Raw genomic sequence first — 72,089 nt, forward strand, 5'->3', positions numbered from 1 at the left:
TCTTCATCGCATCTATGCATCTTCTTCTCATGGCATGCTCGTGGTTTAATCTCCATAGGCCAAAACTTGCGATCTTCATAGCTATCTGCATCACAAACGGGTTAATACCCTCCCTCCTAAGTTTAATTAATTTAGAACCAATGGTTCATATTTTGGCAAAACTATTTTTCAAATAATGCACACACAAATGATAAGATTCACTCGGGGTCGTGAACCCACTTGGTCATTTGGATAAACTTGACTAATGAACTTAATACACCAAGGGTATTAAGCCTCTTAGGTTTATATGATGTATGTACCGTAAAAGGCGTTGGTTCAGCTCTATCCTGGGTTGATTAAGAGTGGGTTTACTAGACACAAGATTCCCAAGTGGACAACTCGAGTGAGAAGACTACGCGGTCACACGGAAAAAGATCCGGACACTCCACGCATACACCAACTCTCCTAAATTTGAGAGTTTGAAAGAAATTTGTGGGTGCGCAAAACACACATCGCGTGTACGTGTGATTGTGTGTTTTCCAGAGATGGAAGAATTATGAGCGAAATGACAATTTTTATGAAGCAGTAACAAATAAACAATCTATATAAAGTAGTAACAAATAAATAGTTTATGTCACAGAAGCACGATAATAAGATATTTCAGCAATTAAAATAAACAAACAATTAAAAAACACAAGAAAATACTAAAAACCTTAATTATTAACCTAAGTCTGTTATGGTTTAAAACCTAAAGTTCCCTAGTGAAGTCGTCATTTCTGTTATACCCCATTTTAACTCGAGGTCCAAACTGTGTACAACATTTTGGTGATTTCCAAATTATTAACTAACTTAAGAAGTCGCCACCTAATTATAATGGTGAATTAGGACACCTAAATATTTGACTAAGTAATACTAAAATTGACTCCAATTAAGGTCTACTTAACCTATGTGATTCTAGGTAAGGGTTCTAAATTATCCTAAAGGGAAGGTGTAAGGCATCATTTAAGATCAGTTAAAAACTGTTAACCGGCCAAACTTAGGTTAATTAATTTTGAAAGAAAAATATGAATGCTAAAGATTAAGTGATTGAATAATCAAATTGGAAACATTTTTTAACTGTGAAAGCTCTTTTGTAATTGTAATAGAATGATAAAGATTTAAGAAAAAGTAACTCGTCTAGGTAAATTTAGACAAAATTTGTAATCCAATGGCTAAAAGAAAGGTAATTTAAAAAAAGGTATTTGCTCTCATTTATTGACAAAGTGCTTCCTTTAGAAAAGTTTTGTTTAGAAAAATAGGAGTTTAGAACATTTTTTTTCTTTTTTGAAATACACTACCAAGTTTGAACAAAACTTAATAATTAGTGAGTTTAAAGTGGTGCAAAAAGAAGTGTTTTAAAAAAAAGTTTGCCAAATGAAGTTTATAAAAGCTAAAGCGACTGAAGGTTGTTTCTAACTAAAGGTAAGGAAGCCCAAACATCTATATTAAGTTAGTTATTATGAAACAAGAAATGAACACATATCCAAAACACATAAGCAAATTAAAACAAATAAATGCTAAATAGTAAAACAGACCCTCAAATGAATTTTGCTTGCTATTTGGATAGTTATTATTGTTGACAAAATACGCTACTTTTCCAGAAAAAAACGAAAGAGGAGACATGATGTGCAACTGCTAAGGGAAAAGATAGGAGATTGAAACCTAAAGAAACTTGGATATATTTAAAAATAAGGATAGTTGGGCTGCTGCGTTTTTGGACCTCCAAATGGGGTCTTTTTTGGATAAATTTAGTAGTCCCAAAGGCTGAATAATTTTTGGGTCTCAAATTGAATCAAATTTTGTGGCCCAATTAGCTGAAATAGTTTTCGGGTCGTTCATTCTTTAAATCAATTCTTTCAAGATTCTAATTTAATAACTAACATAATATATAAGTAGTATGTAAAAAATAAAATACTAATATTATATTTTCGCTAATGATTTAGAAAAATATTACTAACTTATAACTAATTAATTAAGTAGGAACTTTGAAATATGATGACGATAATAGAAAGTTTAAAAAGTAATTTTATACTAATTCTAAAAGGAATGACAATCATAAAATAAATAATATTAATAATAAAATAGTAATAGTAGTAAGTCGTAAATATTATAGGAATTAATGGTAAAAATATTTATTAACTTAGAAGCTTAGAAAATGTAATTTGAAGAAAGAACGTCAAAATTGGGTGTCAACAGTATCGATTATTATACCTAGTAAAGTATAATAATAATACCTAAAGCAAGTTATGTATGCAGTAATTAAATGGCAGATCAAAAACTTATGCAAGTCATATTAGAGATGTTATAAACATATAAATGTATACCTGACTCGAAAAGAAAATTGATTAACTTTTAGGAAAAAAGATAATTCTGAATTAAGTCGGTCTCAATTGGTTAGAGACTCGTACTGATAACATGTTGTGAAATATTGGCAATATAAAATTATATAAGACAACAAATATATAGACAAGATATATAGGTGAGAATGCTTTATTATTTCTTTCTTCTGTACTTTTATGTAACACCCCAGAAAATTTTTTGAACTAAGACTTGAATCGTTCTTCGTAGTGAGTGAGATTTTACCAAGAAATTAAAAAAATTCTTAATTGTTAAGGTCACTAGATGTAGCACCTTGAATTTCAAAAAGAATTAAATCGGAAATAGCAAAATCTGAAATTTTGCAAGTTAAGCTAAGTATTTTTGGGTCGACTTCAAATGACCATAACTTCTAGATCAAGATGATTTAGGTGTGATACCAGATACTGTAGGGAATTTCTTTGAATTATCTTTCCAACGCCACTGAGTTTGCTCAGTTTCGAGTTCGTATGAGGGAGATATCTCCATTAGAAGTTGGGTTGTCTAGATAAGGAAAAGCAAAATCTAAAATAGTATGGGTTATTTTGGTCTTTTCCTTACCCAAACAGATTTAATTCATTTTTAGTAATATTTTAGGGGTATAATATGATTAGGTTCAGTTTTATAATTTTAGATTACGCCTAGGGTTTTAGTTGAGAATTTAAGTAGAGAAAAGAAGAAGAGAGAAGAGGAGAAAAGAGAAAGGATCGAAGCGTTCGTTGAAATTCTTGAGAATTGTTGCGGATTGTCGCCATGGATTTGATCCCTAAGAGGTATGTAAGCTTCCATAGTGTTGGGTTTGTTTACCCAGACGCCAAACATATTATTTTCAGCGAAGTTTCATTCTAAAAAAGTTGAAGGATTTAAAGTTCTTGATAGGTGTTCTTGAATTTCTTTCTAAATCTTGTTGTGTTGGGTTTTTGATGATTTTTTGAGATCAAAGTGAGTGTTTTAAGGGCTATATTAAGTAGATTATAGTGTACTTATGTTAAGTAATTGATTCTAAGTGATTGGTGAAGAAACCGTTCGATTCTAGGCGAGTTAGGGTGAGAAAATGAGCAAAGGAATTCGTCGGGTTTTCTGGGTTGGGGTCTGGCGTTTCGCGCCAGCCAGAGCGCCCCAAAGTGGTCTCTGAATGTTAGGGGCTGGCGCTCCACGCCACCCATAGCCCCAGGGTCGCTTGCCCCGTCCAGTTTGCAATCGGTTGCTCCGTTTGACTTCTTTCGAAGGGTACCTTCACTCTTTTTCGATTCTAACTACTCTAAGCTACTTATAAACACCTAAAATCATTCCTAACATGATCATAACCTTGAATTCATAATTCACATTCAAGAGAGAGTTAAGAGTAGAGTTCAAGAAAGTCTTTGAGTTCAATTGTGAATCCTTTGAGATCAACTATTGATTTGAACTAAGTTTTGAGGAAGTAAGTAAGAGAATGAGAAGAGTCGTATGCGCGAGTTCCATATTGATATTTTGACCCTTGAGTCGAGTTGTTCATGCCCATAACTTCTACATGAACTCCATCAATTTAGTATCTTTGAAAGGAGTAGTATCTTCAAGTCCTTAAGTCTTGAGTATCGAGTGACTAACCCTTCTGAGATTATAATCCTAATCATGGTACTATTACCTATTACCCATGAAGTCCATGAGTTGAGTTGTTCATGCCAATAATTCCACATGAACATTATAAGTCGAACAATCTTGAGATGAGAAGTATCTTTGAGTCCTTTAGTTGAGTAGTTCATGCTCATAATTCCGCATGAACCCTGAGTTAAGCATTCTTGAAATGAGTAGTATCATTGAAGTTCTTGAGTTCCAAGTATTGAGTTCTATCTATGGTTATTGAAAACCTTGCATTGAGTCATTTAAGTCCATAATTCGGCATGAACCATATTTTAAGAAGTCTTTCACAAATGTTTAAACTTTGTTTTAAGACTTAAGTTTTGAAGTTGAGTAAAGAGTAAGAGTAAAGTTCATTTTATTTAAAATGATATATAGGAACTAAGTATTCCCAAGAGTAAATGTTTTCACATTTAAGATGAGAGGAAACTGAGATTTCCAAAAGAATTTTGAGCAAGAAAGGGAACATTGATTCCAAGAGAGCTTTAAAGCTAAGTTTTGAGTAATTATCTCAAACCAAAGAAAGAAGTTATTTTAAAAACATATGAGCTAAGTATATTTTTGGGAGTAGTATTGAGCACCGATATGGGGATGCGAGTTCATATTAACTCAAGTCTCCATAAACCATGTAGTCATCATGGGTATTAATGGGTCATACTTTTTAGATGATCACATAAGTTAAGCTAGTGGATCCACTAAGTTAAGTAGTTCTATATGACGGCAAAGTATAGGACAGTCTGGCAGCGTGATGGTAAAGACGTTGTATCACCATTTAGGCTCATAGTGGTGGTTGTCGGTTAGAGAATCTCCCATAGAGTTATATTGTATTTTTATATACATACTGAGTATTATTGTATTTTTCAATACATTGAGTTACTATCTATAGTTTTACAACTTTTCATATATATTGCATCTTTTACTGTTGCATTATCCTTGAGTATTTCGAGTTGAGTATCTTATCCTTGAGTACTTCTGAGTCGAGTAAGTGTGAGTATCCTTGAGTATTCCTTGAGTTGAGTAAGTTTGAGAAGAGGTAAGTATGTTTCCTTTGTATCAAGTTTCAAGCTTATGTTATGCTTTAGAATTCCTCTAACATGCTCGTACATTCCACGTACTAAGTCATTTGGTCTGCATCTTTTCATGATTCAGACACAGGTATTCAGGATCATCAATAGGAGCTTCGTTGATACATTTGAGAGTTCGAGTTAGCTATGGTGAGCCTTCTTGCTTCCGGAGGATTTCATTTACTTTTCAGTTTAGTCAGGATGTCGTGGGTCTTGTCCCGACTTCCATCTTTAACAATTAGAGGCTTCATAGATAGTCAGTATAGTTGAGAAGTTTGTATGATTTATTTTCTTAAATGTTTTAAAGACTTAAGTTGTCTATTTATGGCGAGTTGAATAATTTATTTTATTCAGAGTTTTCTTTTGAGTTAAAACTTTCTATTTAAGTTTCATGAATATTTATTCAATTTTTAAGCTTTGTATGCTTGAGTTAGTCTTTCGCTTGAAGTCAACCAGGATGAAGGTTCGCATGGGGACCAGCAATGGTTCTCGAGTGCCGGCCACGTCCAGGGTGTAGGCTCGGGTTGTGACATTTTCGATTGTATCTTTTATAAAATAATCATCGCCTATTTGTAGTACAAAATGTCTTTGAAAGTTACATGAATTAAATAATGTTCATTTATTTTGTACATGAACTTCATAAAAGAGTTACGGAAGACATCCACATTAATGTATTTATAACATGTCCGTTATTTTTGATTTTTTTTGTGTTTAATTTGATTTCCTTCATTTTTTTAGATATTCATTCAAAATTAACTTATTGTAAATTTTCAATTAAATTTAAAATCAAATCCAAAGCAAAGACAAAAGAAATAAAAATTAAAAATTAAATCAATTGAGAAAAATAGAAAACGTTAAAAAAAAGGTAGAAACTGAAAAATAAAAATAGGCGTGTTTGAGAGAATCACACACACAGATACCAAGAATATTCCCTTTTAATTTATTTATTTCCAAAACTAGTATTTCCTTTCATGAAAAGTTGCGAGTTTTATGAAAAGTTGTGACTTCAACAAAGAGTTGCGACTTTTATGAAAATTGTGACTTTTATGAAAGTTATGATCTTTCCGAAGGGTTGCAACTTTTCCAAATAGCTATGACCTTTTCGATAAGGCACAACAAACATTTGTTCACACTACCCTTTGTTGTCTATAAATAGAGGGATTTCCTTTCATTTTAAAACAACAAAAATTCTAAGCTTCTTATTCTTCTTCTTTTTCTTCTTCTTCTGCACAATTAAATATTTGTGTACTTTGCTCCTGTTGAGTGGCTCACTGACACCATTGATTATGTTACAAATCTTGTATTCTTTTTACAGTCATAAATTTATGCTTATGTTATTAAGGATAACACACACAGATACCAAGATTCCCTTTTAATTTATTTATAAACTAGTCTTTCCTCTCATGAAAAGTTGTGAGTTTTATGAAAAATTGTGACTTAAATGAAGAGATGCGACTTTTATGAAAATTGTGACTTTTATGAAAGGTTGTGATCTTTTCGAAGGGTTGCAACTTTTCCAAATAACTGTGACCTTTTCGACAAGGCACAACAAACATTTGTTCACACTACCCTTTGTTGTCTATAAATAGAGGGAATTCCTTTCATTTTAAAACAACAAAAATTCTAAGCTTCTTATTCTTCTTCTTTTTCTTCTTTTTCTGCACAATTAAATATTTGTGTACTTTGCTCTTGTTGAGTGGCTCACTGACACCATTGATTATGTTACAGATCTTGTATTCTTTTTACAGTCATAAATTTATGCTTATGTTATTAAGAATAAATGATATGATGTTATAATTTTCATTTTCCTTTATAGTATTAATGTTAGTTACTACGTAATCTTGTATGGAAGATAATAAATATAGTGTTTTAGTTTTAATGACTGCTAGTTTTTAAGTATTATTTTATAAATTCAGTGATATTTCGTGCGGGTAATTTTACTAGTTTTAAATAAAAGGAAAGAAATAAAAAGCTATGTGTATTTGAGAAAAGAATTTAAATACAAGGCTAAATCATGTATATAAAAATTACGTGTATTTGAGAAAATTTCAAATAGAAGGCAAAGATAATTTAAAAAGCTATGAGTACTAGAGAAAAAAATTAAAATACAAGGCAAAAATATATAAAAAATAAATGTATCAATATATTTTAAATACAAGCAAAAGAAAATAAGAATAATTTTTAAAAAGAAATTAAAAAAATTAACAATAAAAATGATAAGTTGGTAATCTAGCTACTGATCCGGCCCTTAAGCTTTCATTATTCTGCATTTTGAAAGGTCATAATTATGACATTTTAGCTCCAAAAGATAAATGAAATGAAAAAAGGTAGAAAGGTGAAAAAAGAGATGGAATTAAGCAAACAGTTTGTAGCCAAAAATTGATGTTGATGAGGAGGAAGTGAAACGGCCGCATGGTCACATATAGCGATACACCACCAATTCATAAACTTTTAACGGTTGCTAAGAAAGCTAAGTATGCGACGAAGCGATGCGACCGCAAGTTTAGATGTGAGGCAAACATGTCACGCAAATTGGATGGAAGGAATTACCATGCTACACGATGTGAAACTATTGCAATCACAACAGGGGATATGGCTCCGCAATGCATGTGTGAAGTTTATTTTTTTTGGTATTCTTAGAAATTATAAATACCTAATTTTAAAATTTTATTAGGACTTGTTGAATATTTAATTTTGGAGGTTTTCTTGAGGTTTGAGCATGTTTGAACAAGAGTATACTCTTGTGGTTTCATCCATTGATTGGGAGTATTAAAGTTAGTCTTTTGGTTCTATATTAATCTTTTTATAATTATGACAAGCATGAGTTCTTTAATATAGTTTCTGCACTTTATAATGGTAACTAATACTATAATTAGAGAAAAAAACTAGTGTTTTGTAATTAAAAACGAGTACATACATATTTTTTAATTAAGGTCTTAAAAAGTATATTCTTGTAATTTTATTAATTTACTAACTCAAATCTTGTTGATCCTGTAATTATTTAAAATTTATTTACATATAAATTTATTAAATTATTCGGATTATATTAAATTCATAAATATATTAGTCCAAATAAATATTATGGATTAATATAATTGAGTTAATTATTTAAATCCAATAAATATGGATTTAATTAAAGTCCGCTCCATAAGTCCATATGTCATGTCACTTAAATCTGATTGGCCGAAGGAAATCTTGTTTCAATCAAAACTCCTCCATTTTAAAACTATAAATAGGCCCCTCATAATTCAGAAAAGAGAACCAAGAATTCTAACAAAAATCTAGAGAAAACTCGTGGATTAAAACCACAAAATTCTATACAAGCTACAAGTTTAAGAATTCAAGAACTCAAAAATTCAAGTGTTCCAAGTTTAAGAATTGAAGAATTCAAGCGTTCAAGTTCAAGAACGATCAAGATCAAGACCACCGAATTCAAGATCAAGCTCGAAGCCCTTGGATTCAACTAGAAGTCAAGATCAAGACCGTCGGATTCAAGATCAAGCTCGAAGCCCTTGAATTCAACTAGAAGTCAAGATCAAGATAAAGTTCAAGTCAAGATCAAGATAAAGTTAAAGTCCAAGTTCATCAAATATTCAAGAACAAGCTCAAGAGCCTTTGAATTTATATTCGAAAAGGCGAATTCAGAGGAATCGTAGAGATCACTCACATTTTGAATCAATGCATAATTTTTCGTTCTTGATCATTGTTTTCTCGACGCGAAATTTTATTGTCTACGAATTCTGGCATGCCTAGTGGAACAATCTCTACCTTTCATCTCAACTTTTCGAGTATCACAGAATATCAAAATGTCTTCCACTATAGAAGAACAACTAGCAACCTTAACTAAAGCAATTGAAGGCATGACAAAGTGTGCACACAAACAAAGATGCTAAACTTTCCAAGCTAACAAATAAGATGGATAACATGATTGAGAGAAGATTGAGTCAAGCACCTCTAAAGCTTCCTAAAGTTCAAGACAGAGTTGATTCTTGCGTAAAGCAAACAAAGATCAAAGAAATTCATATCTCCGCCGAAGGTTTGATTCCAATTGATCAATTGAAGGACTTTATCATAGAGGCTATTGAAGACAAATGTGAGTCTTCATCCAAATATTCTCTCACATATGTAAAGTCATATACACAAAGGATTGATAACTTGAAAATGCCTAAGGGCTATCAACCTCCTAAGCTTCAACAATTTGACGGCAAAGGAAATCCCAAACAACATATAGCACACTTTATCGAGACTTGCAATGATGCTGGGACGTATGGTGATTATCTTGTTAAAGAATTCATTCGATCTCTAAGAGAAAATGCCTTTAATTGGTACACAGATCTTGAACCTAATTCTATAGATAGTTGGGAGCGGTTAGAACAAGAGTTCCTTAATCGTTTCTATAGCACGAGACATGTCGTTAGTATGATTGAACTGACAAAGGCTTGTCAAGGTGAAGATGAGCTAGTTGTTGACTTTATCAATCGCTGGAGAAGTCTGAGCCTCAACTGCAAAGATCGCCTTAGTGAAACTTCTAGCATTGAAATGTGCATCCAAGGTATGAATTGGGGTCTTCGCTACATTTTGCGAGGATTAAATTCCAATACATTCGAAGAGTTGACAACTCGTGCACATGACATGTAATTAAGCATGAATTTAAGAGAAGATCAACAATCTCCTGTCTATGGACCTCATGAAGATGAAGATATAGAAGAACTCCAAAGTGGGGGCAAGTCTGCATCCGAAGATGACTTTGAAGAGTCAATGTATATCTAGACGCTCTTTAACGCATGAGCTTAAACTGCAACTTACAATGCTCCTCATCGTTTGAGCTAAATCTTCAAGTTATAATTCTCTTAGACACACGAGTCTAAATTGCATATTACAAAGCTCTTCAAATTTGAGTTAAATCTTCAAGTTGAAATGCTCATTGAAACACGAGCTTAAACTGTATGTCACAAAACTCTTCAAATTTGAGTTAAATCTTTAAGTTGAAATGCTCCTTGAAACACGAGCTTAAACTGTATGTCACTTAAATCTTCAAGCTGAAATGCTCCTTAAAACATGAGCTATGTCACAAAACTCTTCAAATTAGAGTTAAATATTCAAGTAGAAATGCTCCTTAAGGTACGAGCCTAAACTACATGATCACTCTTGGCTCGTAAGAGTATAAACTGTGTATGACACACACACAAAAATCACTCAATCCCCTAGAACTACGTTGTGAGTTGATCCTATTCACTGAGTTACATAGGCGCTTAGAATATATCATAAGTTCAGTTACATGAGTGTCAAAAAACCACTTGTTCCCACTTGATTTGTCATATGAAAGTTAAAGCTATGAGTTATCCTCCATCAAACTTCAGACTTGCACCAAATGGTGGATACTCGATGGGGGCAAACCCCTATGAATAAAAGTTGTTTCAAGTTGAAGTCTTCAAAATCTCCAGGTATATAAGTTGAAGTCTTCAAGTCTGCAAGTTGAAGTCTGCAAGTTGAAGTCTGCAAATTCTTCAAGTTTGCAAGTTGAAGTCTTCAAATTTTCAAGCATAGTCTTTGAAAGATAAAATATCTCGACAAGACTTGAAGAAGGGGGCATTTGTAATTATTTAAAATTTATTTACATATAAATTTATTAAATGATTTGGATTATATTAAATTCTTGAATATATTAGTTCAAATAAATATTATGGATTAATAAAATTGAGTTAATTATTTAAATTCAATAAATATGGATTTAATTAAAGCCCGCTCCATAAAGCCCATATGTCATGTCACTTAAATCTGATTGGCCGAAGGGAATCCTGTTTCAATCAAAACTCTATTTTAAAACTATAAATAGGCCCCTCATAATTCAGAAAAGAGAACCAAGAATTCTAACAAAAAGCTAGAGAAAGCTCGTGGATTAAAAGCCACAAAATTCTCTACAAGCTACAAGTTTAAGAATTCAAGAACTCAAGAGTTCAAGAATTCAAGAATTCAAGTGTTCTAGTTTAAGAATTGAAGAATTCAAGCGTTCAAGTTCAAGAACGATCAAGATCAAGACCATCGGATTCAATATCAAGCTCGAAGCCCTTGGATTCAACTAGAAGTAAAGATCAAGATAAAGTTCAAGTTCAAGAACGATCAAGATCAGGACTGCCGGATTCAAGATCAAGCTCGAAGCCTTTGAATTCAACTAGACGTCAATATCAAGATCAAGATAAAGTTCAAGTCAAGATCAAGATAAAGTTAAAGTTCAAGTTCATCAAAGATTCAAGAACAAGCTCAAGAGCTCTTGAATTTATATTCGAAAAAATGAATTCAGTGGAATCATAGAGATTGTAACACTCGCATTTTAAATAAATAAAATGATTGTTGCATAATTTTTTGTTCTTGATTATTGTTTCTCGACCCAAAATTTTATTGTCTACCGATCCCTCTAAATTTATTCCAATCTGCCCACTTTGCGTTATTGCGTATAGAGGGACAGAATCTTGTTCATTACACCAGTCCAATCAAGCACACTAATTTCCAAGTCCCTAATTTCTTGTAATATAAAGTAATGTGATGAGATTAAATAGTTAACTTTAGTATGTAGACACTCCTCGTGTATAGCAGATCACAGTATATTTTCATTTCAATCAATGCTGTTAGTTACTTACCCTTTCTTGTGATAGTCACAACAACATTATATATACTTAGATAGTTCGATTAGTTGATTACTTGAACTTTTACATTGTTGAAGGAAGATTATGTTGGACAAATTTATCTCCTAAAAAATACTCCTCAGACTTCATTAAAGGAAAGTGCAAATATGAAAAAAATAATAAATTAAATAACCATCTTAAACTTTAAACAATTTAATTATTTTGAACAATGAAAAAGACCACAAAATTTCAGGTAATATGGCATAGAGGGAGTACCTTTTTGCTGTCTGCTCTGCCTTGATGGCTCCTTGATCAAATGTTCAATAGTATAAAAAGATTGACAAATATATTGATATGAAATGTCTAGATCACAGGACTTTTAATACTAGACATACACAAATAATTTATATGAAATGTCAAGATCACAGGACTTTTAACACTAGACATATACAAATAATTTATAAACATCAGGACAGTTTATACTCATATTTCCTGGGCACTAATTTTCTTGCTTGAGCCAGCCAGCCAAGTTACATCCTTAATGCAGAAAAGCATCCTTCCCCTCCTTTTCATACTTGCTACAACACTTCTCAACCTCACCTTTCTTCAAACCCAACAAAGGGGGACAACTTCAGAGAGCAATAAGGATGAAACTAACCAAATGAAGAAACGGCCAACACAGCACCTAGAACCGGCTATGTTTGCAGTGGAAATGACTGTCAGGCTTTTAGCAATGGAACACACATTTCATGAATAATCAATGATTCAGTTGAGACCCTTCCATTTGCCGATAGATTGAGGTGTCATTCAATGGTACATCACGGTGTCAGCATTTGCTACTAGAGCATTTAGGAAAACCCAATATAATCATCTGAAAGGTATCTTCGCAAACCACTGAGAACCTACTGACCTGTAAAAACTATGGTCTTTCCAAGAATGAACGTTACCACTGTCAATTCAATGAAGAAGATTGTATTGATGAGACCTCTATCAACTGTCCATCCAAATATGGTTATTCCACCAGGATTGTTCTGCAAATACATCACTGCTAAACCAATTATACATAAAGTGAGTTTACTTGCATGAGATTAAACGCCACAGAATGAAGACAAGACAACACACAACAACAGGGATTGAGGGTGTAGTTGTTGTTGCATCAATTTCACTTCATTTGGGCCGTTTTCATTCCATGGAGAAAGGACGACAAAAAAGAAGAAGAAATGATAGCATATACATTAGATTGATCAGATAAAGTGTCACATGTTGCTAAGACCTTGAAAGGCAGGGGAACCCTTTTTCTTTTCTATCTTTTTAGTAAGTGCATCAAGAAGTAGAGTTTTTGGGTAACGACCGATATTTGAGTAAGTGCCAGAGACGTCAGTTCTTTTTGGCATGATGTTAACCAGCAAAAACACAATATGTATTCAACTGCACAATTTATAGAACTTCTGTTTTTGTAGAGAAGCCCATATTTCCATCAAAAAGTGAAATTTTTTATTTCCAGAAGCTTGCATGTGATCTATGACCTTACCTACTAAGTAATTAAACGCTTCAACTTTTTGCAAAAATGTATAGACAAAAGGGAATCCTGGTTCTTTGTCTCAGTACTAAGGTGTTATCAAAGTCAACAACTACATACCTAGGGCTTGCCTCTTTTGATAGGAGGACATGTAAGAAGCCAATTGTGTATTTGTTGGTTCTGTTACAAAATCTACAGACTCCAAATCACTTTCTGAGAAGTTCATATAGAATGAGTTAGATCGATTGGCAGCTTCCAGGCAACTCATGCTAGTTGAGTTTCTCATTTGTGACGCTTCACCAGAAGTGCATGTAGCCAAAGCATGCCACCTACTCGCTATTGATCCAATACCTTGGGCTCTGTGGGATATTTTTGCTGCAGCATTCAAGCAAAGGATCACCCCAACAACCTGAACAATCGAGGAGACCTGAAAAGGGAAGAATGATTAAAAAAAAAAAAAAATTAGCCTTGAAAGTAGAGCTTTAGACAAATGTCTCGCTTCCAACAAAAAATGAATCATGACAGCTAATGAAGTACATGAAAATGCACATAAAGAAGTACATTGGACATGCGAATGGAAGGTTGATTACCTCAGCTATGGAAAGATTTTCCGGAATTCTCAAACAAGTATGAACAGATTGAGAATTAACAACATTAACCAATGTGATGACCACAATACATGATAAATAATTGCATTTCGGATCAATTGAAAACTACAATCAGATTACATTTGTTTATTTAAAAGAAAGAACGGTCAAAACTTACTGCAAAATCACCACCATTGATGTAAGTAATCAGCCCAGTATAACCAGTTGTCTGGAAAAGAGTCATAAAATGGCTCACAATGACAATTAAGAACAACAGCAGAAGATAGATTCGAAATCTATGGCTAATTTTTGAGAGGTAGTAACGTAGGCGAACATGCTCTTGTATCAAAACAAAACAATCAGGCTCCCTTTCCAAGAACTTCACATAGTCATCAAAGTGTATAATCTGTAAGCTGCAGACTAGGTGGAACAAAACACAGGCCGACAAAAAAATTGCAGTGATATAAGTCCATGATGAAACAAAAGCTAATGAAATGGCAGCCGATTGCCACCATGACTCGTGTTGCACATATAAAATGCGAATTATTTCACGTGCAGTCTTCAAAAGGAAACATGGCAGCACCCACCATAATAGCAAGCGAACAGAATCCTACAAAACAAAATAGGGTAAATGTTTTAAGTCCTAAATAAGACGTGGGAATATATTATTAATGAAAGTAAAGAAGTCTTAATCGGAAACCTAGTTTATTAAGTACTTCAGCTTAGGATGATGACCAGGCTAGTAAACTTACCTAGTTTGACTTCACTTTTATTCATTAATTTACTTTGCCTTCAGTACCTTATCAGGCATACAGAAATATGATCATCCAGGGCATGCAATTCTCTTTAATATGATACAGTAAATACTACACCCTTTTCTGAATCAAATATCCGAGGTAGCCCCTCAAATTGCATAAATAAGAGCACTTAAGTTTGGTGTTTGTTTGAAGATGAGAAAGGTTTGTTTCTCTACATTTTACGACAGAGGATGTGGTTACTAAACCATCAATTTCAGCTGGGCTAGTGCACTCCTTTAAACATTAAACCCTAATACATATTCCCAATCGTGTCTAGGAATGAGTCACAAAACTTTCCAGATTGCAGATCTTTTCCTTCACTATTACCTTTTGTTTTCTAATATTCACACATTCAAATTCCTTTATTTTTCTAGTGATGTCCCGGAGTGAAAATCATTAAAGGAACACCAACAATCTATAAAGATGACAAATTAGTGCTCCCGGATAATATACTGAAAGTAGATCCACATAAACAAGCACATGGTAAGGAAATATGGCATCACAGACATACAGAAATTAAGATTGGCACTCACAGAGATCTTCTTATGATATTGATTACTGAATCGCTCGATATGTCCGCTGTAGCGATCGACAAAGAGGAACTTGCGTATTCCGTACTTTCGAAGGTTATGTGAAAGGCAAAGCAAAGATGCAGCAGCTAGAAGAGCTTGAGAAACTAAAATATCAAACTCAAAACTCTTAATTTGAGGATTTTGACAATTAGAGACCTCCAGCATAACCATAGGAACTAGAATCCCTAATACCAAAAAGAAAATCCATGACAGCACAAAGCTTAAAACTGAAGACTGATTGAAACCCAACAAAGTGAGAAATAATTCTAACTTCTGAAGAGTTTTATCTAAATCAGTATCATCAACATCATGATTTCCATTTCCATTTTTTTGGGGTTTGAGCAGGGGAGGAGTTTGCTCCTGTTCTTGGGATTCTGATTCTTGTACATGGACTATGAGGGTCTCATCCATTGAACAAATTCGGATTAATCAATGAGAAATTGAAGGAAATGAAGTCAAAAATAGGGCAGAGTAGATCATTGCAACAAATGATGTGTTGGACAAAAGGTAACGTAAGAAGGATTTGTTTAATATACATACATATATTCATCACTCTTCATTTTTTGCTACAGTAAGGGAAAAGCAAAGTCTTGGTTTTGTACACCAAAAAGTATCACCTTACTTTGGAAACATCAATTTGAATCCCATTTAGGTGGCAACCAAGTATTCCCTCCGTGTCTCGTCCCTTTTTACTTCTCAAATTTTAATTTTGACATATATATTAAAAATAAACAAAAAATTAATATAATAAATTTATCATTTTAATCTTATTAATTGATGAAATTATTCGCTACATTTTTTAAAGATATTAATTCAATATTATAAATTGAAGGTATAAAAAAAAAAGAAAATCATTCTTTTTAATTTGTAAAAAATAAGAAGTAAAAAAAAAAATTAAATCAGAAAACATTTAATAAGTAAATAGAAACAGAGGAGTATTCTTCTTCTACCTTTTGGTTTAGCAATATTATGCCGGTTGCTCCCTTAAATGCCCTCTTTACTCCTACTAATTAAACCCAACATATTTGGTTCAATTTATGTCTTTTTCATCTAAAATAATTACAAATGTCTACATCTATTTCATTAGACTTTCGTTTTCAGCTATTCAGTAAATATGTTACTCAACTTATCTAATTTGTATTAGATATTGGAGCCCGTGTCGGTAAGGTTCCAATATACAATTACAGATTAGTTTCAAATATATATATATATAAAAAGTGTTATCTCATGTATTCAGGTTAGTAAAAAAATACAAAAACAGAAAATAGATGAAATAGACAAAATGATTTTAATCCGAGTCTACAGAAACCACTGTATTTGAGGTTGCAGATTAATTTCTCCCAAGATAAAACAGATTAACCTGTTAAAGAAGTAGCGGTACCTCAAACTTCAATAACTTCAGCGAACGCAAGAACAGCAACAAGAGCACACACAGACTCAGTCGATTGACAATTTGATTATGTAAATAAATGTATGCAGAGAGGAAAAAATTTCAGTGTTGAAAAACGGAAAAAGACATCTCTATTTATAGCCATTTCCAACAAGGAATGCGTCTGCTCAGACCCATTTTTTCCAGAACATTGTGTCTTTTGGGAATAATAACGACTTTTCGGAAGGAACAGGTCCCTTCAGAACATTATTACCGTTGAACATGAATTTCAAATAAATTCCGTTGCGCCAAATTAATTATGTTATTTAACTAACCTTCTGAATTAATTTATAAGAGAAAGGAAATGAATTAACAAGATTGATTAAATAATTTTTTTTCAAAAATATTATCAATCAAATCATTTGCCTTTACCAAAGCCAAAGCCGAAGTCGAGCGACGACGACGGCGCGAGGGGCACCTTCTTCTTAATCCTTTAAGAACAAAAGGAAGTGTTTCATAATATAAGGAGAACAATTTCATTTCTTCTACCAATATGGTAAAAATGACTTTTCATTTGCACTTTGCAATGACTTTTCATTTTCCCTCCAAAATTGGTTCCCCCACTTTCATTAGTTCTTCCTCTTTCCATTTTCTCTTTTTATTTCTCATTCATACCTTGCTAAACCCAACATAAAGTAATTCATTTATAACAAATATAATAAATATAGTTATGATTTACTTATATTAAAAAAATAGCCAAAAGTCATACAAAATACATACGGACTATATATTATATCTTCTCAAAAGTCATAAAAAATATATACAGACTAAACAATATAATTTACTTATACATGAGTTATACTTTGATTATACATTATGATAAACTCAAAAAGTTAAATTTACCTTAATTATACATGAAATATACATTACCATATTCAATGTAGATCAACTCAAAATCATCTCTAAACAGTCCAGAAATTTTAAATGTGAAATCATTGCCAAGTCAATATAGTCGATCAATTTAAAATGGAGGGAGTATAAATTTAGACGTATATAATTTTGTAGATAAAATATTATTAGTGAAGTATTAATAATTTTCGATATTTAGAAAAAAGTTTGAATCAATTAAAATTCAAAATAAAATACTATTTTTTATCAGTTTCTTAATTTTAAGTTTTCACACAGTCTAAATATTACAATATTGAAGAATATTTTGATATATTCTATATATCTTTAATTTTGCACTACAAAATTTAAAAGTCTTTTTAATATTTTTTTAATGTTGTGCTTAGTCAAAATTTGACAAACAAATTGAAACAGGGAAAAATACTATTTTAGAAATTCTAAATGGGACCTACGAGTTTATAAGATACCCCAAACAAATACAAGAACAAATCACTAAATTAATACTTGATTAATTAATAATTCCTATAAAATAATTTTTTTTTTGGTCCTGACTTGGGCTAATTGAAAAAACCACCCATTTCAATAGGATAATAAGATAATATTTTTTTCAAAAGACCCTATATAAATATATGATCTCATTAATATTATAAATTAATAATTCTTAAAAGTATAAATATATCTTAAACAATTTAGTGAAATATGATTCTATTGTGTTCTTTTTTTGTTAAAATTTAAATCTAGTTGAAGCACATCTCTAACTTTACTTATTGCATCCAAAAGTTTTGGTGCTGTCTTTTCGAATTGCACCATAAAATTGTGAAGATTTCTAAATGCGATAAGTGTTTCCTTACGCGTAATTAGTTCCAACTGTATTGTATCATCTTCAACTTTATCATCAATATATTTTTTTTCAATGTACACTACAAGAAAAGTGTGAATTACATGGGGATTTTCCTGGAGATTAGTATGAAAATTTGCAAGAAAATAAGTTTTGTGCGGATTTTCACACTAATCCCCAGGAAAATCCCCATGTAATTCACATTTTTTTTGTAGTGTGTTATCCATAATTTCTTCTAAGCTCTAGATCTCTAACCATGTATTATTTTCACCCCATCCAATAGGTTATTAACGTTCATTTTATTGCGATAACCGAGACAATTAATCATGATCTCAAGTTCATGAATGATGTTTTCACAAGTGTGTTCATTTAAATTCTCTGAGATTTCATCCCGAACGAATATTCTGATGTCGAAACACTATTTAAATTAATAATTATTAATTTATCGATTAAATAATATATCTATAAAATAATAATATTTCAAGGTCCATCTATATTAATTTAGCGAGGTTTTACTATACCACATAAAAAAATATGCAAATGGATGCACCATTTTTTTTTAAAAAAATAGCAACATGCTTTAGGTAATTAATTGAAAATGAAGTGGTTTTATTGTCCATTAGCATATAGGTACCTTAGGGCATCTCCAACCCATACACCAAATTTTACATCAAATTTGGTATCATCACTATTTTAGTGTAAATCAACTCCAACTCACTGCATCAAATTTTACACCAAAAAGGATTATTTTTCTCTCTTTTTATTATTATAATATTATTTCTTATTTCATTTATCTTTTCTTATTTCATAAAACGAATTCTTTCTAAAATATTCACCATATACAATTCATATTATTATTTTTTAAAATAATAAAAAATGGCTAGCAAATATTATACATGATACATAATAATGGATAATACAAATAAAAGTGAAGTCATTAACGAAATACAATTAAATAAACATTACATAATTTCAAAAAATTATTTTAAATTCTACATAAATATTCAACTTTCAAGATCACTACGGTGTTCCATAAATGCTCTATTAATGCATTACGTAGTTCAAAATGAGTTTTTTTGTCCTTTATTTTTTATGTCGAGCTAGAAATTGTTGAAATTGATAATTTTTGTGAAGGTTAATTGTAGTTATATCCAATTATAATTTATAGTAGAATTAACATCAATTTAATTTTTTAAAAAGTCATATATAGAAAAATTTAATTTATAAAAAAACTTACTTTTATATCTAAAATTAATAGTATAAAAATATTACATAAAAATAATTTATTATACAAGAGATTTAATTAATAAAATGTTTAATTAAAAGTTTTATATAATGAAATAATATTAAAATATTCAATAAAGACTATTCACACATCAAAATTGTGTAAAATTTTGTGTTGAGTGGAGCTCTAAAACACTAAAATTTACACCAAATAAGAATTTGATGTAAAATTTAATGTTCGATTGGAGATGGTCTAACAAAGCAATTTAGCACAATCTTGTTGAAGCATTCAAATTACTAAATATCGAAAATACCCCTGTTGAGGAATTAGCCATGTTGACTGTGTTCTAGTGTGTGCTTTAGACTCTTATTATAAATAGTGCTCCCACCCCTTCAAGAAGAGTGACGTAGTTTGATTTGACACGAAATTTAAAAAAATAAAAAAGACTTTTGAATTATATCATCTTAAATTAAAGTTATGTCAAATGTACAAAATTGCTCTTTATTCTTGTCGTCTTAAACATGTCACGTGGAAAACTAAAATTAAAAAGAATAAAAAAAAAAGATCATTTTTTTAAAACAGACTAAAAAAAGAAAGGAGGTCATTCTTTTTAAAATAGAGGGAGTAATATCCTTATTTTCTTCTCTCTTTTTTTTTTCCGTGGGAGAAGGAGGATATGGCCTAAATATATAATAGAACTTATAACATAAAGAGGGGTGAATTGAATTTTATTTGAAAATAAGTCAAAATATTAGTCGATTGTTGTTTTGTGTAAGTCGATTTCCCAGCAGGTTAGAGGAATAAAAAGAGATTTAATAAATTATAAAAGAAAGTAAAGGGTCGTTTGGTTGAATGTATAATAATGATGCTAAATAGAGTGTATTAGTAATGTTTGTATTAGCAATGCACATATTAGTTATGCTTGCATTAATTATAAATAGATTATTTTTATGTATTGTTTAGTTTGATGCATTAAAAATAGCATGCATTGCATAAAAAAAAATATTTACAAAGATACCCTCCACTATTATGGTGAAAAAATTATAAATTTTTTTTTTAGGGGCAATTGGGTCTTTTATCATGCTAATGCACGCATTAAAATAATTGCATTGCTAATACCTAGACATATATAAGGGTTAGATAAATAAACATATATAATAAATTATAAAAGATAGTAACAGAACATGAGACCAATTGACACGGTATTTTTATACTGATTCGGATCACCAATGTAGTGTCTACTCGAATTACTAAAGATTTTTTTTAAAGCCTTTGAATGAACCTTGATTACATATTGTTCCACAATGAACTTTGAGAGCTTTCCTCAGACCTGGATGACTCCAGTTCTCTCTGTGATGGTCAAAACTTCTACTTGTATAGCTTTCTAACCTCTCCTTTTCTTTTCTTATCACTAGTCTACTATAATGGATACAGTGCTACTATGGCATGGAAGAGTAAATAATATTCTTATTAGAGTGAAGCAGTGGCGGAAGGAGGATTTTCATCAAGGGGTTTCAAAAAAAATTAATCACGTAAATAATATTCACAAATAAACGGGTCGAATCAGATATAAATGGGTCGGATTAAACGGTCGAATCAAGAAGAAAAGGGTTTTTTAATATTTGACTTTATAATTAGAGATTAAACTAATAAATTCTAAATTCCCAATCAGCATTTTAATTTTTTGGAACTAAACATCATTTTCTTATTGCATTATTTTTCAAAAAAATAAAATTAAAACGCCTAAATATAAGCTGATAAAAAAAATGCCTCTGCCCGGATTCAAACACACGACCTCGCGTGCAGTAGAGCAAATTCCTGAACCCCCAACACCACTGAGCTAGGCCTTTGGTGTATGTTCAGGGGGTTCAATAGTATATATATATACATGTGTATTAAAAATTTAATCTTATATATATAGTGTAATTTTTCGACGAAGGGGGTTCGGATGAATCCCCTTCGTTCAACGTAAATCCGCCCCTGGAGTGAAGTTGTGCATCTTTCTTTTTCGATATTGATCTTCATTTATACTACTTTGCTATTTCATTGTAACACCCCTTTCGTTCGAACGTTGGATATAACTTGTACTTTTGTGTAAGACTAAGAGTATTTAATATGTTAGGAAGAATGTTTTAAGAGGAATTTTAATTTTACGAAGGTTGTATGCTAAGTGTTGAAGTCAAGCAAGTTTCAAAATAAAATTTAGCAAAAGTTGTTGTAAATCCCATTAAGAAATTTTTTAAAAATTTTGGTCAAATATCCCAACAGTTTCCTACCAATATATAAAGAGTTAGAATTCCCACAACCTATCAAATCGAAGTTCTACAAGTCTAGCTTCCAACACTCTAAACCATTCATCCGTATGACTTTATAATAGAAAGATAATTATTTTTTTGTGAGACTGCATAAGCAAGCACATTGAGGTGGTTTCCCCTAGCCCCTAAGTCTTATATATATCCCTCTTCTTCGTTTTTTTCTTTAGAAGAACTTGAATAAAAACCCACACAAATCAGAATCCAAGCTACCAAAGCATCCATGGGTGTTAGTTTCTCAACTCAAAAGTTTAACGGAAGTTGCTTTACATCGTGAGCTCATCATTGTGGTATATATATATTTTTTGTTGATTTAGGCTCCATTTGTTGCTATTGGAAAGAGGAAGTTTTTGAAGTGTATACTTCTCTACTGTTTATAGGAAATACAGAAGGAAAATACTTTCTTTAGAGAATGCTCAAGTTTTATATAGGCTACTTAAGACCACTGGAGATGATTAGAATCAACTATTACATCTCTATTTATACTAATAAAATGTAAAATTAAAGGTCTTGCACAAATAACTAGATACATGTATCATAATTTACTCAGGGCCGTCTTAACCCCTAGGTCACTAAAGTCATCGCTTTGGGCTCCATATATTTTGGGGGCCCCATTTTTAAAATAACAATTACTTATATATGTTATTTTAAAAAAAATTATATGTACTATGAGTGTTATGATTTCTACTAAGGAAATTGCATATGAGATGAAAATAAATATGAATTTTGTAAGAAATAATTTGATGAATATATGGATAGCGAAATCACAAAGCCCGTTGAAGAATCTCTTAGAGTTGATTTCTTTATATATGTAGAGTAGATCAAACTATTTTTTCACTTCAAAATAGATTAGAACCAATTGAAGCATATGAAAATACTTTTGATTTCTTATTTAGTGGTAAACTATTGAGATCACTAGATGATGAGAATTTAAAAAATATTGTCTTAACCTTAAACTTTCTTTAACACGTAATAATAGTTATTCTGATATTGAGGGTTTAGATTTATTTTTTGAATTAAAAGTGTTAAGGGAAATAATACAAGTAGAAGATAATGATCTGATGAAAATACTCAATCAAATAAAAAGACTTGATTCTTTTCCATATACACATATTCCTTATAGAATAATGTTAACAACTCCTGTAACCGTTATCTCAGCCGAAAGAAGTTTTTTCGAAATTAAAATTGATTAAATCTTCTTTAAGATCAATAATTTCTTAAGAGAGATCGAATGAATTAACTATATTATCATTTGAAAAGAAATTATTAAAACACATTGTTTATAAAACAATACCTGATGACTTCACATCTAAAGTAGCTAGAAAAATAGATTTTAAATAAAAGTATATATGATGAAAAAAATAAAATATCAGGGCCCTTATCTTAACTTTCGCTTTAGGCCCCCAATGTTGTTGAGTCGGCCCTGAATTTACTAGATACATGTCTTACAAAATCCTGAAAGACTTTTTGAAAAACTAAGAGACATTATTGGGAGACTAAATATCAAGGTGTGAATGTATTAATTCCAACACTCCCCCTTAATGCATTTGCTTGACAACTCCAATGCCTCCTCGAAGATAGAAAAAACTTTTCTCTTGGAAGTACTTTGGTGAAGATGTCAACAAGTTGTTCTCCCGACTGACAATAATTGCAACTGAATTTCGCCTTTCTCTTGTGCCTTTGAATATCTCCTTTTTTATTGAGTTTGGTTTCGTAATCCACTTTAGACTTACAACTTCTCTTTCTTTGGGTATACTCACACACTCCCAAGTATTATTTTTCTCAATCATCCGATTTTTTCTGCCAAGGCTTTCTTCCAAACATCATGCTTTATTGGCTTCTCATAATTTTCTTTCTCAACACCGGCAAAGTTGCATCTTTGATAAATGTCACTAAACCTTTTTGTTCCTTTGGAGGTGGTTCTTCATCATCTGAATATGAGATTTCTCCGCCTTGAGGGACATCTTCCTCTTCCTCATTCTCATCTTGATTTGACTCATCTAAAGATATGATAGAAGTATTTTCTACCTTAATCTCAGTATGTATCTCTGTAAGGCCTTGCACCATTTTTTTTGCTTGGGGAGCTTCAAACCATAAAAAATTAAGTGACAAAATCTTTTTTGCCAAAACCATGAATCATCTACAACTTCATTTTTGAATGCATTGTAATGAAATTGTAAAGGAAATTTTCTTTTTATCATCTTTACTTCAACAATGACTTGATTTGACTCAATTTTATCATAAATCTTGCAATAATTATCTCTAAACACAAGAGAGTAATCAATTTCCATGAATTGACCAATACTAAAGAATTTTTCTTCCAATTCAGGAATAAAAAACACATCATGAATTTTCTTACAACTCCCTTTTATGTTGATCGAAATGGTACCTTTACCTTTGGCATCTACAAAGGCTTCATTCCCATTTTCACTTTAGTAGTGATGCTACTCTTAATTAAGAGAAAAGCCTTTTTCATCTCCGGTCATAGTCATGTGATTGCTACAACCACTATCAACATACCATTCATTGGTTTTAATGAAGCTTCATAGTGAGAAGCAAAGAAAAGGTTTTCTTCCCTTTCTTCCTCCCGTTTTTCACAAAAAATTGTTTGCTCCCGTTGCTTGTGCCAGCAATCCTTCTCAATGTGGCCAAACTTTTTACAAAAGTTACTTTGGGGCTTGCCTTTGTGCCAACATTTTTCTGCATTGTGATTAGTCCTTTTGTAAATTTTACAAAAAAGACTAGTACTTTTCTCAACTTTTTCTTCAACCTTCATAGAGGAATCATCATGATCTTGCTTTTTTTTTGGATTGTAATTCTTCTTTTGTTGATTTTTTGAGAATTCTCATTTGTTCTGGACTAGAAAGTCGTCTCTTTGGGTTGATCTTCACGAAAAAATCTTCGCTTCTCGTGTGCACGAAATGATCCAACTAGCTTTTTGATGAAAAGTTTAGAAAGATTTTTCGTCTCCTCAGTGATAGCAACAATGTACTCGTACTTTTCTGTGACACTAACTAGAATCTTTCCCACAACTTGTCGGTCAGAAATTGTATCACCGTGATTTCTCATTTCATTAACATATTCATGACTCTTGCGCAATATTCATCTATTTTTCCAGATTCTATCATCTTCAAGTTTTGAAACTATCTTCTAAGAGTTTGAAGATTTATAGTGTGTACCTTTTCGTCACCATACACTTCAATTTCCAAGGATTCCCAAGCTTGCTTTGCAGTCTCACAAGCAGCATTTTGCAAAATATGCTCTTGAGACTCCTATTTGGATTTTGCTCAAGGCTTTTACATCTTAACAATACTTAGCCTCAAGATTTTTCATCTCTGCTAGTGAAAGTTTATTATCGTTTTCTAGCTCTTCATAGTCATTTACAACAATAGTGCAAAAACCTTCAGCTTTCAAATATGTTCTCATTCTTATCTTTCAGTATTCAAAATCAGTTCCATAAAAAAATGGAGTAAGAACAACTGAAGAATCAACACCTTTATTTGTTTTGGATGCTATATTTTTTTCTTTACCTAATCCCACATTAAGAATGAAAACCTGCTCTGATACCAATTTATAAGAAATATAGATGGAGAAAACTTTCTTTAGAGAAGGCTCAAGTTTTATATAGGCTACTTAAGGCCACTTGAGATAATGAAATCCATGACATCTCTATTTATACTAATAAAATATAAAATCAAAGGTCTTGCACAAATAACAAGATAAATGTATCATAGTTTACTAGATACATGTATTACAAAATCCTAAAAGACTTTTTTAAAAACTAAGAGACATCATTGGAAGACTAAACAACAAGGTGTGAATGCATTAATTCCAACATTTAGCACCCTTTATTAGAAGGTAAGAGTTCTAAATCCTCGAATCAATTCTGAGGAGGAATTTATTGTTATTAGCATGTTTGTTGTATTTTCTTGTCATATATTGATTACATCTCATGGTGGGTACTTCTAACATCTTGTTTAGCTTAGGATTACAAAGAATTTTTTTGAGGTAATCTTCATGCTACGACCCTCCTTCAAAATTCCTGTTCTAGTATCGTTTTATAGATTTCCGAGCCATGAAATAGTTTTTTGGATACCCTGGCTCCAGATAGCCACTCTTGCTTATTAAATTTGGCTATTGTTGTTTTATATTGATGGTGTTAGGGTGACAAAGCGATAAGATATTGGTGCGCCACATTTAGAAAGTCACATACAGAGGTTATCGATTGAAACGACGTGGAGTCTGCCATGTTATTTTACCTCGGGATCTTTCCACTCGTGTTAGATGTTTATAGCTTTGTATTGTTGTTAGTATCTGATACGCTCAAATTACACCTCCCTAAAGAAGTATAAGCGATCATTATCAAGGAAGGTTGGGGTCGATCCCACGGGGAATATGATTTAGACTTAAACTTAACTCACTATTATATTTGTTTAGTCAACTTATTATCGAGACAAGTAAGTAAAGGGGGGAGGGTTGTGTAACAAATAACTGATTGTAGTTTAGAGAACAAGTGAGCAAGATTCAAACTTCGATTGTTATTAATGAGAGAGAGAAACTAGGGTGTATGTGTATCCCATAAGCTCATAACGCGGTAATCCTAGTAATAGAAATCCTTTCCTAGTGTATCACATGCAAAGTGGTAAGTTATGTATCCCTAAGTCCTTGGTCCGGCAAATAGGAAATTTCACCCTGCACCTTGGTCCGACTACGTGTGTATAATTTACTAACCCTTACCTTAACCTCATATTAGACATCACATCAATGTATGACTTAGTTTTCACCCTCGCACCAATTGACATTAGACTATTAGATAGTATCACACTAAATCTATGTTGATAATTCTTTTCTTATTAACTACCTTCTTGGTCCGAAAAGTAGAAACAAGGCGAGTTCTAACATTGTGCACCGTTAAAAAGACTTTTAAACGAAAGAATTATCAATGCATGCAATAACACTATTCAAGAATTACTTAGTTACTATTCATACTTTGTTAATCGCTCATGGTTCCCACATCCCTAGTTGTGGATTTAGTTACCTATAATAGCAAGAACACAATTCATATTTTTAGAAGAAGAATTCATGAACTTACGTAATGAGTAGAAGAAACCCAAAATCTCCAATTGAAATTCAAAGCAAGAATCTTTATAAATCGAAAATAGGAAATCAAATTGCTAATGTTTTCAAGTTAATTCCCAAGAACACACTAAGAACTAAAGTTAAACAATAGTAGCTAACCCGCAAAAACGAGGTTTACATACCCTATTTATAGAAAATATAGTCCCAAACAAAAAGGAAACGAAATAAGGAAATAAAATACTGGACGCGGCTTCAATCAACGAGACTGACCTACAGACCATGGATCGACCTGCGGTCCGTAGGTCCCTTCCGTAGCTCAGGACTTAGACAATTTCTCAGAAGCTTGGAACCTTCAACTTTCTGATGCGAACGACGGACCTACAGAACGGACCGTAGGTCGACCTACGGTCCGTGAGTCCCCTCTCGTGGCTCCACACTTAGAACTTTTTATCAGGTACTGGAACTTAGACTTTCTGATATAAATGACGGACATGCAGGATGGCCCATAGGTCGACCTATAGTCTGTTAATAGCTTCCATAGTTCCAAACTTGGTCAAACTTCCCTGATGCTCCATCTACGCCATCAACCTACAGAGCGTGACTGGACCTATGGTCCGTAGGTCACCTCTGTAGGTGGCTCCTTTTGTAGTAATTCAACTGCTGTCTCTTTCAACCTCGTCCAAGTCTATTCCCTGCAAATATAGCACAATAATCAATAGTTCTAATACAAAATGGCCCTAGACACACACAACTCTTAAGTGAAATGTATTAAAAATACCATAAACTCACGGTTTATCAACACCCTCAACTTAAATTCGTTGTTTGTCCTCAAGTGATGAACTAAAACTCTAAACGATACTTGTATAGAAGCAGACATTCAAGCACAAGCAATCACATGGCTTTCTATCCCAACTCCCTTTTTGAGTGCAAATATTTTCTCTTAGATTCAAGAAGCTAACTCATGTGGATCAAGATACGACAAAGATCGACCAACAGGCATCACAACATACACTTTCTCACAATCACCAAGGTACCAACTTTCCGACAATGTAACTAGTGCCCTCACTTCAAACGAAATCCTTTTCACACATTGAATATGATTTTGAGTACAAGGATTCATTCAACGCTCACGCTCAGAAGTAACTTCAAGTACAGTTAGTGCTCAATACCATAGGCTTGCCCTTATTTTCACTGCTTAGACTCTCCAAACTAGTTGCTAGGATCACTATAGGACTTTCTTAGTTGTAACGTAGGCTCAGGGTCAGGTGTGGTACATTTGGGTGCTTTTTAGTGACTTTCTGCCCTGCTTGACATTACGTTGGCTATTTACCTCTTCATTGACCTATTTTTGGCATATTTACATTTCACTTTCTTTCCCTCAACTCTTTGCAACATGGATGTGACTTTTTGACTTTGTGACTCTTATTTCTCACTTTATTCTTTTTCTTTTACTTCTTTTTTATTTTGTTTCTTTCAACACTTTTCTTTTGCTTCTTTTTGCACAAATTCACATCCTCTTTCTTTTTCTCTTTTCATCAGACTACTCTTTTCATACCCTTTTTTCATTTGGTTTCCTCTTTCATTGCCACACTCAACTTATGGATTTTGCATTAGTTGAGATGCACAGTGTCCGATGTCGGACTAGGGCCAAGATCAAGGTCACTTTTGACTTAGCCACCCTCAACTTAGGCTTTTGGCCTAAGTCAAGGTGCACATGTCCAATGAGGGACCGGGGCCAAGACAATATTTTAAGGGAAGGTGAGTTAGGTGAATCAAAAGAAATGGTCAATTTTAGGCTCAAATATTTGGATAAAAAGGGAATAATGCTATCATTTGGTTAGATCATTTCAGGCTTAAGTGGAATAATTTGAACAATGACCTATGATCACTTCCCAACTTCTAGCCTAGATTATCCTAGCAGGACCGACAGGGCAAGTTCTAGATTGGCACAAAATTGTCTGAACATTCAACTATCCGCACACACTCTTGACACCTTGTTTCATTATCAGATTATTAGATTACCCAGTTCAAGTTTTAACTTAAGTCATGAGATCAAATTGGTTCTTTATCATGTCATACTCAGAGCCAACATATTCAACTCATTCTAGCCTACAGATTTTAGCACATATCACAAATTTTGGACGGGTATCCTTTTTTATTCTTCACTATGCCATCATGTTTCTACACATACAATCCTAACACATGCCAATTCAACATAATTAAAACAGTCTCTTGGGGGAAAGAACATAGGCTATAAAACCCCAAGAGAGGATTATGAATTGGGTTACTCACACTTCACTATATCACTCACAATCCATTTACCCCACCCCCAATAAAATATAGTGTGATTGTCCCCAATGCACAAAAAGTAAATAATAAAGGATCGGGTGAAGCAAACCTGTGGCGCATAGCGCCGAAGACCTATCCATAAGCGGGTGGGTCCAATTTTCCGGAGCCTGCTAGAACTACACTTGGGTCACTCTCAGTAGTGCCCGCATCAACTGTCACAACACCCTCAGTAGTGCTACCAGCCACTCTTACCGCACCATTAGTGGTGCTCACACTGCTTGAGGCACCAACACCAATCTCCCTAGCCCACTGCTGGCGTGTCTCCTCATCAACTATAAACGCCCTCCGAGCCTCCTCAAATTGCTGGCGCTTACTCTTACGAGCTCTCTCAGCCTAATTGTCCTCAGAATCCCGACTAGAGCGGGGGCGCTTCCCAACACGATGGAAAGAGGAAGGTGGAGGCATATTATCCCCTAATAGAGCATCTAACACTGTATCATTAACTAGTGTTGTGGGGGCCGACTTGGGCTCAGTCTTTGGTGGAGCTAGGAGAATGTCAAGATCAGCTCGGAGACTGACTAACTCCTTTTGGAAGGAAGAAACATCGGTGGAGGGGGTTGGCTGCTCCAAGACACGCAGCTCAAAAGCATCAAGGCGCTGGTGGACTGCCTGAACCTTACGGTCCATCATCTGCTCCATCCATTGTTCCACCCTAGTTGGAGACTCCTCAATCACCCGCTGCATCCACGGCCTCACATACTGCAGTAGTGTGGCCATCTAAGCCTCTAACTTTTGGACTCGAGCTAAAGGCACAGTGGTAGACGCGGAAGAGTGGGTGGCTCTGGAGGAGCTCGGGGCCTGACTGGAGACTGGAGAATGGGAAGCAGAGCATCCTCAGTAGGGGTTGGAGGGGCAGGCTCATAAACATGTATCTGGTCCACATCAATCACTAAGTCTGCTCCTAGTGGAGGCACCTCAACCTGCAGCTCTCTGCGTGGTGCTGCCACATTTGTCGAATCAGGCCTATATCCGGGGTCTTGGTCGCCTGGATCAACTTATCACAATGTCAGACTGGCACTCCATAATCCCTGCACAGTTGAAAAATGAGGGAATGGAAGGGGTAAATGGTGGTGGCCTTGAAGGACCTCTCATTTATCTCCGCAATAATCATGCAGGCAAAATCTATCTCGAATCCAACAACTAGGGCTACCACCATGACTGCGCGGTCCCAAGTGAGTACATTATCAGTCTGCGTGGGGGACACCGAATTTCGTATGACCAGCCAAAAGAATTTGGCCACAAATGTGAGGGTGGCCTTCTTAATGCTCATGCCTGGGTGCTGACCCACTCGCCGCTCTCTCCGTTTGTAGCAATATCACGGGCCAACCAGTGCAATAAACTCTCCCTCTGCTCTTCAGTCCTCTGGAATGCACCACTCCTCACTATGTCCCAACGATAATCAAACTCTACCGTATTGATAACTAGAGTATGGCCCAGGCCGTATAGAAACCTGCGGATGGTGGCCTCAGATAGATCAATAGAAAACCCACGTACTAGTGTCGCCATAAATGGAGTTTGTGTGGTGGGCTTGACCAGTCTGTCAATAGAACCTCGGAGGGTGCTGTGTAGGAAGCATAGAACTCCCTCACGACTCCTCGTTGTACAACCCTGGGCTACTGGCTATAGTGTCTCTTGAAGAGGTTATGAATAGCAGGAGCGATGTGAAAGCTGCCTGTGAGAACTTGACGCTCCTCAGAGACTAAACGAGCTGACCTCTCCTTCTTAGTCATCATCCTAGCATCCATGTATATTTGCAACTGACCACGGATACACCACCGGTTTGGCTCCTCAGCAACTACAACAGGATCGCTGTTTGGTGGTACCGAAATGTCCCCCTCGCTAGTAGCCTCATAAGACGAGGCATCCCTACCATGTGAACTTGAACCGGAAGCAGAGGCGGACTCGGAGCCGGAAGCAGAACCAGTCAGTGAACCAATCAGTGTGTCCTCCTCATCAGACTGGGAAGTAGTGACTACGTCGGGAACCACCTGCCAGTTTTGATTCCGGGTAGTGCGAGGTGCAGTTGGGGATGTCCTCATAGTAGGTGGGACATAAGCGGGGTCGGTCTCCGTTAGTGTCTTTATCAATCAGCCTTAAGGTTGGGGCCACAGACTTTGACTTGCCCCTTGGCATGTAAGTCGGGGTTCTCTTGGGAGCCATTGCACCTGTGGAGGAAGAATTAGTACCAAAATAAACCTATAACACACTCGAAAGTTTTTTAGAACAAAGAACGAACCAAAACAAAAACTAAAAAATATTATATACAGTGGCATCAGTGGCCACCTACGGTGTGTACGTACGGTCTGTGGGTCCCCTTCGTAGGTCAGAGGTCCCAAAAAGTTGGGCTATGATGGGAACCATGGATGTGCAGAACACTTAGTGGATTTTCCATGTGTAGTAGACCCACGGACTTAACCTACGGTCCGTAGACGGGGTCTCATGGATCAAATCTGTGCTAGGTATTAGACATACCTCATTTTTAAACTATGTTTTTCAACTATTCAACGATAACCCTAAGTCTAATCATGTATTTCAACACAATTTGTGATAGTTTGTCATCCCTAGGGTTCCGTTTACACATTATTTCACATTTATTGCATACAAAACTAGGAACCCTAAGTCGAAACTGCCATTTAGACTATTTTCTCTAATCTATTTGATTACAAAGACAACATAATCAAATTCTATCGTCCCAAGGGTGTTTCTACTCTAGTTTATCATGCAATTTCAAACAACAAACAACCCAAGGTCAAGACCCACTTCGTGACTTCATGTATTGAACAATGAATACCGAAATTCAAAGTTAAAGTGAAGTCTGTTACCTTACAAGTATTGGAAATGGGTGATTGTGTGATGACAATGGACTCTTTTAGACCTTTGTGCTAACCTTTCGACGCCGAACCCGGACAATGGAATCGCTGGGGAGAGGGAGATGAGGATTTGGGAAGAGGGAAAGTGATATGGGAATATGGGGAAGTGATTGTGGAGTGATCTGTGGGATTTGGGAGTTTAATGGGGTGATTTAGGGAGATGAAAGGTTTAGAAACCGTTGGGAGGGAGTTTTGAATATGGGGAATGAATATAAAAATGAGGGGTTTTATTTTAAAAAGTGTCTAGGTCGGGTCGGGAGAAACCTAGGTTTGGACCCACGAGACCACGTCTACGGTCTGTGAGTTGACCTACGGACCGTAGATGGGGTCTGTAGGTCACTCAACACTTAGAAAATTTCGAGGACTCACATGGGGTCTACAGACACCGTTCACGGTCCGTGGATTGAACCACGGACCGTTGATGGGGTTTGTAGACCTCTACAACACAAACATTTTTCTGCAGATTTTGCTTTAAATCCCTGCATATGTAGCAAATATTAGACCTTACTTTTTACATTTTCTGGACTCTTTTAGACACGAACCCTATTCTATATGTAGCCAACACTAAAACAAAAATAAAATTGCAATCTAAAGAATTTCAGAAGATCAAATAAACAAAGAAAACTCTTAAATCGAAAAGAAAAACCTATAGTTGGCTAGATTGTACATTTTGGGTTGCCTCCCAAGCAGCGCTTGATTTAACGTTACGGCACGACGCAGGCCTCTTGATTACTCAGACTTCATCAAGATAGTAAGCCACAACAACCTTTTGCACATTCTCCTCTTTTCCCATGTAGACCTTGATCCTTTGCCCGTTCACCTTGAACCTTGTTCCCTCATTGTTTTCGAGCTCAACCGCTCCATGTGGGAACACTTGCGTGACTATGAATGGCCCGTTCCACTTGGACTTGAGCTTGCCAGGAAACAAGCGCAACCTAGAGTTGAATAGAAGCACCAGATCACCCACAACAAATTCTTGCTTTTCAATGTTTTGATCATGATACTTATTCATCTTCTCCTTGTACAAGGCTGAACTTTCATAAGCTCTTAAGTGAAACTCATCAAGCGCATTCATGTCACTTACTCTCTGATTCGATGCGGCGCCCCAATCCAAATTCAACTTCTTTAGCGCCCACATAGCCTTATGCTCTAGCTCTACCGGCAGATGTCAAGACTTCCCATATACAAGTTGGTAGGGGGACATACCTATGGGAGTCTTGAATGCGGTACGATAGGCCCATAGAGCATCATCAAGCTTCCTTGACCAAATGGTTCTATTTGCATTCACAGTCTTGGCCGTAATCTGCTTAATCTCTTTGTTGGACACTTCAACTTGCCCACTAGACTGCGGATGGTAAGGAGTGACTACATTGTGGCGGACGCCATATTTCTCAAGTAGCGCCTTGAAGAACTTATTACAGAAGTGGGAACCTCCATCGCTGATAAATACCCTAGGTGTACCAAATCTAGAGAAGATATTATTTTTTAAGAAGCAGTGGCACTTTTACCTTCATTGTTGGAAAGTGCAATTGCTTCCACCCAGTTCAACACATAATCAACCGCAACAATAATATACTTCATCCCATGTGACCTCACAAATGGACCCATAAAATCAATGCCCCATACGTCAAATAACTCTATCACTAATATCGAATTCATAAGAAGCTCTTGCCTCTTTGAAATTCCTCCTTCTCTTTGGCAACAGTCACAAGACTTGGCGAAATCATGAGCATCTTGGTGGATGGTAGGCCAGTAATACCCACAATACAAAATTTTATGCGCAGTCCGAATACCACTATGATGGCCACCAACAGGCGATGAGTGACATACTTCTAGTATACTCAACATCTCAACCTCGGGCACACATTGACGAATAATCCCATCAGCACAACTACCGTACAAATAAGTCTCATCCCAAAATAACTTCTTAACATCATGCATAAACTTTTTCCTTTGGTGAAACGACAAATCTGATGGCACCAGATCACTTGCTAAGTAGTTAGCAAAGTCTGGGAACCAGGGAATCAGATCATAAGAAGCAGCCAATACCTATTCATTTGGAAAAACATCATTAATTTCAGCCCCATTTCCTAGATTGAGCATAGATTCTTCCTCCAATCTGGACAAGTGATCGACAACCTGATTTTCTGTCCCCTTTCTATCTTTCACCTCAAAGTCGAACTCTTGCAGTAACAACACCCATCTAATCAACCTCGGTTTTGCATCCTTCTTAGCCATCAAATACCTCAATGCAGAATGGTCAATATGCACTATGACCTTAGTACTAAGCAAGTAGGATCGAAATTTCTCGAATGCGAAAACCACCGCAAGAAGTTCACGTTCAGTCATTGTATAGTTCTTTTGAGCCACATTTAGATCTTTGCTAGCATACTAAATAGGATGAGGAATCTTTTTTCGCCTCTGTCCCAATACCACACCAAACACCACTCCACTCACATTACACATTATCTAAAATGGTTGCCCCCAATCCGGTGAAATAATGATAGGTGCGGAAACTAGGTTTTCCTTCAACTCTCTAAATGCTCTCACACAAGCATCATTAAAATCAAACTTACACTCCTTTTCGAGCAATTTGCACAATGGATGTGCAATTTTTGAGAAATCCTTGATGAACCTCCTATAGAAACTTGCATGCCCAAGAAAACCTCTAACAGTGGAAGCTTTTCTATTACCTCTACTTTCGCTCTATCAACCTCAATACCCTTCTCAGAAATCCGATGACCCAGAACTAACCCCTCTTTCACCATGAAGTGGCACTTTTCCCAATTGAGCACAAGATTGCACTCTTCACACCATTTAAGTACTTCAGCCATATGCTCTAAACAACGATCAAAAGAGTCACCTACCACAGAGAAATCATCCATAAATACCTCAATAGTGTCCTCCATCATATAAGAAAATATCGACATCTTACAACGCTGGAAGGTCGTTGGAGCATTACACAACCCAAATGGCATTCATTTGAAGGCGAAAGTCCCATAAGGGCAAGTGAAGGTGGTCTTCTCTTGGTCTTCTGGAGCTATGAAATCTGATTGTAGTTTGAATAACCATCAAGAAAACAATACCAACCCTTACCGGTAAGTCGGTCCAACATCAGATCCATGAGCGACATANGTGAAGGTGGTCTTCTCTTGGTCTTCCGGAGCTATGAAATCTGATTGTAGTCTGAATAACCATCAAGAAAACAATACCAACCCTTACCGGTAAGTCGGTCCAACATCAGATCCATGAGCGACATAGGGAAGTTGTTTTGTCCAAGCATTTAATTTTTGGTAATCCATGCAGAATCTCCATCCAGTCACGGGCCCCATCTGAACAAGCTCGTTTTTTGCATTTGGAACCACAGTAATCCCACCTTTCTTAGGCACACACTGAATAGGACAAACCCAACTACTATCTGCAATGGGATACATAACTCCAGCATCCAACCACTTGATGATTTACTTTTCCACTACCTCTTGCATATGTGGATTTAGTCTTCTTTGGTGCTCGATACTAGGCTTGTGATCCGGCATGAGTTGGATTTTATGAGAAAAAATGCCAGGAGGGATCCCAATTATGTCTGCAATAGTCCACCCAATAGCCCGCTTGAACCTTTTCAACACGAAAACCAATGTCTCAACTTGTGTCATATTCAAATTTGCCGCAATGATGATTGGTAAAGTACCATCTCTCCCCAAGAATACATACTTCAAATGTAATGGTAGAGCCTTAAGCTCCAATTTCAGAGCCTCTTCAACAGACGATATTTCGGGTGGAGAGTCATGATTCTTCATGTCTAACTCCAATCTCTTTGGTTTTGAACGGAATTCAAACCTATCAAGTGCAGCGACTAATTCATCATAGTCTTCAATACCATGACCCTCAAAATTCATCATTAGCGCTGCTAGTGCATCAACACCCATCCTCTCTTCAATAGACACCTCATAATCACTCTCTACAATATGATTCACCACTTATACTGACTTGAGCTCACTACTCTGCTTCATGGATCTACAGATATTGAATGTTACCTCTTCACTATTTAATCAAAACTTCATCTGCCCTTTCTTCATATCTACCAAAACATGCCCAGTGGCAAGGAATAGTCTCCCAAGGATAATGGGAGCCTTAAAATCAACCTCACAATCAAGTATCACAAAATCCGTCGGAAAGATAAAAGACTCCACTTTCACTAGTACATCTTGGAGCACACCAATGGGCCTCTTCACAGTTCTATTGGCCATGAGCAATCGCACCGCAGTCGGTTTTGGATCCCCTAAACTCAACTTCTTGTAAATAGACAATGACATTAGATTAATACTAGCACCCAAATCGCACAACGCCTTTGCAAAATGTAGCAACCCAATGGTACACGGAATACTAAAGGCACCAGGATCCTCCTTCTTATGTACAAGGGACCTTGTAGAAATTGCACTACAATGTTGCAACCTATCATCATCTTAAAAAATAACGCCCCTTTTCTTCGTCACCAAATCTTTCATAAACTTCGCATACCCAGACATTTGCTCCAAAGCTTCTATCAACGAAATATTGATGGACAACTATTTCAACATAGCGATGAACCTGCGGTATTTCCCTTCTTCATTCTTCCTAACTAACCTCTGTGGGAATGAAGGTGGAGGTCTAGGCATGGGGACAACTTTTTGGGTTATCTCTCTTCCTTCTCTGTAGCATTCTTGGACTCTCCAGTAACCTCAATCTCTTCATCATCTTGCTCAACCACAATTTCAACCTCAGACGACATAGGTGGATCAATGGTCTGCTTACTCCCTCGAGTAGTGACTGCCATACAATGCCCATCATTTCTCAGATTTTGGATGGTGTTGCTAGGAAGTGTGCCAGGCTGATGTGGGTTTACTGTAGTGGACAACTGATTCATCTACTGCTCAAGTTGCTTGATCGACACTGCATGGGCGTCAACTTTTTGACCAATACTAGACAAGTCATTCCGCATCTCCTTCACATTCTTATTAGTCGAATCAAAACTCTTCATCATCTTTTGCATCATATCCTCAATACATGACATACTACCCCCACCTTCCCTATTACCATATTCCCAGCTTTGAGGAGGAAAATAAGGACCACCCCTATCGTTTCTGTTGCCATAGTTGTTCCGATTGTAGTTGTTGTCGCAATTGTAGTTCCCATCCCGGACATACAGACCCTTTCAATTGTAAGTACCATATATAGTTTGGACCTTGGTGCCAATTATCTGAATTGGAACCTTCGGCATTGGCTCGAAAACCCCCTGTCTGATCATTCACTGCATAAGTATCCTCTTCATAGTAGCACTCCTCAACCGGTGGTGGATTCCTAGTCAAATAATTCATAGCATTTACCTTTTCGGCACCTTCGCTCACATGCTTCAATACCAACCCCAGTTCGGTCCACATCTGAGCCATCTTCACGAATGTCATCAACAGATTGATTGGGTGTAGATTGAACTGCAAATATGATCCTCCCAGTGTCTGACTTTCTAGTGCTCCAAGCTTTGTTATTCCGGGAGATTTTCTCTAATTTCTCATTGATCTGCTCAAAAGTGCACTCACCATATGAACCTCCAGCGATAGTATCAAGCACAACCTTACTATTGTCATCCTGACCTCTATAGAAGTATTCCTTCAATGACTCATCATCAATGCGGTGGTTTGGAACACTTCTGATGAAGGCAGTGAACCTATCCCACGAAATACTCACAGACTCTCTAGGTAGTGCCACGAAGTTGTTAAGTTTATCTTTGTGGTTCAACTTCTTTGACAATGGAAAGTACTTGGCCATGAACACCTTGTGCAATTGATCCCATGTATGAATGGAGTTATATAGATGCTCAAAAAACCACACAGCAGCATCACCAGTCAATGATAGAGGGAAGACTTTCAACCCAATGACATCCATGTCCAATTCCGGTCGATCCACACAACTCTTGCAAACACTCTTCAACTTGGCCATGTGCCCATGCGGATCCTCTGATGCCATACTAGAGAACAAGCCCCTCGATTTAAGCATCTGCATCAGACTTCTAGTCACTACGAATTTATGCCTCAGAGGTAGAAGAGGTAGAACAATAGGCCATTTAGATTCAACGGTATTGAAGTTGACCTTATAGTTATCACACAACATTGGTTCTGGTGGATTCTATACCCTCAATACATCTCCTAGTAGATTTTCACCCTGAACCTGAACATTCTCATTATCAGCCCTAGGAGGCTGCAACTCAACCTCATCAGCTAGATTTCCTTCGATAGGATTGACAGGGACTCCTGGATTATTCATCCTTCTTAAAGTTCTGTTCAATTCTGGATCGTATGGAGTCAGTGGTTCACCTCGACTCCGTGTACTTGGCATACACTAGAGTAGGAACCTGAGAGAAACAAAAACAAAAGAGAAAGTAAAATTATGAAATAATTGACTAAAGTTCAATAATGTAGTTAAACTAAATCTAAAAGCCTTATTCCCCGGCAGTGGCGCCAAAATTTGATACACTCAAATTACACCTCCCTATAGAAGTATAAGTGATTGTTATCAAGTAAAAATCCCAACTAGAAGGTTGGGGTCGATCCCACGAGGAATATGATTTAGACACAATTATATTCGTTTAGTCAATTTATTTTCGAGACAAGTAAGTAAAGGGGGGGGGGTTGTGTAACAAATAACTGATTGTAGTTTAGAGAACAACTGAGCAAGATTCAATCTTCGGTTGTTATCAATGAGAGAGATAAACTAGGGTGTATGTGTTCCTCATAAGCTCATAACATGGTAATCCTAGTAATAGAAATTCTTTCCTAATGTATCACATGCAAAGTGGTAAGTTATGTATCCCTAAGTCCTTGGTCCGGCAAATAGGAAATTTCACCACGCACCTTGGTCCAACTACGTATGAATAATTTACTAACCCTTACCTTTACCTCATATTAGACATCACATCAATGTATGACTTAGTTTTCACCCTCGCACCAATTGACATTAGACTATTAGATAGTATCACACTAAATCTATGTTGATAATTCTTTTCTTATTAACTACCTTCTTGGTCTGAAAAGTAGAAACAAGGCGAGTTCTAACATTGCACACCGTTAAAAAGACTTTTAAACGAAAGAATTATCAATGCATGCAATAAAACTATTCAAGAATTACTTAGTTACTATTCATACTTTGTTAATCGCTCATGGTTCCCACAATCTCAGTTGTGGATTTAGTTACTCATAATAACAAGAACACAATTCATATTTTTAGAAGAAGAATTCATAAACTTACGTAGTGAGTAGAAGAAACCCCGAATCTCTAATTAAAATTCAAAGCAAGAATCTTTATAAAATGGAAATAAGAAATTAAATTACTAATGTTTGCAAGTTAATTCCAAGAACACACCAAGAACTAAAGTGAAACAATAGTAGCTAACCCCAAAAAATGAGGTTTACATACCCTATTTATAGAAAACATGGTCCCAAATTAAAAGGAAACAAAATAATGAAATAAACTGCTGGACGCAGCTTCAATCGATGAGACTGACCTATGGACTGTGGATTGACCTACCATTCCTAGGTCTCTTCTGTTGCTCAGGACTTAGACAATTTCTCAGAAGCTTGGAATCTTCAACTTTCTGATGCAAACGACGGACCTGCAGAACGGACCGTAGGTCGACCTACAGTTCGTTGGTCCCCTCTCGTGGCTCCACACTTAGAACTTTTCATCAGGTACTGGAACTCAGACTTTTCGATACAAATGACAGACACGGCTTGTAGGTTGACCTACGGTCCGTCAATAGCTTTCGTATTCCACACTTGATCAAGAATTCCTTGATGCTCCATCTACGCCACTAACCTATGGAGCGTGACTGGACCTACAGTCTGTAGGTCACCTCCGTAGGTGGCTCCTTCTGCAGAAATTTAGTTGTTGTCTCTCTCAACCTCGTCCAAGTCTATTTCCTGCAAATATAGCATAATAATCATTAGTTCTAATACAAAATGGCCCTAGACACACACAACTCTTCAGTGAAATGTATTAAAAATATCGTAAACTCACAGTATATCAATATCTACTGTTTGGTTAGAAATTGTGATGTTGTTTGTTGAGTTAAAGTAGACTGGTCGTAATAATAACCTTAATGCCTTATTGATTGGTCATGATTCATTTTTACAGCCTTGTTGTCTACATTTATTGCATTGGGATCATTTGGTTGAAAATTATAGAGACACCTTGAAACTTTTATTTTAGAGGTATGTAAAGGTGATCCCATTCTTTTGTTGGCATGACTCCCAAAGGAGTTGGTTGTTAAATATCTCTAAATTATTGTTGATCTTATTCTTGCTAGAAATTCATATCTAGTAATGTCGGTGTTGTGTTAAGTTGGAAGTAAGACTTGAAGGATATATGTTTTTGTTATCAAATTCCTGTGGTTGTTGGGTTAACTGAGGTATACATAGTTATGGTATGGAGGAGGTACAATTTCATACAAGTTTCTTGTGGAGTTGCTATTTTTATTTATATACATGTTCATCTTATGCCTGCTTTTAGATATCATGGAGGCCTTATTGGATCCCTTAGCAATATACACGTTTCTATTATAAACTGGTTAGTTAGTTCAAATTGTTGTTGTGACACAATGTTTATGTTGTTTTCCCACATACATATGCATTGTACATATAAATTGCATCCATGTCCTTAAATCTGGGGTCAGGGTGTTTTCATACACTACATTACATTGCATTTTATGTTGTTATGTACTATGTCTTGGGTTGTTATGGTCAGTAGAGTGTGGGATCTTTGAGGATCGTATGTGTTGTTCATTTAGTGATGTAAGATTGGGCGGAAGCAAGCATATTTGGCTATGAGTTATTGGTTGCATGTTATTCTTTTTGCAGTTTCTACAATTGTGTGACTTGAGGCAAGGACATGTAAGACTAATAGTTGCTACAATTAGTTATGTGCTAACTGCTTTTCCTTGCATTGCACTTATCATCATGTGATTGTGGTTTGAATCTGTCGAGCTTCTAAGGGCTCTGCTAGATTTTTATGTGACGGTTGAACTGGTGGTTATTTATGTGGATTGAGTTAGGAACAAAGGAAGTGTATACAACCACACAATGGTTCTTAGGTACTTGGGGATTCACTAACCGTTTGTATGGTGTGTTGCATATTGTGTTATATAATATTATACTTAGTGATTATGATTGCCTAGAGGGTCCGCAAGGACCTGCAAGGTGTGAGAAACACGGTCGAGCCCATGGCATTATAAAGACATGCAAGGAATAAGTATTTATGTATGGTTGAACATATGGCATTATAATTTATAACGACCTAGAAGGCATGATTATTTTCTCATGGTTGAGTCCAATGTATTATAATAACTTCCAAGGCGTGAGTATTTCTGCATGGTCATACTTATGCTTTGCTTTATCGTAAGCCATGGGTTAGTTCTGTAGGTTAAGCTTATATATTATGCACCCTTTAGGTTGTTATTGTATTCAACAATGTTGATTGACTTATGTTAAGTATCTTGTATTGTATTCTTGTGTTGTGTATGTTGTATTGCATTCTTGTGTTGTGATGGTTATAATTAGATATGTTATGAGTTATGAGGCAATAGGCTATGAGGAAATAGGCTATGAGGCAGGTAGATTACGCCTACGGGCTGGGTAGATTGCACTAACAAGATTGACAGACTGTATGAGGCAACACTTATATTATACCATAGAGCCTAAGAGTTGTGTTGTCTCATGAATTAATGCCCTTACCACCTTCATAGAGTTGATGACATGAGTTTTTAGACCGTATCTTGATTTGTTTTTCATTTTGTTCATAGATGAAATTCTGGTATACTCATGGAGCAGGAGTGATTATGAGCAAGATTTGAAGATTCTGCTCCAAACTTTGAGAGATTAGCGACTTTATGCCAATTTATCAAAGTGTGAGTTCTGGATTGAGTCTGTAGTGGTATTGGGGCATGTGGTGTCCAAGGATGGTATCATGATAGATCGAAGATTGAGGCCTTTTGGGATTGGGCTAGGCCCACTTTAGTTACTGAGTTTCAGAGTTTTGTCAAATTACCAGGATACTACAAGTGGTTTGTGGAGGGTTTCTCTACTATTGCAACACCTTTGACTTGGTTGACGCGCCTTGATGATCCTTTTGAGTGGTCTAAGGAGTGTGAGTTGAGCTTTCAGAAGTTCAAGGAGCTATTGACTACTGCTCCTATATTGACTCTTCCTGTTTAGGGTGAGGGCTTCACGGTCTATTCTGATGCATACAATTGGTTTGGGTTGTATGTCGATGAAGTGGGGTTAAGTTATTGCTTATGCGTCGAGGCATCTTAGGCTACATGAGCACAAATACCCTACCCATGACTTGGAGTTGGCGGTGGTAGTTTTTGCGCTTAAGATCTGGAGGGACTGCCTATATGAAGTTCATTGCGATATCTACACGTATCAAATGAGTCTTAGTAAATCAAGAGCAACAGAGACCTTAATTTGAGACAGCGCCACTGGATTGAGCTCTTGAAAGACTATGACCTTTTTATCCTCTGTCACCAGGGAAAGGCAAATATGGAAGCGAATGCCTTAAGCCGGAAGGCACCTAGTATAGGTAGTCTAGAAATCATATCTACCTTGGGGTGACCTTTAGCTTTGGACATTTAGTCCTTAGCTAATTAGATGATTCAGTATGATGTTTCAAATTCTAGGCGTGTCCTAGCCCATGTGGGAGTTTAATCCTCCTTGCTTGTTAGATCCGCAACCGTCAGTTTGAGGATGAGGTCTTGGTGGCACTTTGAGATAGAGTGTTAGTAGGTGATGCCAGGCACGCTACCTTAGATTTAGATAGGGTTTTGAGGTTTGTAGGTCGTATTTGTGTTCTGAGAGTTTGGAGTTTAATCCAGCTAATACTTCGTGAGGCCCATGATTCTAGATCTCTATCTATATGGGCACCACAAAGATGTATCATGACTTAAGGCAACATTATTGGTGGGCGGCATAAGGAGAGATATTGCAAACCATGTGTGCCATTGCCTGAGTTGCCAACATGTGAAGGCCGAGTATTTGAGACATGGTGGTGATTTTCAGAGATTACCCATTTCGAGTGGAAGTGATACCACATCACTATGGAATTTGTGGAAGGTTTGCCTCAGACTTCTAGGTTTGTTGATAACATTTGGATCATCGTTTATTGATTAACCAAGTCGGCACACTTCCTCCTTGTTCAATAGTTATTCGGAAAAGAAAAGCTCCGACCTTGTGATTTAGAGTGCCCGCGGTCGGTCTATAGGTAAGCTACAATTGATCTTAAATGCATGAATTCATGATGATTATAGTGAATTGGGGGCGGGTACCTAGTTATTTCTACTTCTCTTCTTAAATACCATGTTTTATGACAGGTCGCTATTGTTCCGAGATTTGTACCGTGCTAGCTTGGGGTTTTTATGAGTGTCGTTTCACATTGTTGTGTTCTATTTGCATTATTTCCTATTTATTGAGCATGTTCAACTTTAGTTTAGGATTAGACTAAGGATGCCTTAGACCTGCGATTCTTCTGGCCTTCATTTGTCTCCGATATCATTTCGGACACTCTAGATCTCTAAATACTGAAATAGCAGACTGGGTCTGATGGTATGAACCTTAGTCTATGCACTTTTGTGGCTTTGTAGACTTTCTACTTCCTCTCTCTATCTCTACGACTTTGATGCATTACCAGATATTTTGGTCTTTCTTGGGATTTGAGTGTTTCAGGCTTTGAGCCTTTGGTGATTCCTTATGATTGGATGTCGATCCATGGTGTCTTAGAGCCTACTTGAGATCCTCTTTAGAGTCGATACACTCTCGGGTAACTCTTGCTAGCTTAGTGGTTTACGCCCCTAGGAGTGGACTAGCTGGCTGGGAGGCCTTGATAGCTGAGATCCTTTTCAGAGTCAACACTCCCCCGCGTCACTCTTTCTAGATGGGTTGGGAGTGGACTGGTTGGCTGGGTGGCCTAGATTGATTGTAACTCTTGATAGCTGGGCTGGGAGTTGACTGGACATGACAATTAATTGGGTAGGAGGCCTGACTTTCATTTAGTGGTGCTTTTCTTTTAAAAGATTTAGCTATTATGTGTACTTGTCGGGCATATGGGGGTCTGCCTAGGATTTATTTAAACTTGTGAACGAGTGTACCTTCTAGTCTTATGGGTTCCAATTAGGTTTAGTTTAGTTATACTTAGATTTACTTTTGGTATGCTCGTGTTTTTTTTTTTTCGTTTTGACCTCTGTTTGTGTCTTTTCAGAGTTGGCCTATGATACCTACCGGGTACGTCTGTTTTGGTACTCATGCTACACTCTGTATGTTTTTAGTGAAGCAGGTCCTAGTACCAGCTACCATTGGTGATCGTTCCTACCATCATTTGCAACTTTTGGATGCCGGAGATGAGGGTGAGAACTCTACATCCTTGATCAACCTATATTCTTATATATATATAAGCTAGTATTTTACCTATGAAACGACTTATTATTGTCCACTTTTGGAACTTGTGTTTGTTCACATTACAAAACCCCGTACTCCTGATTTCTAGGTTCTGGAGGGTTTCTATTATATATAGTTTTTGGTTTGCATCTACTTTTGTCTTATTCTTATAAGTGGTGTTATTTCTATGTAGGTCTACCCTTGTACTCATTACTTAATGTTCTGGGTACATGTTGACTAACCTACTGATGAGTTTTAGTAGGTGCCATTATGACTAGGCGAATTGGATTGTGACAATTGTAACCTGCAACTCCTGAACTTGGGTGACTACAACCTTACTGTCTATTATCTTATAGTCGAGGAACTTTACCACTATGAATTTCTTCATTTTGGCGTCCTTCGTTTTGTACTTATTTTCCGAAGCATCTCTGAGTCCTTTTGATGTCTTCATATTACTGTACACATTGTACAGATCATCTTGTAGGCCGCTCAAAATGTAGTTCTTACATAAAAAATATGAGTGCTTCCAAGCTTTTGTTACTAAGCATCGTTCTTTATCCGGAGTTTCTTCCGACAGGATAGGAATGTTCTCACTGATGAACCTTTGTAGACTTAGTATATTCATATAGAAGAACATTTTTTTGTTCCATCTCTTGAAATCAATACTAGAAAACTTTGTAGGTTTTTCAACCGATGCAAGAATAGCATATGAATGATTAGTAGCTGCAATAGATGTTGCAGCTCTCACTGTTCCAACAATGACTTGATTTGAATTAGACATTTCTCTGTCACAAATGACAGAAAATTTATATATGGAATATTAAAAGTAAAGATTCAATCTTTATATAACTTGTTTTCGATTTAACGATGAAATTTTTATATTCTTCTAATTGTTAACCAAATGAATCTTGAATTCTGATGAAGTTCTTATATTATTTGAATTAGGTAGATTCTGATAGAGTAGAAAATCACCAATATTTTAATCTCCAAAAACCTCAAATACGAGAAACAAAGTTAAGTTAAATTCCTTAAGCCTGTTATCTCCGATATTCAGATAGCAAACCAGAAACAATAAAAGATGGAAATAAAAAGAAAAAAAACTATCCGAGTCCACATAACTCACTATGTTTCCTTATGGAATTTAATCCCCTTAATGTACCTGAGATTATGGATTATTTCCTCCCAAGATAAAACATATATACTATTAAATAAGTAGCGGTACCTCAAACTTAGATAATTTTGACAAATGCAAAAATCAGAAACAAAATCTCACACACACTCACTAGATCGATTTTGTTTGTATGAAATATATGCATAAGAAGGGAAAATTTTTGATGCAGAAAAATAAACGAAAACCTCTCTATTTATGGATAACTATAGGTGTTAACATACAGGTTAAAAAAAGACTTGTCTATTCAGAACGGCCATGGTGTCTTTTCAGAAAAGAAATGCATGTTCCTAATTTATATTATGGGAAAAGGAAATTCATTAATGAGATTGATATATTTTTAATCAATCACATCATTTTCCAAAGTCAAAACTGAGCGAGCGAGCGATGAGGCGCATGGGACACACATTACTTAACCCATTAAGAGCTAAAAGAAGTGTTTCCTAATATACGGACGAAAGTTTTCCTTTCTTCTACCAATATGGGAGAAATGAATTTTTAATTTTTCTCCACTTGGTTCCCCACATTTCCCAATCCTCTTTCTCATTTCCCATTCACACCTTGCTTAAAACTCAACAAAAATTATCCTTCTATTTATAGTTTTTTAAGAAGTGTGCTAAGTCAATAGTAGACAAGTATTGTTGGACAAAGGGAGTTATATTTAAGCATATGAAAAGATTAACAATGAAGCTCTACGACTATTCCTTGCATCTAAACAATTGTCTATTTGTCTATCCAAAGTGTAGAATACTCTAGAAAATGTGGATTTTGCTTATACATTATGTATAAAATTACTCATTGGACAAAAATAACCTCTTCCAAGTTTGCCTAGATTTTAGTCTTTGACGCCACACTAGTACTTAGCATGCAAAAGGCATCACCAATGCTTCAAGTATTGATGCTAAGTTGGTGCTTAGATTGCACTTGGCATGTACTTGATATCAGAACTATATGCATTTGGAGCTAGTTTGAGATTAAACTTGCAGATGCCTCAATTTGTTTTCTAAAATACACGCTTCGGAGCTAATTTGGTGCTAACCTTGCACTAGGCATGTGCCTACCTTGTTGTGGCTCCTTCACTAGCATCTTGTACCCAGGGGCGGCTCAACGAGGTTGGTGGCCTAAAGCCAACCCGTAATGAAAGGCCTTAAATATTTCATCTTCATAAAGTCTATTTTTAAAATTTCTTAAAACTATTTTAGATGTATAGTTATGAATAACACTTTCTAATTGATATTTTCAATTGGTAATTTATATATTATAGCCTATTATTTAAAAAAAAAAACATTTTTGGATGTATAGTTATTAATACCTTTTCATAATTGATTTTTTCAATTGATAATTTATATATTATTGATACTAGGTAAATTTTGTGAGTTCTAATTATGATAAGTTCTTTCCGAAAAATGCAATTAATACGATGATTATTAATATTATGTTATAAGTTGTAACATCTCGGGCTTTAAAAAGGTTAAAGTGAGCTAACAGACAATTCCACAAGCCTAAAACATGCCAGAATCCTTCATGGATCCCTAAATGGTCTGTTTAGGGCACCACTGGCCGTATAGGGCAAATGGATTTACCGTTTAGGGCCGCCAATGTAGGGTCACCTGGGCGGCTCCCTAAATGGCCAGTATAGGTTGTACGACCCATTTAGGGAAAGCTACCCAACCATTTAAGGCAGCCCTAAAAAAGGGGCCACCGGGAGGGTTCCCTAAATAGACCATCAAGCCCTAAATAGTCTGTTTAGGGGTCCTTTCAGGGTGCCCTGCCAGCTTTTAAGTTAGGGTCATTTTGGTCTTTTCTCTACGTGTTTAACACCTAAGCTATGTCGTTTTAATTCCAATTCTAAGACATATAGAAGTGAATTAAGTCTTAAAACTACCCATTCCAAATCATTCACCTAATTCCTAAATTTTCCTCCGAGTTCATCCCTATAATCCTCTCAAAGACGAGAGGGAGTTGCTTGGATGGTAAGCACCCCTCACTTCCAACCCGAAAGTTGCGAGTTCAAGTCACCAAGGAAGCAAAAGGGGTGGAAGCTCCTAGGGAGGGTAAAAAAAAATCCTCTCAAAAGCTAAGGAAGAAAAAGCTAGGGTTTCATTCAAGATTCTCAATTCACCATAGCTATGGGGCATTGATCACTAAGGTATGTTAGTATTCACCTATGGAGTCCTTTGCTCTATAGGGTTCCTAAAATCTTCAAGTTTTACAAGTTAGATTCTCAATTCAAATCTAGACTTTTATTCAATCTTCATGGATTCTTTTCAATTATGATTCAATTGATTGTTTCTATCTTTTTATGCATGAATTGAAGTAACTACATGATTTTAAGTTGAATCCATGCATGATCCATGATTTTAGACTATGAACTTATGATGAAGCTTATGAACTATCAAAGATGAATTTATGAAGATATGCACATTTTTATGAAGTTGATGTAAATGATTTGGGGATTCTTTGGGAGTAAAGTATCAATGTTTTTGTGAAAAGTTTTCTCACATGCTACTAAGAACATGAATGTGGAAGGTTTTCTCACATAAGGATTCATAAGTGTGAAAGGTTTTCTTATCTAAGTTGAATCAAGTTAAGGAGTTATTCCAAATTACTTTAGCTTGGATTGGTTGCTTAATTGTGCCTTTCCATGGATGATGATATTAGTATGATTAATGACTACTCCATGATATTTTTACTTAGCACCTAGAGGATATTGATATGGAGGCTCTACCATTAGTAGAGGTCGGGTCTCTAGTAGAAATCTCCTTGTCCCTAACTATGTGCCATCATAGGATGTTGTCTCAGATAAACATTAGCTAGTGGATCCACTTTAGCTCAGACTTATGGTTCTTACCTTGGCAAGTAAGGACATCTCTTTTCGGTGTGGGATAGACTCTGAATTTCATGTTATACCTTGCATGATCTATGTTAGTTACATGGTAAAACGTCCCACAATAATGAACTAACATTACTTCTAAAGTATCTCACAAGTGTTTTAAAAATGTTAATCTTGCGGTGACCATGATTATGACTTATGTTTTTAAACCTTTTATCTTATGATTTATTTTGTTCATTGCATGACATGTAAAGTCCTTTTAGAATTATTTCATAAATCTTATGCATTTCTATCATACTTAATACATGGGCCATGTAGTAATGCATACTTGTGCCAACATTGTTTCACTAATGTAGGGTTCAACGCTCCTACCTCTCACACTCGTGGCTAGTTGATCTTTTAACACTCAAGGATTGGTGAGTCCTCATATTCCGAGGACCGAGACACTTTTATTTCTTTCTTTACTTCAGTTTTCAGACTTTGTATGTGATGTATGAGTTATGTCCCAATCACTTCTTTATGATTTAATAGATGGCTTGTTGAGAGTATGTTAGACTTCCACTTTTGTCAAACTCTTTTATGATTTAAGACTATTTCTTTTGAAATCTTTAATTCTATCAACTTGTATGATGTATGCTAAGTGGCTTGTTTAGGGTTTTTCAGGATCTTATACGCAATGTTACGCCTAGGGTATACTTTGGGTCGTGACACAATCAATATATAAATTTGGAAACTAATAAAGTTTTATTAATATTATTGAATATATCAATTAAAATATTATATTTTATTTGTACCATTTTTGATTTGTGATATGGGCCATTTATGTAACAAATAGATGTATATGTGAGCCACTTTTGTAACGATGATTCTATTAGTTCTAAATCGCAAAGTTGAAGGGTATATCACACCCTTTTTCCTACTTTTAATACTTAAATTAATTTAAACTATCAATATCTAAGTTGTGTTATATCAAAGATAATTTCATGATTAAGACATGTTTGATTATCTTATCTTTACCTTGTGATTTGTATTTTATTTTACCACTAAATGAAATATCAAAAATATTTTTCATATGATTAATTTTAATTTTTTAATAAAACAAATTTAAAATTATATTTTCTTTTACTATAAAATACTTATTTTTTAAAAATAATTTATAAATATACTATTTCTAAAAAAATGAGGCCCCAATAAATAAGGGGCCTAATGCCTTTGCTTTACTTGCTTCATGCTAAGGCCGACACTACTTGTACCCAACTTTACTGCAACCATTGCTGCCATCCTTGAAAATTGTTATCCTCATTTTGCTCCATAATGAACGGTTTTGAATCTTCAAACACTATCCATTAGCAAAATATCAAAATATAAGTTGAGTTGAATAGTTTTAATTCACAGTTCAAGTATATATAAAGAACGATAAAAACGTAGAAAAATTTAACATAAAATATACACAATATACACAACATCAGATGTTTTGTGTCATAATCATATTAATTTTTACTATATCAAAAAAATATTAATTTTACGGTCTACCGCTTTTGACAACCATTCTCTTCCTCCCGGGTAGAGGACACCCTCAATGAATTGTAATTCTAACAAGGGAAAGAATGTAATTGTAATGTCCCATTTCTTGTGAAATTGTATTTATTTGTGAAATAACCATTTTGCCCTTTCCCTTAGAGTTTTCATGCTTAGTTGTGTTTTGGGAATGATTAACATGGTCCCCATGAGATCGGGAGTGATTTTGGCGATTTTGACCATTTTGAGTTGAATTATATTGTATGGTTGACTTTGATCAATAATTTGATTTTTCGAGCATTGGATGGAACTTCCGTCAGTTCTATTGTGTTTGGAACGTCGAGTTTGAGCAAGTAAGGTGATTAATTAAAGTTCCGAGGCCTTCTTTGTGTTTTAAGTCTTAAGAGCGGTCTAGGAGGGTAATTCTATCATTTGACCTCTCTTTGAAAATTTAACAATTCCATTGAATCCAAAATGTTGAGTTTAGTGGAGTAACATGTTTAATTTATTTTCATCAGAACCTGAATGATTTTCTAGCGTTCGATTAGAGACTTTGATCCTCGCCTTTCATGTTTTCCGGTATTTGGTGCAAGGGAACTGCGATCATGGTGTAACACCTTGGAAATCTAATCACCTAAGCTAGAGCCTATCATGTAGTCTAGTGTCCTAAAAAGGGTTAACGTCAAGATAAGAGTCCTAAAATAACTTCTCTAAGTTAGTACTAAGGTGTTAGTCCCTAAACGCCAAGGCATGGCCCCCCAAGGACCCTCTTTGAACCTTTTGACGGATGAACAACATGGGATGTGACCCCATCCACGGTCCGTGGATGGTGGTCCGTAGTTCACACCTCAAGCTGTCCCACAAATTCGGCTAAGGCTTAGTCAAAGCCATAAATTCCAAAACGTGTTATATTAGTGTGGGATCATTTTAATTCATTATTTTAGACCTATATAAGTATTTCCAAGTTATTAACCAACTCTTTTAACTCCTCACAAACTTAAACTCAACCAACTCCCCTCTCTCAAAATATTCTCTCTCTAAGACTCCATTGAAGAACAAAGAAGAAGGTCAAGATTAGGGTTCAAGCTCCAACCTTTTTACTCCAATTTCTTGAGGAAAACATCAATCAAGGTATGGGAGTCTTGATATATGGAAAGTTTCCTTCCATAAAGCCCTTCAACTCTTAATTTTGAAATTGGTAGATAGTTCAAAAACTAGGATTTTCATTCTAGCCATGGGTTTTTCCTAAAAACGATTTCATTATGTTAATTGTCTTATATTATGGATGATTTGATGTTTAATGGTAATTTTTATAGTAAAATTCCCCATGAACCCATGAACTACCCCATGACCCCAATTTCATGAATTGTGATGGGTGTATTGATGCAAGATGATTACTATGAGTTGTATCTATGTTAATCTAGTTATTGAATCTTGTTTTATTCATGCCTATTGTAGTATCTCTAGGTGTAATTGTGAGACATGATTCATGACATTGAAAGGGGTAAATTGCTAGGGTTTGTACATGTTGAAGAAGGTTGTGTATGAACTTATATATGATGATTCACTTAGAAAGTGAAGATCCTATGACTAATGTGTAAAGTATAGTACTGTTGAAAGGTCATTATTCCCTTACCCTTACACTTTATTATGTATGAATTGTCTAGGATGATGATAATGTTGTTGTGTTGATTGAAAGGCTATTTTCATGAAGCACTATGAACAATAATATGAAAGGCTTACTCACATGTTAATGTTGGTTCTAAGGTTGAAAGTCCATTCTCATCTAAACGAATCTATGAGCTATTTTATTAGTTGTATTGAATAAAGGGTAAAGCACTCCTTCAGACATGTAAATACAATTCAAGACTAATTATGTATAATTTGGGAAATAATGCTTAGTACCGAGTGGATATGGAAAGTGAGGAAACGGCCCTTCTGTCAATGCAATAGGTCAGGTCATCTAAGTAAACTTATGAGATGGAAGCTCCTCCACCAATGCAAGAGGTAGGGTTTATAGAAGCAATCTCCCTATCCCATAACTATGTGCCCACATAGGACTTTAACTAGTGGATCCACCTAAAAGCTAAACATATTAGTTCTACCTTAGGCAAGTAGGACACCTTCTTTCGGTGTGGGGTTACACGACACCGGATTTCATGTAGCTCACATGGTTAATGTCGGTTATGGCTACTCTTACCTATATGATAAGATTATGAATGAGACATGAACTATGCTATGACTTCTTGGTGAGTTTTACTTGGTAGGTGTGGGGGTATGGGACTTCACTATTACATTGCACAAGTAGACTTGGTAGGATGTTATGGGATGGTTCCTTTATGTTATGATGAGATATGAATGTATGTATGTATGTTGAATGGATAGTTATTATGAATGACTTTCCTTATGTTCAAGTAATGTACATGACTATTTCCTTATTTATGCTTATTGATTATGATGAGGTCTAAAGATGATATGTATAACTAAGGTAGCTTCAAAAGAGTACTTGGTAAGGTTGGTATTATGGGATGCCAACCATACATTGCACAAGTGTTCTTTAGGGGTTGCCAAGGTAATGACTTTACTATGTTATGAGTATAAATGTGATTATGGCTTGTCTTTTACATTGAAAATGCATGTTGGTTTCCAAACTTGACAAATGCATACTTTTTAACTTGAATGTCCTTTTTATCATATTTCAAGGATTTTATGCATGCTTCCATACTTAGTACTTTATGTTCTAACCCATTTCTTCTACGTTTTTAATAAGTGTAGGTTCCGGCGAGGTGACATACTCTCCCCTTTCTTGAAGAAGACTTGGATTGCTTATCTCCAAGTTTGTGGTGAGTCCTCAAGTTCGAGGACGGATTATCCATTTCTTAGTTCCTATTGTACTCCTTATATTGAGACTTTATTGATGTAAAGGGCTAAGTCCCAAACTTTGTATTCTAATGTTTTAGATGGTGAATGAGACAATGTATAGACTCTTATGATTTTCTTTTATGAAAAAGACTTTTGTTGTAAAAGTTTAAAATTTTCCGCATCATTCTTATGGCTTTATGTGTATGATTATGCTAAGGGCTTGTATGCGACCCCTTTGGGGTCAAGTACGCCATGTTACGTCTAGGGGGTACCCCTGGGTCGTGAAACATGGGTCCCCTAGCATGCTCACAGAGGGTCAACGTCTGATGCACCGCGATCACGGAGGATTGAGACGCGTTCGTAAGTGAACAGTGTTCCATGATTGCAGCACTGTTCCCACGTTCACGAACCTTTGGAAGCTAGTGGGCCGCGTTCGCGACATTTAGTCCGTATTCGCGGACCCCAATTTTAAATAACTAGCAATGTATTCAGGAACTCTTTCCATTTTTCACATTCCACCATTTTCACTCGATTGGAGCTTAGCAGAGGTGATCTTGGAAGATTTGGTTGAGTAAACTCATGTGGGTAAGCTTCCCCAATCAACTCCTTATCATTTCCTTCAACTTTTATCATCCGAAATACCTTTTAAATCTTGATTTCAATGTGGGTTTTGAGGTTATTTTTCCTAAACTAGAAAATTTGTATTTTCATGATTTGGAGCTCGATTCTTGCCTGTTTTTAATGGCTTTTTAACCACGAGTTCCTCTTTGGTAGTAAATTGCATTTTCAACTAAAAATCTGATTTTTACCCTTCCAATTTTCGAAGTAATTTTTGAACTATGTGTCCCCCCCCCTCCCGATTTCTAATCCTAACAATATGAGTATAATTGGACTATTTTTGATGAAATCTTTCCATTCTTGATAGTTGGAGTTCATTGAAGTGATCATTTGGTTAAGGGAGTGCTCTGATATAGTTGTTCGGGTGAAGTTTCGGCCTTTGAGGTAGGTTTGACTATACTAAGATGAGTAGTTAATCTTTCTTCAGAAATCAATTGTGAAATGAGTTATAGTATGAATTTCAGAGGCTGGTAAGTGTTGATTTTCTTTATTTAGCCCATGCGAGGCCTATTTGTCATGCTTAGATACTTGAGAAACTACCCCAAGTGAAGGGCTGTGTTACCTATTTTTATGCATGACATTGAGATGCCCGAGTTAAGGGCTTGGATTGATATTTGATCATCATAAAATGAAAGAAATGTTTTTTAATTGGTAATTGATGATTTCAAATGGTTTCTTCTTCTATCTCTATCATCTGAGGACTTGTATCATGACTTATTGAGTTTTGGGGACTTTATGTATTCAAATCCTTGATTAATTGATTATGTCTTGTGTAGTATGTAATGTGATATGCACTCCTCCTCATTCAACATATCATGGTTCACGAGTATATGAGAAAGTGGAGAAATACTATTTTTGAAAAAGAATATGAGACACCTTACATTTATCCTTGACCATGAGCTAGACGACAAGTTGATGAGATATTGAGTTTTCGAGATTGGTATATGGACTCTGAGTACCCCATGGGTCCTTGTCTGGAAGCTAAAAATCGTGAAGGTGTATACGATAGTTTGTGCGACAATCTTGATTCCACCACATCATATCATCATCTCATTGCATTGCATTGACAAACTTTGTTGTGTTGTGTAACTTGCTTATCTATTGATTTGAGTATAATATGTATCCTTATGTGTTTACTTTATTCATGTCATTATTATATAAATTGGCGGCACTGATGCCGGAATGTGACTTTTTTGTATGTAGGTTGGAGTGTTTTATGGTTTATTTCTTAAGTCTGATTAGTTGTATATACTTAGTCGATCTGACCTACTGAGTACATCTATATTGTACTCACCCCTACTCCTGTTATCTTTTTTTATACAGATCCTAGTCAGGGTGATAGTTGTAGGGTTGATCGGATCTAGCAATTTTTTTCTCATTCAAAGTTGTGGGAAGATCCCACTTTTCGGATCGCCATTGGTCTCCATCTATCATTTACGGTCTTTAATTTTTTTCAAAGAGCTGAGATGTCTTCCAGATTCTAGAAATGTATTAGATGCTCTTTATGCTTATGACACCTGGTTTTAGGAATTTATTTGTGTTTCATTTCTTTCGGTTGTGGCGTTACTTTCCTTTGAAAGTCTCGTATGTGTTATTTCTTTCCACTTACACACCAAAATGGGTTCTCGGGGTGTGTGTCATCATAACCTTGACTTTTGAATCGTGACGATAATAAAATGCCATATCATACACTCATTATTCCTTCACAATGTTAACATTTTAATTTTCTTAGTGCATTCGATAGAGCAAAAGGAAGAACTCTTATGCAAATAAATTATTTGATTTGTCAAGAGCGAGCTAATGACTATAAGTAAATAAACACAATCCCTGATCCTGCAAGCCAAAATTTTGACTTGACCTTTGCTAAGATCAAAGAGATTATTATTAACTTAATATTTCTACTTTCAAACTTTGTTTTCCCTTAAGGTGATTGAGAGTAAATATTGCAAAATGTCATTCAATTATGAGAATTTATCTATCAAAGTTAGAAAACTTTATTTTGTATCAATAAAATCACAATACTTAAGTTTTTTCTTTTATAAAATGAAAAAGGGCCAAAAATGCCCTTTAACTATTCAAATTGGTACAAAACTACCCTCCATCCACCTTTCGGCCCCAAATACCCCTGGAGCCAGCCTTTTGGTTCAGAAATTCCCTCGATATTAACCCTCTACCAATATTTGCCCTTATTTTTAGTAGCTCCTCTAAAGTTAAATAATTAAATATTTAATTTTAATGTTCTGATTGGTAAAAATTTAAATCCTTTTCAAATAAACAATAAAAACCACATATAATCCATATTTTTGACACAATACACTTGAAAATAATATTCAAAAAATTATTTATTTTATGATATCTTTCCATTAGCCTACTTTAAATCAATACCTGATTTCTTATAACTGAACTCATAACTTGAAATCCATCTAAAATGCACATATGAATGTTCATATAAAAATATTATTTTTTGTTGATATAAAATTTTCTATTAATTATTCAATTGTCTTGTTCATCCCTCCCTTTATTTTTTTTAATCTCTTATTCTTATTTAGTATATCTGAGACTCAAAATTGAAATGAACTTACATGTTCATATTCTTTAAATTTATATTATTACCATGTTGGGGTAGGTTGGGGAGGGGAGAAAAGATTATCTCTATTAATTTATTATGAATTTTGCGTACACACAAAAGAAAAAAATGCTATGAAATTATCTTCTATTGAACCAATTATTTATATATATGAATGTACTTGTTATTTTCCTCTTTTTTTCTCCATTTTTCTATCATAAGTTTTAAAAATATTTAAAATGGTGGACAACATTTAAGAAGAAAAAAAGTAGAAGAGAGAAGTAAAGAGAGGGGGGGGGGGGGGGGGTGATTTTACTATGGAACCCAAAATTAGGTCAATCATATGAGCTTATATATTAAGTAATTTTATTTTAACTGATAAGGACCTAAAATACCCTTAAACTATGAGATTTGGCGTAAAATTTCCCTTCCATCCACCTTTCAAGTATGGACCGTTAGAAATAAGGGCATTTTTGAGCCAAAAGATTAACGTCAGGGATATTTGGGGAGTGAAAGGTAAATAGAGGATAATGTTGTACGAATTCAAATAGTTAAGTGTTGTGAATCAAGTCGACTTTGTACGGGCTTATGTGTTAGAAGTAGCGAATAGGGCTAATTTGGATGGGATAATCGGGCCGTGTAAAGTATTTGAGAGTTTTATTTGAGATCTAGACCCAATTATCAATTGGTTAAATAGGAATAGGGTTAGACAGAAAGGTGATGCGTATTGTGAAGAAACCGTCTGTTCCTCTCATCTTCTTTCTAGAGTCTTAACTTCTCAACCCCATTCTTATCTCTATTTCTAGTTACTTGATATTTCAGTACTTCTCCTTGTAATTCAAGTGTTGTTATTGTAATTTGTCTATCTTATTTTATAATGTTTGGATATTTGTGTGGAGAATTCGAGTTTGTTTCATTGGTGCTTTAATCCAGAGGTCGCTCTAATGGAGGACCATAGAGTACTCAAGGCTTCCGCTGATGATTCAATTTGTGATTAAATACAAGAGATGAAGGATTCTATCCGTAAGGATCTCACTGAATTTCGTTTGATGTTGCTGGAGATTATGGGGGGAAGACTATGACCTCTGTTGAACCCTAAATTACAGTTAAGAACACCAAATTATGGCAGTTTAGAGGCAAGAATCCAGAGGCTTGGATAATCTAAGCGGAGAGTTATTTTGATTTCTATAAAATTGAGGAAGATCAGAAGCTTAATGTGGCATCGTTATACCTTGACGGTGAAGCATTGAAATGGTACCAATTGCTATTTCGGAATAATCAATTAATTGATTGGCCGCATTTCGCTGATAAAGTGAGAATTCAATTCAAACAAAAATGATACAAGTCCACAGAAGGGAGATTTGCCAATCTCAGACAGTTACCATATGTGATTGAGTACCAAAATTGTTGTGAGGATAGCTTCGGTGAATCAGATGTACTATTCCCAGGCCGCACGTATGTCCATCCACAATGGAGCAACATAACTAACTCACTGTTATCGCAACATCACGGTGAACAATTGGAATGCAAAAGTAACACCAATGCGCGCAAGGTGCTTGATAAATCATATGATATGCACAAAGATGCAAATTCTTGCGGTAAATCCAGCAAGCCTATTGAACTTTTCATTCCCCCTAATGGTATGGTAAATTCTGTCTCCAAAATTGTTGTGGTGATGATGTTAAAAATGAAGACAAGAATGATGAAGAGGAAATTTTTACCATCAGAAACGAACCTATAGAATCTGTTATTGTAAATGAATACAAGCCTTCATTCTGGAATAATTCTATAGTATCTATTCCCTGTGATCTTTCCATTTTTGATATTCGCAAAGCTTTGGATGATCGTTGGAATCAATTATTCGCTAGACACTTCAGAAAATTCTACCCTTTTGGGCTTGTTCAACATTGGGAGGAGATGCATTCTATTCCTTCCACTTTCAGTTATGCCAAGCTTACGAGCAAAGTTACTAATGGTGGTCGGGACTATGTTGGCTGCTTTATCATGCATCCTGAATTTGCTGAATGTGATGGTTATGATCTTAAATGTTTGGGGTCTCAAAGCAATTTAGTTGAAAATAGTATAATTTTACATGTATGGGATCCTGGTATACACCGAGTGCTTGTGAAGTTAAAACGTTTGAATGGTACCAGTGTTTTCCACAACCAAACTCAAGATGTTTTTATGAATGCAAAGCAACTTAAGAGACCAATGTGCGTACTAACTATGCATCAACGAGAATTCTTCCTTGATGATGGTGGAATTGATAAGTGGACGGTGCAACATTGGAATTCTCAAAAAGTAGATCACCAACAACTATTTGAAATCTTCGGACAAGAACGTGAGCCTATTCTTCCAAAGTGGACTACAGAGCGATGTGGTAAATGTAGATGGGTTGAAGATTTGGATGGTAACAACAAAATAAAATGCAATATGTGTCATATAGTTGTCCATCAAGAATTCCATGGGCTTGAAGTTGCTTATCATAATGTGGATACTAAAGAACGTGCTCTTTGGATTCTTAGTATTCCTTGCAATAGTTGTCTCAAGGTATGCGTGATTTGCGAACATCTTCAAGGATCTGACAATCTATGTTCCAAATGTACCACCAATTTTCGTGTTCTACGTGCTTTGCAAGATGGATACCATATGGCGTTGATCGAGTTCGATAGCCGGTCAAATCACATTAGCCAGTACCTCAGTGCATTGACTCAAACCGACATGGGAGCAATATTGTCTTTGAGGTATTTCCACCCCATTGTAATATTTAGTAACGTAGGAGTTGATGAGAATGTCATTGATACTGCCTTAGTCAAGTGGCTCTTGCTATATTTCCTCCCAAGGATTGACCAGGAAGACAAAGACGACATAATACTTGTTAAAGCAACTCTTAACACGTATCCAAGTCTTAACAAGTTTGCCGTTATGATATCAATATTATTCTACCCGAACCTTGAGGACAAGGTTCTTATTCATGATGGGGGTATTGTTGTGAATCAAGTCAACTTTGTACAGACTTATTGTAAGAATTATTATTAATTATTTCTTACTTATGGCCCAACTTTACTTGTAACCCAAGTAATACCATAACTAATATTCAATAAAAAATAGATCCCGTCCGTACATTGGTTATTTGATGGACTTACCATATTAAGTCATAACCTCTGTAAGTTGGTCCTCCCTCCACCCATTAGGGTTACCACATTTCTCTACATTAATTCCATCGCTGACGGTTGTGGTAACGTAAGCCTAGGGCAAGGAGGTAGAAACCAATTTACGACTAACGCTTCCGCTTCTCTCTATGATGATGTCTTCCTCATCAGGTATGTGTCCCTAACGATCTCTATGTAAGATTATTATGTTCAAGATTCTGATATGTATTAAAGTATTTAATCTTACATGTGGCATCAGAGCATGAATTATTTGAACGGATAATTTTCATATACAAATACTTGCATATAAAAACTTTTATTTTTAACAAAATTCTAGCAATTTGCTATGTACGCGTGCGACTTGAAATTAAAGTTGATTGGCAATGAATATAGATTGCAATTCTATTATGTCTAGTCTGACAAACAACTTGAGCAATGGAATTGACAAGCAATATCTTGCTTCTCCTATTAAAAATTCGGTGGACAAGTAGATGTAAGAATAACATGAATCAATTCTTATTTTGTGCTTGACTATTAAAGGTGTTTGGACTCTTTAAGTTAATAAAGTCTTGTTAGCAAAGTTTAATTTGCACAAATTCTAAGATCTTAATCTTCTCATAATGTAATAATTGTGTTTGTTTTTAAATTGTGCAATAAATTAAAGTGATTGTTATACTAAGCAAAAAATAATATGTGTACTTTGTAGTTATATAGTTTGTTAGCCACCAAAGTGGCCAAACTAGAGAAATTAACGTCTACACATATCATGTTTATGATCACTTGATGCATGTATTATGTTTCTATAGTTTGTTAGTCACCAAAGTGGCCAAACTAAAATGTATAAAATTATTCACATGCACAAAATTTTACGATATTATGTGTGCTTTGTATTTATATAGTTTGTTAGTCACCAAAGTGGCCAAACTAGAGAAATTAACGTGTACACATATGTTTCTATAGTTTGTTAGTCACCAAAGTGGCCAAATTAAAATGCATAAAATTATTCACACGCACAAAATTTTAAGATATTATGTGTGCTTTGTATTTACATAATTTGTTAGCCACCAAAGTGGCCAAACTAGAGAAATTAACGTCTACACATATCAGGTTTATGATCACTTGATGCATGTATTATGTTTCTATAGTTTGTTAGTAACCAAAGTGGCCAAACTAGAGAAATTAACGTCTACACATATCATGTTTATGATCACTTGATGCATGTATTATGTTTCTATAGTTTGTTAGTAACCAAAGTGGCCAAACTAAAACGTATAAAATTATTCACATGCACAAAATTTTATGATATTATGTGTGCATTTGTATTTATATAGTTTGTTAGTCACCAAAGTGACCAAACTAGTATGGTTAAGGAAAATATGCATTCATAAAATTGTCATTTATCTATGAAAGTTAATGAAATGCCTATATTAAAAATAAATACAAAAATTGACTTTCACTATTGCTAGAACTTAAGAATTTACACAAAGGTGAATTAATCATTCTACGAATAGTGAACATTATGAGGTAAATTAATATTTTCAATCAAACATATATTATGTATATCCAAAGATGTCGTATATGTCTGGTTAAATATATTTAATTACCTATTAAAGATAAAAAAAAAAAGGCATTTAAATTATGATAGTGTGTCGTAGTATCTACCCAAAGGAGAATTACGATGTACTTTTATCGTTTTACTGAATTCACATTATTTTTTATTTGTGAGTATGTATATCTATTTATAGTTATTCCTCTTCATTCACCTGCTTTGTCTATTACTGTGTTCAATGGATTGAACTTCTCTGAATGGCATGAACAAGTCTAGTTCCACTTAGGTATGATGGATCTTGGCTCTATTGAATGATAAACCTACTGTCATTACTTATAAGAGCAGTGGGAATGAGAAGCTTTTCCATAAATCATGAGAGCGCTCTAACAGATTGAGTCTTATGTTCATGCAAATGATTGTTGCTAACAACATTAAGAGTACTCCACAAACAGAAAGTGCTAGAGAATATCTTAAGTTTGTGAAAGAAGGTTTTCGTTCTGCTGATAAGTCTCTCGCTGGTACACTAACGACTGAACTCACGACCATGAAGTTTGATGGATCGCACAGTATGCAAAATCATATCATCGAGATGACTAACATTGCAACAAGACTTTCGACATTGGGGATGAAAGTGGATGACACCTTCTTGGTTCAGTTTATTCTGAACTTCTTGCCTCTTGAGTATGGACCATTCCAAATAACTATAACACTATTAAGGATAAGTGGGATGTTAGAGAATTGTCCAGTATGCTTACTAAAGAGGAGTCAAAACTTAAGAAATAAGGAGGTCATTTCATTAACCTCATGGGTCAAGGAGCTGGTAAACGACTTAAAGTGAAGGCCAACAAGTTTAAGAAGAAAAAAGCACCTGCTAAAGTTCCACAGGATGCTCATAAGGAACTCAAGGCCGATGTGTGTCATTTCTGTAGAAAGGAAGGACACTTTCACTAAATGAAAGTTCTACTTATTTGTGGCATAAATTTTTGGGTCATATATCCAAAGAAAGATTAAAAAGATTAGTAAAGAATGAGATTCTTCCTAATCTGAATTTAATTGATCTTGATATATTGTTTGGATTGCATTAAAGGAAAGCAAATCAAGCATACCAAGAAAGGTGCCACAAGGAGCACTCAACTTCTTGTAATTATACACACTAATATTTGTGGACCCTTTGATGTTTCATCTTTTGATGGAGAAAAATATTTTATCACTTTTATCGATGATTTTTCTCGTTATGGATTTATCTATTTGTTGAAAGAAAAATCTCAAGCAGCGGACGCTCTCAAAGTGTACGTTAATGAGGTTGAAAGACAATTAGATAGGAAAGTGAAAATCATTAGGTCAGATAGAGGTGGTGAATATTATGGAAAGTATAATGAATCAGAACAATGTTCTTGTCAATTCCTTGAGAATGGTGAAGTTAGTGAGAGTGTTGAACGATAAAGTATGGAAATTAATGAAATAAGGGTGAATATTTCATTGCCCATGAATGTACCTACTTCCGCACTAATCACAAATGTTGTTCTTCTTGTTGAGGAACACTTTAACAATGTTGAATAACATTTGGGTGAAACACTTCAAGAAGGAACTAACTCACAAGTATCTGACGTAAATGAACTACAAACAATGCCATTAAGAAAATTGGCTATTTCAGATGATTTTGTGATTTATTTGCAAAAGTCAGATTTTGACATTGAAATTAATAAAGATCCGTTTTCATTTTCACACGCCATAGAAAGCACTGAGTTTGATAAATGGATTGATGCCATGAATGAAGAGTTAAAATCCATGTAATACAACAAAGTTTGGGATCTTGTTCAATTACCAGAAAGTTCTAAAAGAATCGGGTGTAGATGGGTCTACAAGACCAAACTCGATTCAAATGATAATATTGAACGATATAAAGTCAGTCTTGTTTCCAAGGGATACACTAAAAAAGAAGGCATTGATTATAAAGAGACCTTTTCACCGGTCTCAAAGAAAGACTCATTAAGAATTGTTTTGGCTTTGGTAGCTCATTATGATTTAGAGTTATATCAAATGAATGTGAAAACTGTCTTTCTTAATGGAGACATTGATGAGGATGTTTATATGGACCAACCATAGGGTTTCGAAGTTAAAGGATAAAAGCAAATGATTTGTAAGCTAAAGAAGTCAATATATGAACTCAAACAAGCCTCACGACAATGGTATATAAAGTTTAATGATACCATACCATCTTTTGGATTTAAGGAAATTACCATTGATTGGTGCATATACCAAAAGATTAGTGGGAGTAAGTTTATATTTTTAGTCATGTATGTTGATGTCATTTTACTTGCTGCTAATGATTTAGGCATAATTGCGTGAGACATATGACTTTATCTCTATGAACTTTGAAATGAAAGATATGGGTGAGACATCCTATGCGATAGGGATAGAAATATTCCATGATAGATCACAAGGATTATTAATACTATCTCAAAAGGCTAAATCGAAAGAGTTCTAGAGAGATTTAACATGAATAATTGTTCAGCAAGAATAGTTCCTATTAAAAAAAAAATTTGGACAAATTTAATCTCATGCAATGCCCAAAGAATGATGTAGAATGAAAAGAAATGAAATCAATTCCTTCATCTTCTATTGTTGGAAGTTTTATATATGTTTAAACTTGCACAAGATCGGATATTAGTTTTGCGGTCGGAATGCTAGGAAGATATCAAAGTAATCCTGGACTTGATCACTAAAAAAAACTGCAAAGAAAGTTTGTGGCATGTTATGAAGCCACAATTCATGCATTATGGCTGCGGAACTTCATTTCAGGACTTGGGGTTGTTGACATCATTACCAAGCCGCTGAAAATTTGTTGTGATAATGCTGCAACAGTATTCTTCTCCAAGAACGATATGTACTCCAAATGTGCCAAACATATGAAATTAAAGTACTTTACTGTTAAGGAAGAAATTCAAAAACAAAGAGTGTTACTTGAGAATATTAGAGTTGATCTCATGATTGCAGATCCATTAACAAAGGCTTACAACCAAAGACATTTAAAGAACATGTTCAAAGAATGAGTCTTGGTTGTACTTATGATTGATACATTTATGATGTTTTAACACTCTAAGCTCAAATATGTGTTTCTGATATACATTAATGAATTTCTTGTTTCTCATAATGGTGTATACATTATAGTTTTGAGATATTACGAGATAAGTCTCAATGAGACATTATTGTGGACAGTAATGTTATATGTTTTTATTGCTTATGAACCTAGTATGATGAGTTGCTAATGTAGTAGTATATGGAAGGAAGTATGCAGCTTAAAATTTATGTACAACCGCCATAACTCGCATTAGTAGTTTGTTATATTGTGGTATGTATGATGGACATTATAGAAGAGATTTATTATACGTGCAACTAATATTTATGAAATATTAATGCTATATAGTCATTGGGCCAAGTGGGAGAATGTAAGAATTATTATTAATTATTTCTTACTTATGGCCCAAGTTTACTTGTAACCCAAGTAATACCATAAATAATATTTAATAAAAAATAGATCTCATCCGTACATTTGTTATTTGATGGACGTACCAGATTAAGTCATAACCTCTATAAATTGGTCCTCCCTCCACCCATTAGGGTTACCACATATTCTCTACTTTAATTCCATCGCTGACGACTGTGGTAATGTAAGGCTAGGGCAAGGAGGTAGAAACCAATTTACGACTAATGCTTCCGCTTCTCTCTGTGATGATATCTTCCGCCTGTGATGATGTCTTCCTCATCAGGTATGTCCTCCTAACGATCTCTATGTAATATTATCGTGTTCAAGATCCTGATACGTATTAAAGTATTTAATCTTACACTTATGTGTTAGAAGTAGCGAATGAGTCTAATTTGGATGAGATAATCGGGCAACGTAAAGTATTAGACAGTTTTATTTGGGATCCAAGCCCAATTATCAATTGGTTAAATAGGAATAGGGTTAGATTGAAAGGTGATGCGTATTGTGAAGAAACCGTCTGTTCCTCTCATCTTCTTTCTAGAGTCTTAACTTCTCATCTCTATTCTTATCTCTATCTCTAGTTACTTGATATTTCAGTACTTCTCCTTGTAATTCAAGTGTTGTTATTGTTTGGCTATCTTATTTTATAATGTTTGGATATTTGTGTTGAGAATTCAAGTTTTTTTTATTAAGTGACATTATAGACCTTCTCTGTTTATAAAATTACTCAACTAATCTGTAATTTAAAACTTTGACATGACATAATAATTTTTTTTTATGTTATGTGAATATGGACCCCATAAATTTGTGAAGATGACAAGTAATAGCGAGAACTTCATATATCATTTTCCATTACCATTTAAAGATGTAGATTATTTTATTTTTTTAATTAGTAAAAAATAGCACATTGGTAAGATCTTGCTTAAAATATAGGGTGTCCAATTAAAAAGGTTCACATTCTACCCTAAATAATCCTTTTATTTTGAAAGTTTTTATTAAATTTTGTTTTTTCTAATCCAATTAGCAATTGTTGTAGTTTTCAACAAATAGTTTTAGTTTGATGGATAATATTTTCAGGTAGGTCTATCAATTGGTTTTCATATAATTAAAGACTAGTTACTTTGTTCGTGCTCCACGCAATCACATAAATCTTTTTTGATATAAAATATTAGTTATAAATATATAAAATATTTTATAATACCAAACATTTAAAACAAAATTATGTATTTTGATTTGGGAGACACGCTAAAGAAAAAACAATCAAATTCAGAAGAAAAATTCATATCAAAAGTTAAACAGTAAAACAAATTCAATTGAAAGTATTGCATCTATTTTTTTGGTAATTTATAAAGAATAAATTCTTACAAAATAGAATTATTAATTATTTGGTAAAAAGAAGTTGATGCTTTCATTAGTAATTGTATTTACAGGTAGTTTTTATTCCTAATGTATACTTTTTTTATATTACTAATTAGCTTAGAAACAATATATTGTTAAATATTTACTTAAATCGTACCTAAATTTTGATGTTTATCATCAAGTATGTCAAAAAATGTTATAAAAAATATGGTTGAGTAATTTTAAAAGAAAAACATCGTAAGTTGAGTGATATCTTATTGATACAAAATAAAGTTTAATAACTTTGTAAATTAAGAGTGACATTTTGGAATATTAACTCGGAGATTGAAATTATATATTTAAAATTAAATTAATATTCGCTTGCATGTAAATTAATTTATCGAAACACTTTCTATTTTCACCTTTATCTATCGCAGAAACATGTTAAAGTTGATAAGAAGGATTAGTTGTTAATTAAAAATGAAAATAATAAACTCACTCAAGTGCAATTGATTTATTTTATCATTTTTTAGTGTTTGCATCTCTAATTAAAGAAACAACATAGAGAAGCTTCAAATATAAGTTTGTTAGGAACGAAAAGCTTCAAATATAAGTTTTTTTTGACGTTGAGAGGGCCAAGAAAAACAACAACATATCCAATAAAACTCTACTAAGTGATATTTAAAGAGGATATAGTGTACGTAAATCTTATCACTACCTCGTATAGGTAGATATGCGATTAACTAATACATCTTTAGCCTATACTTCATTGCGGTATTCTTTGGAGTTCAGATTTTATAAACTAACAATATATAATTTTTCATATCTTATCACTTCCTCGTATAGGTAGATAGGCGATTAACTAATACATCTTTAGCTTATACTTCATTGCGGTATTCTTTGGAGTTCAGATTTTATAAACTAACAATATATGATTTTTTATACTAACAGAGTAAATTGACATGTTTTTTGGAGTTCAAATTCTTTATATTAACAGTGTATATACTTTTCACACAAGTACGTTGAATTGACCTATTGTAATATTAAAAAAATTGGTAAAAAGAATCTTTATTATGAATCTTTTATTAGTAGTACTGTAGGTCAATTCATATTAGATAAATTATGGAAATAAAGTTAATTAACTATATTAGGCAAATTAATTTAATAGTATACAAATTTTCAAAATGTAAATTACAATTACAAGTTAATAACTTTTAAATAAAATGTGCAATAGTAATTGTATGTCATCAAAGTTTGGAACTTTCTACATGTAGTTTAATTTAATACATCAAAATTCAGGTCCACAACTCTAAAAAATACATATATGTATTTCCAACTATTTCGGGACAAATTCATGTATAATTAAATTTCATGCTGACAGATATTCAATAATTAAAAAACAATCAAATCCTTTTAGTCTTAGCTGCCACTTGTATAAAATGCCAACATGCATGTATTTTCCCTCATTTTATTTTTGTATTATATATATTGATATATCAAAGCATATTTTAGTCCCCATTTTCATTGGATTTTCTCTTTCATCGAGTCCATATTATTTTAAGGTCACTCAATCAATAAGAATTATTTAATAATTTTCTATAACAAAAATCACTTACTGTTACATATATATCTATTTATATTTAAAAAAGTGAGAACCTTCCAACGGTTAAAATATGCATTATGGAGGCATTATTTAAGATCACAAGTCTTACACAGTAACTAACAGAGGTCCTCACTTTCTTTCAAAGATGTATATATATTTTCTTTCAAAGATGTATATATATACTATGTAAGAGTTGCCCGTGCAAGTACGGGCCCAACATTGTAATTTATTTTGGGCAAATTACAAAAATCACATACTTTTAAGGCAAACTTACAATCTTTCCCCTAAAAGTTTATAATTACAGAAATCCCTCAAATGGATACAATAATATAAGCGCTGATACATTAATCTGATGCGCGAGATACATTAATCATTAAGTAAAATCCCTCAAATGGATACAATAATATAAGCGCTGATACATTAATCTGATGCGCAAGATACATTAATCATTAAGTAAGATACATTACATTTTATATATGATACACTAATCTGATGTACATTTTATACATGGTACACTAATTTGATGCGCGAGATACAATAATATAAGCGCTGATACATTAATCTGATGCGCGAAAATGAGGGATTTTGGAGATTTGTAAAACTTATAGGGGATAATGGTAATAAGTAAACTAAAAGGTGGGATTTCTGTAATTTTTCCATTTTTTTGTGAGTTGAATGTAAGGATAGTGCATACATGGACACATATATATATGTAGATATAGTTACATATAGATATTATAAATATGGTTGGCAGTTGTTTTGGTTGTTGTCATGACTGTTGCTTACATTGGATATTTACATTCTATAATATTTACATAATGCTGTATTTTGTCTGTTTTTCAGCGTTATTCAGCGCCAGAAAGTATCTGTGAAATAAGAGGGAAAATGAATTTAGTGTGTAGTTATGGGAGGAGTAAATGTGGAGAGTGATTGCAAGATATAAGTACCTGACAGTTTCCAAGAAGTAGCGGCAAAGTCCACGCTATCAACAACAAAAGTGTGTGCCATCAACATTTGTAGTAGTTGAGTAGACAAAAAGGGTGGTGCCAACCATATCGCAAAAAAAGTATACACAGATAACTAAAGGAGAAAACATCAGTTATTGAAGAAATAGAGTATTGAAAAAATATATGCTAAGTTGCATAATTTGATTATTTAGTTAGGAATAAGGTGAGTATCCTGCAGGTTGTGATCCAAATATAGGCATAAACTAATGACTTTTCAATTCAAGGTGAACTTCTAAGGGAACATGGGTCCAAAAAACAAAAGAAAAAGCAAATGAAAGTCTACATATTGAACAAAAGTTGGAGAATGAGTTTAAAATAAGTGAAATATCAACAAGCATGTGACATCAGACAATGACGACAAAAATGGAAGTACCAAGACTTCAATTGGTAAGAAACTGTTGTACACTACACTGAACAACTTTCTTAATTATTCAAAAGTGATTAAGAATTGGAGAAAGACAATTCAACCCAAGACACTTTTATAAGATCACCTTTTCTACTCTAGTATGTCATCAAAATCCTTCATTTTTATACGCATCTAAACATAACAAAAAACAAGGGCAACATGTAAATTATTGCAAAACAAGAAACCCAAATAGCAGTAAGGGGTCATGGAGTAACTAAATACAACAAAAGATAAACACCCACATCAAAAAATTCCCAAAACATCAGTAAAACAGAAGAAGAAGAAGTTAAAGTCTAAAGACAAAATCTTTAGGAAAGCATTAGTATAATCACGTATGGTAAAAAGAATAAAACCTTAGAGAGAAAAAGAGTCAAACCAGTAAAGGGTTTTACTAGAAGAAGCCCAAAAAGTGCCAGAAGAAAAAGAATGAGGAGAAAACCAAACATAAGAAGTGGGTTTAAAAGGGGAAGATTGAACAGAAAGACTCAAAAATGCCATAGGCACAATTGTTAGATAAAATACCTTTAGTCTTCCTTTGTCATGATTTGCTTTAGCTTGTGTTTGCTGTTTTCTGGAGTTGTTGGTGCAGTGAGTGGCAATGGCAGGTTGCTAGCAATATCTTTTTCGGTGATTGACATGATGAATAATTTTGTTGAAGATGCATTCTTGTTTTTTTCGAACAACTTCTTTATTTGGATAGTGAATGTCTTCCCTAGCAGTTTGTGCAGCACGAGTATGAGTGGCAACAATTGTTTCTGAAAGATGAAAGGAAGTCATGTAAGATAGATTTTTAAGCAAGAAGCAAGAGGCTATAAAGTGTTTTACCTCGATGCAACGTATTTCATGAATTTCTGCCACAGTGAAAGACAATAGTTCTTCTCCAATTTTGTTTGAAATCATAGTTGTTGTTGATCCAGTACCATTTTGGATGGTTACTTCGAACTGGCATATGTTATGGAAGCAAAACTCAATATGTTTAAGTTTGAAAAAAACTTTTTTTAAGTCAACTGAGGAAAAGTAAAAAATATATTAACAATTGTATATGTGTATACCTGGGTGTGAGATGTGTTGATCGACGGCATGTTGTACAATAAAATCTTTTCTGTGACCAATTCCTTGGAAAGATTTGCTTGCAGTCGGAGCAGAGTAAAGCACATAATCGTTGAGTTTCATTGGATATTAACAATTGAGCTTACACATGAAATAGTTGGCCCTAGGAATATATATGAAATGGTAAATTGTATCAACAGTTTAATTTTTAAACTAAAATTAAGATGTAGATCATGTATGTACCAAAGATTGTTGCGGAATATTTACAATAGGCACGATGTATTCTTCAAATGGCACAAACAAAAGAGATCATGTAGCTGTGGTGCTTTTTGTTATGTATGTGCTAAGAAGTGGTTTTATTTCATTGGACCTGTATATAAGTTAAAAATGTTAAGAGGTGAATACATTTTTTGTTCATAGAAAGAGGTGTATTTTGAATACCATGTCTTTAGTTCGATAGCTTATGAGTATGGGGGATCAATCTGGATTGTTGTACCAAATCTATTTGAAAGGCCTGCACATTATTAAATAGTTGATGTTAATTTGAGCAATATGTGTTTCAGCATATGAGAAATTGTTAGTATGTCTGTACTTCACCTAAAGATGATTTTGGTTTGGCCACTTTTCTGGCAAGAATTACTGGGAAATCTTGAAGTTCTTTAAGATGTGTGAGAAGTTTATTCCCATATAGATCTATGAATTCTTCCCAGAGAGTGAGTTTTGTTGGTTTTTTACCTGTTTACATAGAAAAAAGATAAACAGTGTTATAATAGATCCTAGCTTAATGTAAAATTGCAAGTGTTGGGTTTTAAAGGTGTGAACAGGAAATGAAGGGTTGTGATTCTCCTGAAGGGTTGTGACTTTGCCGAAGGGTTGTGACCTTTATGAAAGGTTGTGTCCTTTCTAAATGATTGTGAAAGTTTGAAAGGTTGTGCCTTTTCCAAAGTGTTGTGAGCTTTATGAAAGGTTGTCTTCTTTCCTAAGAGTTGTGACCTTTACCCTTTGTTGGCTATAAATAGAGAGGATTTCTCTCATTTTTTTGCATCAAATTCTTCCCTTCTCTTGCATACATTTCTTACAAAACAAAATCAATCGATCGTGTCTATGTGTGTGATTCATTGCTATCATTTTGAGTTCGTTGAAATTATTGAAGTTTAAGGTACCACTACTTCTTTAATGGTTAATCCGCTTTATCTTGGGAGAAATTAATCTGCAATCTCGGGTACTTGAGGGAATTAAATTTTTAAGGACACACAGGGGTTCTATGGACTCGGATAGTTCTTTGTTTTTATTTTCATCTTTTATTATTTCTGGTTTGCTAATCTGAATACAACAGACAACAAGGTTAAGAAATTTAACCTTAGTGGTATTTTCTGTGGTAAGAAAATTACTTCTATTTTCTATGTTTTTTTTATTGGGGAAAAAAAAGAAAAAGAAAATTATTTTATCATCTGATAAAAGAGATTTGGGATGAATTAGTACTAGTTTAATATGTTCGAGTATATTTTCTGTAGTAAGTTTTCCTTGGATGAGTAAGATTATTTTTATTTTCTTCCCAAGTACATTCAAGCATTGCACCCCTTTAGTTTTCTTTTCAATAAGAAAAGTTATTTTGTGCATAAAGGCTAAGATGAGCACTTTAATTATTTTTCCTACATTCTTGGTTTTATATAACTATGAGAAGAAGTAAATGAACAGATGTTGTCTCCTAACAATATTTGAACATGAGTTTGATTTATTGTTGAAATTAAATGTCTTCTTGAAGAAAATAGGAATATGATGGAAACTGAGAAAAGGAAAAAAAAAATAGCAAGAGAAGTGACTTGCATGGAATCATTGCTGACAGATATAATATGATTTAATGAGAGTAAAACTCAGGTTCTATCCTTATTTCCCTTGATTATTATTTTCTTTTTCTATCATTTATAAGTAATGAGATTTATTTCATAAATGTTAGGATAGATGGTCATTATGTGATGATCTCAGAATATGTCTTTATTATTATTAATATATATTCTGTTTAGAGGAGAAAAAAAAAACTTTTGTAGTTTTCTACTTCATGTGAAATTTGATTGTGTTTGATTTTTGGAGACTAAAATCTTCTGATTTTTTTTACTCCTTTGATTTGAAGAATATAAGAACTTCACGAACAAATCAGATTGTGCATTGATATGAAGAATATAGAAACTTCACCAATTTGTTAAATATACTCTGTTTGAATGAATATTCTGACTTGAAGAGTACAAAATCTTCGTTAGGAATACTAAGGCTAAATGATTTGAAAAAGATAAAATCCTCATCTTTAGCTAGAAATAGTGTTGTATTTGAGGTTTTTTGGAGATTAAAACCTTTTTGGTTTATTACTCTGTCTGAATGT

General features: G+C 34.5%; 1 protein-coding gene and 1 pseudogene across 2 annotated transcripts; both read right to left on the reverse strand.

The window, feature by feature from the left end:
- Positions 1–12,057: 12,057 nt before the first annotated feature.
- LOC125856872 (uncharacterized) lies at positions 12,058–15,615 on the reverse strand. Of its 2 annotated transcripts, none has more exons than XM_049536520.1 (4): positions 15,117–15,615; positions 13,965–14,396; positions 13,320–13,626; positions 12,058–12,711 (listed from the first exon to the last, which is right to left on the reverse strand). In XM_049536520.1, exons 1-4 carry the CDS (start codon positions 15,564–15,566, stop codon positions 12,671–12,673), a joined length of 1,230 nt encoding a protein of 409 aa, XP_049392477.1. In that variant the 5' UTR covers positions 15,567–15,615; the 3' UTR covers positions 12,058–12,670. The 2 variants fall into 2 exon arrangements, with proteins under 2 accessions (XP_049392477.1, XP_049392476.1); XM_049536519.1 differs by having other exon boundaries at positions 12,058–12,725; positions 15,117–15,610.
- Positions 15,616–27,236: 11,621 nt separating this feature from the next.
- Positions 27,237–37,905, reverse strand: LOC125855939 (uncharacterized; annotated as a pseudogene).
- Positions 37,906–72,089: the final 34,184 nt, after the last annotated feature.

The sequence above is a fragment of the Solanum stenotomum genome, chromosome 2 (genome assembly GCF_019186545.1).
Source record: "Solanum stenotomum isolate F172 chromosome 2, ASM1918654v1, whole genome shotgun sequence".
In the NCBI taxonomy this organism is placed as follows: Eukaryota; Viridiplantae; Streptophyta; class Magnoliopsida; order Solanales; family Solanaceae; genus Solanum; species Solanum stenotomum.

Coding starts and splice junctions, on each gene's coding strand:
- LOC125856872 (XM_049536519.1), bottom strand. CDS start 15,566: ATGGATGAGACCCTCATAGTCCATGTACAAGAATCAGAATCCCAAGAA. Junction 13,627..13,964: donor TCAATGGTGGTGATTTTGCA/GTAAGTTTTGAC, acceptor TTCCCTTTTCAG/GTCTCCTCGATTGTTCAGGT. Junction 12,726..13,319: donor TCAAAAGAGGCAAGCCCTAG/GTATGTAGTTGT, acceptor TTGGTTTAGCAG/TGATGTATTTGCAGAACAAT.